Source organism: Gossypium hirsutum, chromosome A06 (assembly GCF_007990345.1).
Source record: "Gossypium hirsutum isolate 1008001.06 chromosome A06, Gossypium_hirsutum_v2.1, whole genome shotgun sequence".
Classification (NCBI taxonomy): domain Eukaryota; kingdom Viridiplantae; phylum Streptophyta; class Magnoliopsida; order Malvales; family Malvaceae; genus Gossypium; species Gossypium hirsutum.
In genome coordinates, this window is record NC_053429.1 from 23,848,912 (window position 1) to 23,921,000 (window position 72,089).

The 72,089-nt window shown below is 35.3% G+C and overlaps 2 non-coding genes across 2 annotated transcripts; one reads left to right on the forward strand and one right to left on the reverse strand.

The window, feature by feature from the left end:
• Positions 1–28,656: 28,656 nt before the first annotated feature.
• Positions 28,657–28,762, reverse strand: LOC121231469 (small nucleolar RNA R71). Its single transcript, XR_005929528.1, has one exon. It is a non-coding gene; the product is annotated as a small nucleolar RNA R71 (small nucleolar RNA).
• Positions 28,763–43,023: 14,261 nt separating this feature from the next.
• LOC121231024 (small nucleolar RNA R71) lies at positions 43,024–43,130 on the forward strand. Its single transcript, XR_005929093.1, has one exon. It is a non-coding gene; the product is annotated as a small nucleolar RNA R71 (small nucleolar RNA).
• Positions 43,131–72,089: the final 28,959 nt, after the last annotated feature.

The window sequence follows — 72,089 nt, forward strand, 5'->3', positions numbered from 1 at the left end:
CTTCCATAAATGGTACTATAAAGACTAATGATGGTTGTGCCATAATTTGTGTAGTGGGATGTGAGTGATCAAGATATGATTTGTCCCTCTTACATAATAAGAGAAATATCTCAGGTCTCTTAATTGAGTGAGACTAGAAATGTATGGTCATGCTCAAATTAGTTTATATGAGATATCACACTTATTTATTTATTTTAGTCTACTTGAGAATCAAGAAACAAGAGATTAGACTATATAAGTGTGACTATTGCATGACCTGTGTTCAATCTAAATATAAAGGACAAAAAGGATGTACTACATAATAGTGTTATCATAGAAGACCATGTCAAACCACGACTTCCTGCAACTTGGGTAGCATTAGAATCATTTTAATGTTATTGCCAATATTATAGGATCCTATTGTGTCATACCATTTGGTTGGGACGACCAAAATATAATGAAAGTTGAGATTATGTTTAACATGTCATAAAAGTGAAATTGATTATAAAAATGTTCTAATTATTAATTTAATTTGATAATTTTAAAATTAATCATAATATATATACATATTTGATGCATGTACTTTAATTTATAAATCTACCTTTTCAAATTTATTAAATATTGTATTTAATAAAATTTAGATAAGGAAAAAATATTAAGATTTAAATTAAATCGATATCTTCTTAAATAAGGGATATATATATCCTATTTTTCTTTTTTTTTGATTAATTTCCATTCAAAATAATTTTGAATAAAAAGGAAGGCAAATCTCAATTTCATAGTTACACTGTCATTGACTAATAGTGAAAATCAATTTTCTCTCCAAAAAGGTTTTGAGAGGTTTTCTGATTGTGCTGTTCTAGATGGAGCAAGTAAAAGCCAAATTTTTTATATTGCCGTTGGGGTTTATTTTAAATTTATATTTTTGGACATTTTTCAACCCGATTAATTTCTCGCACATGTATCCACAGCTTGTGATCATCGGAATTTACTTGTTGATGCGCTAGGATATAATGATAGTCCAACAACGCCTAACATTGAGCTTACACTACTTCAATTTCACCAATCTATTTGCTTATTTCCCAAAAAAAAGAAAATAATTCTCAAAATGTGAAAACTATTTTATATTTTCTCATAAAAAATCAAAGAATTATTTGGAAAAATAAAATAAAAAAATTTAGACACTCTCTTCTTATTGGAAAAATAAAAACAAAAAATAAATTTAAAAAATTGTAAAAAAAGAAAGAAAGAAAATCAATCTAAAACCTTTGAAGATTATTGGTGAGTTTGTGTTTGTAATGGGAAGTACCACTCTACCACCTCCTTTTCTAGTTGATTACATGCAATCTTACTCCGTGGAAAGGAAATTAATTTCCCATCAAAATAAAATTGTCAAAAAAAGGGAAAGGGGGTGAAGTAAGGAACATAACGTTATAATATGAGGTGGAAGAGTTGCTCATGTTTATATATATAGTGTTTTGAAAAACATTTGAGGTGATGATGAGAAATTGAGAATTAATTTTTGGGAGTGATGAAGAAAAAACCACTAAAAAATGATAAAATCAGAGTCTGTAATCAGAGTCATACAAACATATGGATATATGTTAACTACATTTACGAAGTTAGATTTTTTTAGGATAACTATTATTTATATATAATTAGTTGGATTAAGCAAATATTTAGGGTCTTGATACGTTTTCCTTTGCCTTATAGCACGTTTTGTTTCTTTTCCTCTATTTTTCTTTTGTTTCTTTGATGATTTGGCTATTTCGGTTTTTCTTTTAGGTTTTCTATTTCACTGTCTACAATTTCTGGGATTGGGTTGGAGGATGGGAAATGTGGAAGAGAATTTTGCTGATTTATCTCTTGAAGACGATGAGAAGGAGGTGGTCGGAGAGATCAGATCTAAGGGCCTCTTTTGAGAACTGTTTTGCAGGCTATTTTTTAACATCGAGTGTGGTTAATTTTACTCAATGCGGGCGAGGTTGGCAAATGTTTGGCATCCGATTGAGGGCATTTCTATCTTGGATCTGAATGAAGGCAGATTTCTTTTCCGATTATATCATTAGGTGGATGCAGATCGTATCGAGGCTGGCGGTCCTTTTAATTTTAACTCTCATCTTCTAGTCATGCACATATTAAGAGATGGGGATGATCCTAAAAATGTGTCACTGTTTAATGTGGATTTTGGGGTCTCAGTTTAATATTTACCACACAGATATATGTCTAAGTTAGTGGCCAAATAGATGGGAAATTTTATAAGGGTGTTTCTTGAGTATGATGTGAAGGTTGTTCTTTGGGGTATAAAGGAATAATGAGGGATAGAGTCAAATTCAAGATTCAAAAATTGTTGAAGCAAAAGAAGATTGCCACCAAATGGGACACATAATTATGTGAGTTTTGTATACGAAAAGCTCACGTTGTTTTGTTTTCTTTATGGTAGATTAGGGCATGGTGAAAGTTTTTGTCCTGGTAGAATTTTGCAAGAGAAGCAAGATTTAGTGCTAGGATAGGATATTTCCTTGCGTGCTCCGACCAAACAGGTGGTAGTGTTGAAAAGTGTATAGATAAGGGAGGAGGATATGTTCGGTGTGGCTAATGTTGAGGCTACTAATTCCGCAAATAAGGGGATAAAGGAGGGATTTTAGAAAACTTATCCCTATAATTTTGGTAGTAATCATCAAGGGAATATGATTTAGAATTTTGATGTGAATGGGAAGTTAACAGAGGTATAGTTACGGAGGCAACGGAAAAAGTTTCTTACTGAACTCAATAATGATCCATTTTTGGCCCAAAAACAAGGATCAAGGTCCACTGATTTAGATGAGGAAATGCATGAAGAGAGACCACTTGTACAGGAGGATGGGCTTAAGCATCCACATATTCAGTATGAGGACTTAGGGGTTTCAAACAAATTGATTTTGAATGATGAAAGGAATTTTATATTGGCAAGCCTTGCTCAGCGAGCTGGCTGAACGCAAAGAAACTCTTAAGTTTGAACATCCGAGGCCTGGGAAATCCTCAGACAGTTCATCGCCTTTAGCATGTGCTGAGGGGTTCAAACCCCTTTGTAAATTTTCTAGTGCAAACAAAATTACAAAATACAAGAATGGATTATGAAGGCTAGACGTTACGGTCAGATTATGAAGGCTACATCATTATGTAAAACATTATCGATTAATTTACGTGAAAACTTTATTTTAATTCAATAGTAATAAAGTTATTTAAAAAGAACATTAGTGTTCAAAAGATCATGTGAGAGCACTTTGTTGAAACCTTGTTTTATCGATTTTATTAAAATAATCCCTCTTACATAACTAATTAGGTTGTAAAACATCGTATCTAATTTCAAAACCTTGTAGTGGAAAAATACTTTATAATTTTTAGCCTTTAAAATCATAAAATCCCATTAGATATGTCGTCTTAAAGAAATGTGATTTATAAATAGTATGTTAATGAAATAAATACCAAAACCAAAAATTAATGTCCCAAAACAATTAGAAATTCGAAAGTCCATAAAGTCCAAAATTTAAACCAAAACATACTAAAAAAGCAAAATGTCTGAACCAAGCTTCAGATTCACCGCCAATCTTAAGTTTGAGGATCACCTGAAACGAACAAAACAAACGAGTGAGCTAGAAGCCTAGTGTCTGACTTGGTCCACATACAGAATTTTACTTATAGAGTTCATATATACAATTATTAGATCAAAATTTTTCATATATTCAGAATATATAGCATTATAGAGAAAATCTTGTCCCTATTTGCTACGCACCATCTCTATCCAACCAATCACACCAATTAGGACTATGGACGTCCATCCATTCAATCACACCGGTACGTAGCGATATGCCACTCATAAATGTGCAGCTGAGTTGGCAGACAGAAATTTGTGATTTAACCACTAAAATTGCAATAAAACTTCCAGAATACACTTCCTCTATCATATCAAATCCCACCCCAAATACACATGCAACAACATATAGCATACGTACATATCTCATAATTTGTATAGTATGCATAGTGAAACATATAATTTGTAGAACATAACATATCACACAGCTTATACTAAACGAAGCCTACTTATCATGCTTTCTAATCATACTCATGCATAACATATTGAATTTTATGTTTTTATAAGCTTAAAAAAGGCTCACGGATCCAATTTTTGACTTTCGTTATCGGCCCTTAATTAGGCCTTCAAATTAGCCAAAAATGGACCACAGATCATGTGGCCCACACGACCCAATAAGCCAGCCCGTGTGGTCCACATGGCCTACCTGTTCAGGTCGAGTAACCATACACAACCTTGTGCTCCACATAGCCCCTACATGGCCAACCAAACTGTTGTGTGGTGCAGACAATCTGTCAAATGGCCGACCACACAACTGTATGATGCTGGAAAATTTCAAAAACAACCATTATTTTCGGGTTTTTTTAGATATCCAGTCGAGTTTTTTGGGTTAGTTCACACACTTGATGATACTTCTGATAACCCAAACAAATAGTGCACTCCGAATCCAACATACAACATTAAAACGGATCGATAAATGAACAAAAAAAACACCAAAGTCTTGAATTCCATCGTTAAAATTTTAACACAACAATCCCCAAATATGATATTCAACCCACTTACCATGAAATTAACAACCACTATAGTTGTTCTTAACTTGCCGAAAAATCATTAGGCACCGTATGATTATGTCCTTATAGTACAAGAACAAGCAAATCCGATGTTAATAACAAAAGGATTAATGGAAACCTTTGCTTATCTTAACAAAGTTTCCCCAATACAGAAAAAAGACAACCTTAAAACAACTTATTGAACTCATCACAAAACCACAACAAGGAAGGAACAAGAATAGATGAAACTATAGAATTACTATGGGAAAAAGAAAGGTTTAATGTAACCAAGGGAAATTTTTGGAGAATGAAAAGAAAGGAAAGAAAAAGAAAGAAAAGTAAAAATGATTGATAGGGAAAAAAAGAGAAAAAGAAGGAAACATAATAGACTTTTAGGGGATATTTACAAACTGAAACGCCACTAAATCCATTCCCTAACAACTTATCCAAAATTTGAATTACACTCAAATTCCATCACATGGGCGACACAAGCATTGGAACAAATAAAAAATTTCCATTTAGCAATTGTAGGGATTCAAACTCAAGATCAAAGGGTAAGCTGAAGCCTTACCACAAAATCAGCAAGCTCATTCTTGTCAGCAAACAAAACAAAAGATAAGCCCATGGACTCAAGTCAAGCATAATACCAAAATTAATGGAAGAATTCCAAAACAAGGGAATTGAACTCAAGACCTAAAGCAAAAGCAAACATTCAAGGCACTTAACCAACAAAAACAAATCAAATCATTTGACATACTTAAACAATCCAAACTTAAGAAAACTGAGGCGTTATAATTCTCCCATCCTTAAAAAAATTAACCTCAAAATATACCTAACTCAAAGAGATGGGGATACTGTTAACGAAATGAATCTTCAAACTCCTAAGTGGCCTATTCTGAATCATGATTTTGCTGTAGAACCTTAACTAACAGAATGGTCTTTCTTTTAAAGACCTTAACCTTACGATCCAAAATTTACACTGGCTTCTCCTCAAAAGATAGATTCGGCCTTAACTCGATTTCATCCAATAGAACCACGTGAGAAGGATTAGATCGCTAACGCCTCAACATAGACACATGAAAGATGTCATGAAAGCAATCCAACTCCGAAAGTAGCTCTAATTGATAAGCAACCGGTCCAACATGCCTCAAAATTTGATATAGCCCAATGAATTGAGGGCTTAACTTGACATTATGACCAAATCTGAGAACTTTTTTTCCATGGAGACACCTTAAGAAAAATGCGGTCTCTCACCTCAAACTTAATTTCCTTCCTCTTAAGATTTGCATAAGACTTTTGTCTATCAGAAGTGGCCTTAAGTCAATCTCGAATCAAATGAACCTTATCCTCAGTCTCAGCTACTATACTCAGGACCCAAAACCTTCTTCTTACCCAACTCAGTCTAACAAAGCGTAGTACAACATTTTCGACCGTACAAGGTGATAAACCATAATTTATACATATTTTTATCCCATGCTTAGCACATTTATGGATGGTTTCTCCTTAGATTTGGTGAATTCGATAATCCTAATCTCTTAATTTCATGTTTTATACTTAGGTGAGCATATGAGAGTAAAAAGAGTGAGAAACGAGCCGAAAACGGAGAAAATAGACCTACATGGGAAATCAACATGGCCTGGACTTCCTCACACGGGCGTGTCACACAGCTGTGTCCATTTGGCAAGATTGAAGCACGACTTACACGGGTAGACTACACGCCCGTGCCTATTCAACAGCCTTGACCACGGGCTAGAGCAATCGCACATGGGCGTGTCCCTGCCGAGCCCAAGTATAGTCCTATTCGGAAAAGGCCACATTTGAGGGCTGTTAGGCATTCTAAAGCCAATTCAAACACCTGAGGAGGCACTTAGAATAGACACACGGAGTAGGAGGCAAGTAATTACTCAAGGGAAGCTGATTGATCCATCTCAGAAGTTGGATTCATCATCAAGACTGAAGATCTCCCTTCAATTTCCATTCAGGGGATTTGGGTTTTCTTTATGTTTTGTTATCTTTATTCTTTTGAGATGTTTTCTTTCATAAGTATGAACTAAACCCCCTAAATACCTAAGGGGAATGAAACCTAAGACAGATCTTGTTATTATTATCTAAATTGTATGATAAATATTTGACTTGTTCTTAATTATGTGTTCTTAATTCTTGATTTAATATTTTAGGATATTGATTCAAGTTAATACTCTTATTCAGAGGAGGAAAAAACCCTGTCTAAGAGTAAATTTGTCGTAATTAAGCGGAGTTGATTGCATAGCTAGAGATAGGGTGATAAGATTTTACTGGATTAGGGTGAAACCTAATAAGGAGATCCATAGATCGAGTTAATGAAACACTAATGTGTTAATTAGAAAGAGATTTCAATTAATCAACCTAGGGTTAGACATTATTAGCCTCGAGAGAGATAATAATATAACTTAGGGATTTCTACGGATCAAGTCAAATGAATAAATCATCTGATTCAGAGTCAAATAACAAGTGAAGTCTAGATGGATTTTTCCTTGGGTATTGTTTTAATCAATCGAGTATTCCCAAAAGCTTTTTCCCAATTTTCTCTCTGTGCACCCTTAGTTTAGTTAAGTAGTTTAGATAAACAAATTCCTTAATTTTTAGGCTAGATAATAAAAAGAAAGTAATTACTAGTACTATTGGTTCCTTTGGGTTCGACAATCCGGTCTTACTAAAGCTATACTACTATTCGATAGGTACACTTGCCTCAATCGTGATAATAGTTAGTTTCAAGAACGATTAATTATTAATTTTTAAAACCTGTCACGAATATCATGTACCAAGTTTTTGGCGCCGTTGCCGGGGAACTAAGATATTAGGAACACTCGATTTTTATTACTTTAGCCATTTTAATTTATTTGCAATTTAAATTTTTATTTTCTTTTCTAATTTTTCTTTTATTCGTTCCTGGCAGGTTTTTATAGTGTATGACTAGAAGAAACCCGTCGGGACCATTACTGTTTGATAGTGAGATCAATGCACAGTTTGCAGAAATTGTAGAGAAATAAGGCAAAGCTTAAGATACACAGAGGAAGAGCAAGAGGACAATACTTCAACCACAACCGAGGAGATGGCTGAAAACCAAGAAAATCCACTACCTCCTGCGATTGCTGCTAATCAGAATCCTGCTCCGTGTATTATGTATGATTATGCTAAACCTTCTTTAACAGGAACTGAATCGAGCATAGTTAGGCCTGCTGTTGTTGCAAATAATTTTGAACTGAAACCTAACACCATTCAAATGATCCAACAGTTTGTTCAGTTTGATGGTTTGCAGGATAAGGATCCCAATGCTCATTTGGCGAATTTTTTAGAGTTTTGCGACACTTAAAATCAATGGCGTTTTTGTTGATGCCATTTGCCTTCGGTTGTTTCCCTTTTCATTGAGGAATAAGGAAAAACAGTGGTCGAACTCGTTACCACGAAGTCAATCACTACTTGGGAATAAATGACCGAAAACTTTTTATTAAAATATTTTTCGCCGGCTAAAACGGGTAAATTACGTAATGATTCTCTTCTTTTGTGTGGATGAATTTAGAAACACTCTACGATGCATGGGAGAGATACAAGGACCTTTTGCGAAGATGCCCTCACCATGGGTTACCACTCTGGCTACAGGTTCAATCATTTCATAATGACCTAAATCCTTCGACTCGATAGATGATTGATGCAGCCGCTGGTGGAACTATCAATAATAAGACACCTGAGGATGCTTATGAATTTATAGAGGAGATGTCACTGAATAATTATCAGTGGCAAGTCATGAGGACAAAACCAACAAAAATAGCCGGCATTTTTAACATCGATTCGGTCACTGTGCTCTCTAATCAGGTAGAACTTTTGAATAGAAAAATTGACGGTTTTCTTGGTTCTTCACATGTTCACTCAGTAATGCAGTGCGAAGCAAATGGAGGTGAATCAAGCAATTCAGAATACTCACCCTATGGCCACAACATGGAGAACGAGTAGTTAAATTACATAGGTAATAATCCTCGATCTCAGAATAATCCTTATAGTAATACTTTCAATGCAGGATGGAGGAACCACCAAAATTTCTCATGGGGAGGCTAAGGGAATCAGAGACCACCACCACCTCTAGGCTTCCAACAACAACCTTACCAGTAAGAGAAAAAGGCGAACCTTGAGGAGATGCTAACAAAATTCATCTTGGTGTCAGAAACTAGTTTCCAGAAGACCGAGACAGCACTTAAAAATCAACAAGCGTCGATCCAAGGGCTTGAAACTTAGATAGGTTAGCTCTCTAAATTGATATCTGAATGACCACAAGGTAGCCTGCCGAGTAACACTGAATCTAACCCAAGTGAGCAACTCAACGCAATTACCATTCAAGATGAGGAAGGATTAGTTGCACCTGAACTAGAACCGAGGCAAGAAACTGTGGTAAGTAAAGGTAAAGGTGAGGTGGACCACAATGACCAGAAACCGATAAGTAAAGAGTACAAACCTCGTGTGCCATACCCCAACAATACAGACAAACAATTTGGTAAATTCCTTAAATTAATAAAGAAGTTACATATTAACTTACCGTTTATTGAAGCTCTTTCGCAGATGCCAAACACAGTCAAATTCCTAAAGGAGCTTTTAACAAATAAGCGAAAGTTGGATGAGGCGTCGCATGTGGAGCTAAATGCGGTTTGCTCAGCCATACTACAGAATAAGCTGGCCAACAAATTAAAAGATCCAGAGATTTTTACAGTTCCCTGTTTAATTGGTAGCCTAGATGTTAATAATGCTTTGGCTGATTTAGGGGTTAGTATCAATGTTATACCTTACAAAATGTTTAAGCAACTAGGTCTTGAGAAACCCAAACAAACTAGGATGAGTATTCAATTAGCCGATAAAACAATCAGATTTCCTAGGGGGATTATTGAAAATGTACTCGTTAAAATTGACAAATTTATATTCCCAGTTGATTTCGTTGTTCTAGACATAGAGGAGGATAGTAACGTTCCTTTAATTTTAGGGAGGCACTTTTTAGCGACCGCTAAAACAATAATTGAGGTTGGCATAGGTGAACTCACACTTCATGTGGGAGACGAAACAATCACCCTTCAAGCTCGTAATACGAGTAACACATCAAAAATTGAAGGTGGTTGTATAAATTATTCTACTAAAACTAACCATTTGGTGCAACCTATTTGCAGGAAATAAGTTCGAAGAACCTGCGTGAGCCATGTTCAAGCAATAACAAAGTACCTATCTATGAAGAACGAAGGCTACAAATCGAAACTAGATGAATGGCAGACACATAAACCGAAGACACGCGATAAACCAAAACCATGCCATTACGACCTTAATATCGCACCAAATCAACTTAAGGTTGGAGATAAAGTACTACTAGCTGCAGTAGACCCTTGTATTGCCATTTCTGAACCTAACGGAGCAATCCGTCTTACGGTACTCAGTATTTTTCCATATGGTACAGTCAAGGTAATTCATCCCAAATTCGGCATTTTTAAGGTAAACAATACTCGTCTTAAACCTTATGTTGATAAAATTGATAGCAGGGATGAGGAGTGTAAACTCCTCGCACCATCATGACCATGCACCAGAAAGGTAAGTCGAGCTTAGACTATAAATAAGCACTTCTTGGGAGGCAACCTAAGCACTAACGGTGTTAACTTCTTTAAATTTTAGTCTTTAACATTTAATTCACTAACTGAGTCACTGAACATAGGATTTCCAGAACCACACGGCCTGGAACACGGGCGTGCCGTAGGCCGTGCACATACCACGAGAGGCAACACGGCCATGCGATACGGCCGTGTGAAAACAGAGCAAAAACGTTTGCCCAACACGAGATCCGATAAGTTGCCACGGCCGTGCAACATGGCCGTGGGCAATCCTGCCAAATTAACACGGACATGTGACACGACCGTGCCCACCGACCGTGGTTGTGCCTGTCAAAATAACATGGGCGTGCGCCTGCATACACGGGTGTGGGAGAAGAGAACGAAGATTGACACGTCCGTGCAACATGACCATGTGCACCAATGCACCCAATTTCGAAAACCACAAAAAGCACGGGCTAAAATAAGGGCACACGGGCGTGCCCCACGGCCGTGTGCCCCAATTTCTTTATAAACACCTATTATTTATTTTATTTTTATATTTTAAAATTACTTTTTATTTCCTTTTAATGCTATTTTATCTTGAGATTTTATAATTTTTATTCGGCTATTTCTTTACGAGTAATTATGTTTCTTTATATTTCCTAAAAAGTTCCTGATTCTATCACAATTATAAGGAGCTCCAAAGCTCACTATTACTTAAGAACTTGCAACTCCATTGGAAAAGGTTTCCACGACTGCCAAATCCTGTCTGACCACCACGATAACCTCTTTGCTGGACACTATGGTTGTGGAACCCAACCTCTACCACCATCGGAATATCCTCCTCCACTCTCATCATTGCCTTGGCCGATTATTCTCCGTAACTCCAGTTCAGGGAGTTCATCCATCATTCAGGAAGTTTCACTTCTCTCCCTATCTTATGATTATATATTTATATTTTTCAATATATCTATCTTTGTACATTAAGGGCAATGTACATCTTAAGTGTGGGGGGTCTTTTATATCATTATCAGAAATCCCTGAATTTTGTCTTGTTCTCATGTGATCTTCTCATACCACTATTAGAATGAATTTTGATTAAGTTATGATTTTTATTGATATGTCTTGAATTAAAACATGGGCATTTATGCATTGATCATTTAAACTTTAAGACATTAGGGAATCAAGCATGATAAGTTGATTTTTTGAGAATTAAAATTTTTTTAAGTTGTTTCTCCAAGTTTAGATATTATCTTGAGTTGAAATTCACAAGTTTAAACATCAAAAAACCAAAATTTTTTTGAGATCTTGAGCCTTTAGAGCATATGTTATTTCTTTCATGCTTACTTTTATTATGAGTGCATCAGTATTGATTTGTTATTCTAGAACTTGCTTGATTATGCATGTCAAGACCACACCATTTGATTTGATATGTCGAGATGATAAAGGAATTTAGGTTTAACCCACTCACTCCATAAAAGCCTGCTTTCATAATTAACCCTTAGTTATCCCCTTTGAGCCTAACAAGCCATTAATTGATTTACCCTCAATATTAACCCATAACCCATTATTGTTGAAATCACCTAATTTGATCCCTATTTTTGTCAAGATTTGATTTGAACTAATTGCTTAGCTATGTTTTATTCTTCGTTGCAATAATTAAGTTCTATGTTATTTGACTCGTTCTAAAAAAAAGTGTTAATTCTATATTCTGAGAAGAAGCTCACTTGTATTCAACTGATAATTAGTTATTTTTCATTTCTTCAATTCAATATCGATTCTAACCTTTTCTTTCAGCTTGTGACCACACCCCCTAACCAAAGCCACGTTACAACCCTTTAAAGACCTTTGTGATTGATGTATCATCTCAATATATAATGGTGGAGATTTGATTTTCATGCAAGCCTATGGTAATAACTTTTCATATTGACTAATAAGTGTTTTATTTGATGTCCTTAAACACCTTGAGTGATTTGAGTGAATCTCTAGTGAGGATGTTAAACCCTGTGATATTTTAATCAAATGTGATTACTTAGATGATGGGGGACACCTATGTTTTCATGATAAAATGCTCAACTTGGAATGTTTGAAACTTTGATGTACTTTTAGTTGAATTTTCAATGTATAATTACTAATGGATTATTTTGAGATATTATTGATAGGGATTATAAATTGAGAAAATTTTATTTTGATTGTGAGTTGAGGATTTTGCTTGAGGACAGGCAAACGCTTAAATGTGGGGGTATTTGATAAACCATAATTTATACATATTTTTACCCTATGCTTAGCACATTGATGGATGGTTTCTCCTTATATTTGGTGAATTCGATGCTCCTAATCCTTTAATTTCATGTTTTATACTTAGGTGAGCATATGAGAGTAAAAAGAGCGAGAAATAGGCCAAAAATGGAGAAAATAGACCCACATGGGAAATCAACACAGCCTGGATTTCCTCACATGGGAGTGTCACACGGCCGTGTCCATTTGGTAGGATCGAAGCATGACTTACATGGGTAGACTACTTGCCCATGCCTATTCAACAGCCTTGACCACGGGCTGGAGCAATCGTACACGGGCGTGTCCCTGCCGAGCCCAAGTATAGTCCTATTCTGAAAAGGCCACTTTTGAGGGATCTTAGGCATTCTAAAGCCTATTTAAACACTTGAGGAGGCACTTAGAATAGACACACAGAGTAGGAGGCAAGGAATTACTCAAGGGTAGCCGATTGATCCATCTCAGGAGCTGGATTCATCGTCAAGACTGAAGATCTCCTTTCAATTTCCATTCAGGGGTTTTAGGTTTTCTTTATGTTTTGTTATCTTTATTCTTTTGAGATGTTTTCTTTCATAAGTATGAATTAAACCCCCTAAATACCTAAGGGGAATGAAACCTAAGACAAATCTTGTTATTATTATCTGAATTGTATGATAAATATTTAACTTCTTCATAATTATGTATTCTTAATTCTTGTTTTAATATTCCAGGATATTGATTCAAGTTAATACTCTTATTCAGAGGAGGAAAAGACCCTGTCTAAGAGTAAATTTGTCGTAATTAAGCGGATTTGATTGCACGCCTAGAGATAGGGTGATAAGATTTTGCCAGATTAGGGTGAAACCTAATAAGGGGATTCATAGATCGAGTTAATGCTAAGGCGTTAATTAGAAAGAGATTTCAATTAATCAACCTAGGGTTAGACATTATTAGTCTTGAGAGAGAAAATAATATAACTTAGGGATTTATATGGATCAAGTCAAATGAATAAATCGTCTGATTCAGCGTCAAATAACAAGTGAAGTCTAGGTGGATTTTTCCTTGGGTATTGTCTTAATCAATCGAGTTTTCCCAAAAGCTTTTTCCCAATTTTCTCTCTGTGCACCCTTAGTTTAGTTAAGTAGTTTAGATAAACAAATCCCTTAATTTTTTTGCTAGATAATAAAAAGAAAGTAATTACTAGTATTCTTGGTTCCTTTGGGTTCGACAATCCGATCTTACTAAAGCTATACTACTGTTCGATAGGTACACTTGCCTTCATTGTGTTAATAGTTAGTTTCAAGAACGATTAATTATAAATTTTTTAAACCTATCGCAAATATCACATACCACAAGGCCTCATAAGGCGCCATCTCAATGCTAGGCTAAAAACTATTATTGTAAGCGAATTTAGCTAGCGGTAAAAATTCCTCCCAACTACCCCGAAAGTCAATAACACGGCTCTAAAGCATATCCTCCAAAATCTGAATCACTCTTTCAGACTGACCATCAGTCTGTGGATTTAATGTCAAACTGAAATACAATCGAGTGCCTAGAGCCTCATGTAATTTCTTCCAGAATCATGAAGTAAACCGAGGATCAAGATCAGAGATAATCGATACTGGAACCCTATGAAGCCTAACTATCTCATAAACATAAAGCTTTACCAACTTCTGTAAAGAGTAATCGGTCCTAACCAAAATGAAATGAGCAAACATAGTCAATCAATCCCAAACAGAATCCTTCTTAGTAGGTGTTAATGGCAACCCACTAACGAAGTCCATCATTACCCGTACCCATTTCCATTATAGAATCTTAACATATTAAAGCAAACCAAAAGGAAGTTGGTGCTCAACCTTAACCTGTTGGCATGTTAGGCAATAGGACACAAAATGGGTTACCTCATGTTTTAATCTAGGCCACTAGTGCAACTTTCAGAGGTCACATACATCTTATTACCACTGGGATACATAGCATAAGGGCTACCATGCGCTTCTCGCAGAAGAGATTACCTTAAATCCACATCACTAGGCACACAAATACGACCTCGGAAACATAAAATACCATCACTATTAAACCCAAAATCTAAAGTCTATCCCTCATTAATCTGCGGAAATCGACTGATCAGAGACTCATCCAGAAGTTGCTTATTCTTAATCTTATCCAACCAGGTTGGCTTAACTTGCAATTCTACTAGAATCTCACCATCATTAAACAAATTTGGGCTAGCAAACATCACCCTCAACTTGGACATAGATCTTCAACTCAAAACATTAACCAACACATTAGCCTTACTAGGACAATACTCTATCATGCAATCATAGTCCTTAAGCAACTCAATCCAACAAGTTGCCTAAGATTCAACTCCTTCTGACTAGGGAGGTACTTAAGGCTCTGGTGATCAGTGTAGACGATGCCCCTCTCATCATACAAAAAATGCCTTCAAATCTTGAGAGTAAAGACAACTGTGACAAGCTCGAGGTCATGTGTCAGATAATTAACCTAATGCTGCTTAATCTGACTAGACACATACGCTACCATCTTACTCTCTTGTATTAGAACACAACCCAAACCGGTATGAGATGCATTACTATACACAATGAACTCTTTCCCAGATTTGATCTGAAACAGAACGGGTGCCTGAGTCAAAACAAATTTGAGCATCTTAAAGCTCGATTGCTGCTCATCAGTCTACACAGACAGAATATTCTTACGTAATGACTTAGTTAAAGGAGCTTCTAACAATGAGAACCCCTCGACAAACCTCTGATATTATCCCGATAAACCAAGGAAACTTCAAAGCTCAGTCACATTCCTAGGCTACTTCTAAACTAGAATAGGCTCTATCTTTTTAGGGTCCACTCGAATCCCCTTATCAGAATCCATATACCCTATAAACATAACCTCACTCAGCCAGAATTCGCACTTACTCAACTTAACATAAAACACTTTCTCATGAATAATCCGAAGAACCATTCTAAGATGCTCATCATATTTATCCTCGATCTTATAGTATACCAAGATATCATCGATAAACACTATTACGAACTGATCCAGATACAACTGAAAAACCCGGTTCATGAGATCCATGAATGCAATTGGAGCAATAGTAAAACTAAGTGGCATGACAAGGAACTCATAAAGCTTATAACGATTCCTTAGAATGATGAAAATGTCCAAGTGTACACAATCGCAACAAGTAATAAAGTGACAAGTAAATGTCGAGTTATTGTACCCACAGGGACTGTGAAAGAAAAATATTTATGAAATGAAAATCAACACTTTGGTGATTAAAAATATTTTGATTTTGGGGAAGTGATTAAAAACTAAAATTTAACTAAGTAAAATAAAATAAAAATAAAAATAAAAGTTCCTATGCACGATTTCAAAATATGGTTTTAATCAAGATGACATAATTATGTTAGATCAATTACATTTCTTAACTTAATATTACCATAATAATGTTCATGTTGTTACGAATAAATTCATGGCAACTTGGTAATTTGTTAACTACAACACATACAGACTTATTAAATTAAATAATCTCTTGAACGTATTACTATACCAATTCAAAAAATTAATCAATTTTAATAAGCAAGTAAAAGATTAAGTGAGGTAATAATATATTTCTATATTGAAACAAATTAATCACAATAATCTTGCAAGTTATGCAAGGCTAATGTGCCATTTAATGCCGTCGCTAATTTAACCCTCAGTTACCTAGAAGATTAAACGTGCACTGATTAAGTATTGTTTCAATTAATTACAATTTCAACACAAATAACAATTAATTCAATAGTTACCTTACAATTATAATGCGAGTATAACATAATCATGGTTTTACTTAATCAAACAATTTACCAAGACCTATAAAAACATGAACACAATTTTAATAACTTAAGTACACGAAATGAAATCAACCTAATACGAATTAAATTTAATCCATGTTAATTAAATTTAGAATATCAACATAAAAAATTTTCATAGACATGATCATAAGAACAACAAGAAATGTCAAAGGATAGGAAACTAGAATCAAATCTTGTGTTTCTCCGAAACTAGACTAGTTGCTCCTCTCCTCCTCCGCTCATTCTTGCTATTCCATGGCTTCTAGAAGCACCTGAATACTGCTACCCAAGGTGGTTGAAGGGATATTTTCCAAAAGGAAAATCGACAAGGGAAGTGGAGGGAAAAAATGGTAAATAAATGAGAGAAAGTGAGTGAAAGAGAGAGTTATGTGGGATATGAAGGGTGTTGAATGAATAGTTGAATAAGGTATTTATAGGTGGGAATGGTTGCTAAAAATAGCAAATATTAGTAGCCACACACTCTTTCTTGGCCGGCCATACAACAAGCAAGTTTGAATATTTCAAACTTGCTATTTTAAGCTAGGGGTAAATCTTCAAAGGCACAAAAAGTGGAGGGATTTGAATAGGATTTTAAGAAAACTTAAGGGTTGTTTTGCAATTAATTTAATCAGCTAAGTAAGCTGTTTGGGTCAGTTTTGGGCTGCAAATTTTCTTATTGGATCAGTCTTCAATGCTTAGCACACTGAGCCATTTTCTCCTTCAGGCTTTATATTAATTTTAACCCAATTTAACTTGGATAAAAATTAAATATAAAGTATATAAAATGATAATCAATTAGACTGACCTTGGTTGGAAAAATATTTAATCTTGCCCTTGGTTCACTCGATGCAAAAATTCCCTAATTGTTCAAGCCTTTTAAGGTGTCTGTTGAGCCAATTTTCACCTTTTGTGCAAAACTATAAAAATAAGCCAAATTTGTAAAAAAATATTATAAAAAAACTAAAATTCAATATGTTAATAATTTAAGTACAATTTAATTATTATATAATTAAAGTGCGAATTTCAAAAAAAATTACTACGAAACTACATGAATTAAAGCTCAAAAGGTCCTGAAAAAGTCTATATATTTTTGTGTTTCCAGTCCTAAAGACAATCTTATTCACATCAACCACTTTAAGCTTCAATTGATGATATCCAGAACAAAGATCAATCTTCAAGAACACTGATGCCCCACTGAACTGATCAAACAGATCATCAATCTTCGAAAGTGGGTACTTATTATTTACCGTCAATTTGTTCAACAAATGATAATCCACACACATTCTCATAGAGTTGTCCTTCTTTCTAACAAAGAGAACCGATGCACCCCACGAGGACACACTAGGTCGAATTAACCCCCTATTTAGAAGTTCTTGAGGCTGTAACTTTAAATTCTTTAGCTCCTTCAGTGCCATACTATATGGGGTGATGGACACTAGAGCTGTCCCAGGTAGAACCTTAATTCTGAACTCAACCTCCTTATCCGAAGGTAGTCCTGGTAACTCATAAAAAAAGACGTCTGAAAAATCCTTATCAGTGTGAATTCCCCTCACAACCGATCCCTCAACATTAGTGTTATGTACATAATCCGAATACATATCACACCCTTTATGAACAAACTTTTTGGCTACCAAAGCGGAGATCAGATTAGAGAGGTAATCTCGATGCTTGCCGACCATCACAACCTCCTTACCATCCGCAACCTTAAAAGTCACCCTATTAGATTCACAATCTAATCCAACCTAATGCTCCACCAACCAATCCATACCTAGTATCAAATCAAATTCTCTGAACAACAACTCCATCAAATCAGTCAGAAATAAAAATCCTTGAACCTCAAGCAGACACCTCCTAAACACTTTACTAACTTGAATAGACTGTTCCAAAGGATTAATCACAAAAAGCTCACTACTAATGTCCTCATCTAGAATACCTAGATTACCTGGTACACTAGCAGAAATATATGAATGTGTGAAACCATAATCAATCAAAGCAAAATAAGGAAACAAATGTATAATAAATGCACTGGCTATCACATTGGTCGCATCCCTGTCCTCACGGCCCCTCACTATGTAAATAAAATTTAGCTACCTAGCCTCAGTTTGAATCACACCTCTGCTCGGTGCCTTTTGAATAAGACCACCACCATACTGCCTCTCATCTGACCACGGCCTCTAGAAGGCTATTGAACAACCCTCTTAGGTTGAACATGATCCTGAATTAGAGCTCGCACAAGCTCAACGATAAGAGGACACTCATTAATCTTATGCTCAGCAGATCCATATTTGTAGCTAGCCCTAACCCTTATCCAACACTCGCTCTGATGGTGTCTATTACAAAAATCATAGATCAAGACCCACTCAACCTTGGTAATAGGTTCAACTTATTGAGGTCTCTCAAATTTGGCCCGTTCCATAAGCCACTGAGAAGAACTAGAAGGATTTGAATCCTTCTTTTTCTTGTTCTAATTCTTTTCCTTATCCCTTTTCTCGCACTCCGCTCACTTAATCTCCTCGGTAATCTTTACCTTTTCCACCAAAGTTTTGAAGACTCGCTTTCATTGTGGAGCTACTAGAACCTTAATGTCGTACCTTAGTTCCTCCTTAAATCGAATACTCTTATCATAATTAGTCTCAACCAAAATACGAGCATACCTCCTTAGCTTAAAAAATTTGGTCTCATACTCGGCCACTGATTTATCCCCCTAATTCAGCCCCATAAACTCGCTTTTACGGGTGTCAACATAACTCACTAATACATACTTATTCTGCAAGGCACTCTAGAAATAAGCCCAAGTCACTTGTTCAGGCTGGGTGCCCTACTCAACCGTCAGCCACCACTGATAAGCTTCGTAGCGAAGTAAGGACATTACACCCTTCAGTAGCTACTCGGGGGTGCAATCTAGATCATTCATTATTCTCTCTGTAGCCTCCAATAAATGCTCAACTACAGTAGGGGCAACCCTAACAACACCTCTAAATAATTTTTCCCCATTAGACCGAGTCGTTCAGTTACCTACCCTCGGCTTTTAGATCTAGTATGGGTCTCAACGACCATATTTAAAACCCTCAACATTTCTTGGGATAGTGTGTCATCCCTAGCAGTCTGAGCCCTAGACTCAGTCTCAACATAGGACTTCCAATAGTATTGCTTGTATCTAAGTTGGGCAAACTACACATTGAAGATGGCTCAGCCTAAGCCCCCTAACGGTGACCATCGCGCCCACAGGTACCACATCATCGTGATCTACGAGTATTCATTATCTTATCTACAATTTCAAAGTTTTATGTATTAGTTTAGGTTTCAAAAATCCTAAATCTAAAGTTTTATCGGAAGTACTTATTAGTGTTTAAAGAGTATTTTAATCTTTTACAGTCTTTAGAGGCAATCGTTTGTACTAAAGTACCATAAGTAAAAGTATCTAAAGTATAGCTAAAATTTGAGTTTCTAAATAGGATCGACGCTGGAGTCTCGGTTTCACTTTTCAGAAATAAAAAAGTCAAATTTAATGAAGATTCCTAATTAAAGTAGTTAAAAAAAACATTTTGGACCCAAAGATGCACAGCCCTTGTTTTATAACCTGACTCTGATACCACCAAATATAACACCGTTATGGTCGGATTATGAAGGCTACATCATTACATAAAACATTGTCGATTAATTTACGTGTAAACTTAGTTTTAATTCAAGAGTAATAAGTTTATTTAAAAAAAACATTAGTGTTCAGAAGATCATGTGAGAGCACTTTGTCGAAACCTTATTTTATCGATTTTATTAAAACAATCCCTTTTGTATAATCAATTGAGTTGTAAAACATCATATCTAATTTCAAAATCTTGTAGCAGAAAAATACTTTATAAATTCTTGGCTTTTAAAATCATAAAATCCCATTAGATATGTTGTCTTATAAAAATACGATTTATAAATATTACGTTAGATAAATAAATACCAAAACCAAAAATTAATGTCCCAAAACAATTAAAAATTTGAAAGTTCGTAAAGTCCAAAATTTAATCCAAAAATACTAAAAAACAAAATGTCTGAATCGAGCTTCGGATTCACCGCCAGTCCTAAGTCTAAGGATCACTGAAACAAACAAAACAAATGAGTGAGCTAGAAGCCTAGTGCGTGACTCGGCCCACAGTCAGAATTTTACTTATAGAGATCACATATACAATAATCAGATCAGAATTTTTCATATATTCAGAACATATAGAATAATAGAAAAAACCCTAGCCCCATCCATTACACACCATCTCCACCCAACCAATTACACCAATTAAGACTATAGGAGTCCATCTATCCAATCACATTGGTATGTGGCGGTATGCCACTCATAAATGTGTCATCCAGCTACCAGATATAAGTTTCTGATTTAACCACTAGAATTGCAATAAAACTGCCAGAATACACTTCCTACATAATATCAAAACCCACCCAAAATGCACATGCAACAACAAATAACATATGTACATAGCTCATTATTTGTATGAAATGCATACCGAAACATATAATTTGTAGAACATAACATATCACATAGCTTATACTAAACGAAGCCTACTCATCATGCTCTTTAATGAGACTCATGTGTATCATACTGAATTTTACATTTTTATTAGCCAACAGAAGGCCCACAGATCCAATTTTTAAGTTCTATTATTGGCCTATAATCGAACATTCAAATTTTCCAAAAAGGGCCCACATAGCCCAATAAACCAGCCCGCGTGGTCCACATGGCCAACCTGTTCAGGCCGTGTGATCATACACGGCCGTGTGCTCTACACGGCCATGTAGTGCACATGTTTGCCACATGGTCGTGTGACATTGGGCAGTTTCGAAGACAATCCCTTTTTCAGGTTGTTTTGAGATTCGGTCAAGTTTTTTTGGTTAGTTCATAGACCTGATGATAATTCTGATAACTCACACAAATAGCTCACTCTAAATCCTATATACAACATTAAAATAGATCTATAAATGAACAACAACGACACTGAATTCTTGAATTCCATTGTTAAAAATTTAACACAACAATACTTAAACTTGATATTGAACCCACTTACTATGAAATTAACAGCCACCAAAGTTGTTCTTAACTTGCCAAGAAATTGTTAGGCACCGTACAATTATCTCCTAATAGTACAAGAATAAACAAATCTGATGTTAATCATAAAAGGATTTACCGAAAACCTTCTCTTATCTTAACAAAATTTCTCCAGTACAAAAAAAAATTCAAAACACCTTGCCGAACTTGTCACAAAACCACAACGAGGAAGGAATGAGAATAGATGAAATAACATAATTTTTACGGGAAAAAAAGCTTAAGTGTAACCAAGGGAAATTTTTGGAGAAGGAAAGGAAGGGAAAGAAAAAACGACAGAAAAGAAAAAGAAACAAAAAAGATTGATAGGAAAAAGAGAGAAAAAGAAGGAAACATAGGAGAATTTTAGGGGATATTTACAAACTGAAACTCCATTAAATCCACTCCCTAAAAACTTGTCCAGAATTTGAATTACACTCAAATTCCATCACATGGGCGACACAAGCATGGGAATGAAAATAATATTTTCTATTTTGCAATTATAGGGATTCAAACTCAAGAGCAAAAGGAAAGGAGAATCCTTACCACTGAATTAACAGGCTCATTCTTGTCAATAACCCAACAAATTAAAAAAAAAGTTCGTAGACTCAAGTCTAACATAATACCAAATTAATAGAAAAATTCCAAGAACTCAGGACCTAAATCAGACATTCAAGGCATTTAACCAACAAACCAAATTAAATTATTTGACGTACTTAAACAATCTAACTTAAGAAAATTTGGGTGTTACAGTGTACGTCAATCATGTGGTTTTCAGAATGGAGTTGATGTTACTTCTATTGAGAGTAGTGGTGGTCTTTCTCTTGGGGTGGAAAAATAACATTATTGTTCTGCTACGACCTTTTCCAAGTAGGCATATTGATGTTTTAATTAATGATGATTCAAAAAGAAATTGTTGGCAGTGTACATGGTTTTATGGAGCACTTGAGGAACATAGAAGGGAAAAATTTTAGAATCTGTTAAGGCAACTGGATGATTCTCCGGAGGTTCCATGGCTTGTAATTGGAGACTTTAATGAAATTGATGTTCTTTTAAGAAGAAAGGGGGTTGTTGCGTAGTGAGCGCCAGATGAATGCTTTTAAAAGTGTGTTAGAGGATTGTTCATTAGAAGATTTTGGTTACAATGGTTTTTGGTATACATGGGAAAGGGGGAGATTGACGAGCAATAATATTAGGGAGTAGCTTGATAAGGGTGTTGTGAATGGACTATAAGTTAACTCATTTACCACAAACATTTTCTGATTATTGCCCTGATTTTGGTTAAGACCATTTTTGTCCTTAATGAGCCCCCACGAATATGACACTTTAAATTTGAAGTTGCATGGTCAATAAGGAATCATGTGAATCCGAGGTCACAAGGTTTTGGGAAAGTTCAGTGGGTCTTGTCCTGGATAGGCTTCGTATTGTCAGTGAGGGGTTGAATATATGGTTTAGGAAAGTAAAATGTAAGAACAAGATGACTAAGGTTGATCTTCAAAAATAGCTTGAGTCGTTAAGTTACTTGTTTCCAACAGATGAAGTTTTGGGGGAAATGTTGAGGTAAAACTTGCATTGAATTTAACATATGATAAGGAGGAGTTACATTGAGAACAACGGGTGAGGGAAAATTGGTTGAAATTTGGGGGACAAAAATACTACATTTTTTCATCGTTTTGCTTCACAGAGAATACAGTTGAACCGCATTCGTAAGTTGGAGGATAGTTGTTGGATGGTAGTAGAAGAAGACCGTGAATTGGGATGGGTAGCTCGTGAGTATTTTGAATCACTTTTCACCATACAAGGTGTGTCAAATGCTAATAGGATTTTAGAAGGGTTTAGTAGAAGCATAACGACAGACATGAATGAGCGCCTAAGCCGAGATTTTACCAATGAGGAAGTATCTGTTGCTTTAAAATCAGTGTGTCCATTTAAGGCATCAAGGGAAGATGGTTTAGGTGTGGTGCTTTATCAGTGATTTTTGTATGTAGTGGGAGGTGATGTGGCGAGATTTTGCATAGCTATTCTGAAAGGTGAAGTTCATTTATCTTCTATTAATCATACTTACATTATTTTATACCAAAGGTTAAGAATCCCTGAAACATGTTCCATTTTAAACCCATTATTCTTTGCAATGTTATCTACAAAATTACTTCAAAAGTGTTGGTGAATAGGTTTTAAGAAGTGCTTCATTTATGCATTGATAAGGTACAAAGTGCTTTGTTGATGAGCTATCTTATTTCTGATAACACCATGGCTGCTTATGAGATTCTGTGCTCTCTTAGGAATAGAAAGCTAGGCCAGAAGGGTGGTTTGCGCTTAAGCTGGATATGAGCAAGGCTTATGATAGTGTTGAGTGGCACTTTATTGAGGTGATGTTGTTGAGAATGGGTTTTTCCACTGGTTGGGTTAATGGTATTATGAAATTTTTTTCATTTTTCTCTTACTTGGTTATGGTTAATTGGGTGATTGGTGAGAAGTTTATGTCGACTCATGGCCTTAGACAAAGGGACCTTTTGAGTCCTTATTTATTCCTTATTTATAGAGAAGGCCTTTCTGTTCTATTACGTATGGAGGCGTTGAATGGTCAGATTCAAAGGGCAAGGGTTGTGCAGGTTGCACCTCAGATTACTCACCTATTATTTACTGATGATAGCCTCATCTTTGAGGAAGCTACAACCATGGGAGCTGACATGTTAAAGCGGATCTTGCAATAATATGCAAGACGTTTGGGACAACTTATAAAATTTGCAAAGTCTAGTGTCTTTTTTAGTATAAATGTAAAAGAGGGGAATCCGTTAGATGTTGGTTATATTTTGGGAGTTGTGCATATGGGGAATTTGGAAAAGTATTTATGTTTGTCTCCTATAGTGGGAAGGAATAAGAAAAGGGCTTTTATGAATATTAGGGATAGAGTATGAAGCAGAATTATTTCTTGGAGTGCGCAAACTCTTTCAGTGGGAGGGAGGGAAGTCTTTATAAAGTCTGTTTGTAACACCCTTTAACTTGTATCTATCCCCGGAACAGGGTTACAGAGATTATCAAAACTTTCAAAACATTTACAGATAAATCATGTCAAACACGGTTTATTTTTTGAGATTATTCAAAACGTCCCTTAAATGGACCCTCGAGGCCCAATATAGGCATTAGAATCAAATCAGAACTTAATCGAAAACTCTAAGAATTTTTCGTGAAATTACAAAAATTTTCTAAGTTACAGGGCTTAGGCCATGTTCGACCTTGTGTAAATCTCTTACTTGTGCACACAGCCATGCCACACGCCCGTGTGCTAGGCCGTGTGCTTAATTAAATTCTGTACAAAATTAGGTGTAGGTTTCACACGGCCAAGACACACGCCCATGTTCTAGGCCGTGTAGCACACAAGGATGAGACATACGCCCGTGTCTCTGCCCCTATGCTCAATTTTAAGCATTATGTTTTCTTGAATTTAAGGTGCAGGGGACACATAGCCTAACCACACACCCATGTACCAAGCCATCTATCACACACGGTCTAGACACGCGCCCGTGTGGACAAAAAAAGCCATTTCTGGCTTCATTTCTCACCCAAAATCACACAAAAGGCTTGCACTTAAAACTCACATCCAATTCCAACCATTTCAAGCATTTAAATTAAGCAAACTCTATCATTCAACAAGGCATATCATTACATGCATATGTGTTTGTAAACTTACCTTGATTTAACTTAGGCATTAACATCATTTGATCACATATACTTAACATAACACATGTGTATATATCATAATAACCTACTTAATCATACAAAAATAAACCATTACTAGCCATTCCAATGGCTAGGTTATAAGACATCATTTTCAAGCCATTATTGGCCAAGTTGTTCTATACATGCCATTATACCAAAATGACACTATTATAAATACCCAAAATATCTAGTAGATAGTGTGACGATACTCCAATGATCTCCAACCTTAACGAGCTTTCGAGCACCATAAAACAGGGGAAAATAAAGTGGAGTAAGCATTACATGCTGTAACACTCGGGTTTGTGCAAGTGTACACAGTTGTTATTAAGTAATAAGTAAGTATCAAGTTATTGTCTTCACAGGGATTGTATTTGTGCTAAGTCACTTAATTTGTAAAAGTGTATTAAAAATTTGATAAATAAAAACAATATAATTGAGAAGTGATGAAAAATTAAGTATATGAAACTAAATGCAATGATCCCTAATGCAATTTATCCTAAGTATACAAACTATATGAATGAGATAAATTTTAGCAGAATTAACACAATAAGCAACAATTATAACATAAATAAGCTAGGACAATTACTTTAATTAAACTCAAATTATTGTTCACATGCTTATCAATATTCGGAAAAACATTCCATGACAACTCGATCTTTCATGAGTTTGGAAACCACATTAGGTCCTTTCAAAATCCGTTTCTTAGTAAATACGCATTTTACTGATCCTTATTTACTAAGGGTTTCTTAGTATTCGTGTGAGGTAACAGGGACATGTTAGGTTTGAAACAACTTAATCACACAAATCTAAAAACTATGCAGATAATAGAGCCTGGTTAGAGTTGTTATGAAACCTACAATTTAATCGGGTTAGGATCTAAATTGAGCATGCACATTTCAATTATGCGTCCATTAGCCATCGTCTGGTTAGGATCGCTCAGCTAATTTAGGTGCATTTCAATCATGTATGAACGAAATACAGACTTGATTTTAATTGAAAACATGAACGATTGAGGCACAAACATTATAAGCATGAATCAAATAATTATTATTAAATCAAAGCAATCATCCTAGCTTAAATAAAATTAAGCTATCATTGTTGTAAACAAGAACAAAAAACACATAACAAACATTTTTGAATTAAATTAAAGTAAGAAAGATTAAACCCAATTTAGAGTGGTTGTCACCCAAGACTCTGATTGATGAGGGCTCCTTCGTTCCTTCACTTTGCTCCTTTGCTGATGGCTCTCCGAGATGGCCGAACAAGGGTTTTTTAAGAGGCTAATTTGCTCAAAATATTTATGCAAAGATGATGATAGGCGTAAGGGGAAAGAGAGATAAGAGAATTGAGAGAGGAGAGAATGATGAATGAGTGCGAGATGAATGAGGGATGAGGGATGATTGAAAAAGTGAGAAAGGGGCTCTTATTTATAGGTGAGGCATGGGAGCTAGTTTGCTAAAAATAGGAGTGTCCATCTTTCAAAACTCCTTCCAAGGGTGGCAGGCCATTGATAAACCGTAATTTATACATATTTTTACCCCATGTTTAACACATTTTATGGATGATTTTCCATTAGAATTGGAGAATTCGATGCTCCTAATGCTTTAATTTCATGTTTTACACTTAGGAGAGCATAGGAGAGTGAAAGGAATGAGAAACGGGCCAAAAACGGAGAAAATGGGCCAAAGTATGAAATCAACATGGCCTGGACCTCCTCACACGGGCAGACCATACAGCCGTGTCAATTTGGCAGGCTCGAGCACGGCCTTAAGTAATCGCACACGGGCGTGTCACATGGGCGTGTTACACGGGCGTGTCCCTACCGAGCCCAAGTTGAGTCCAATTCGGAAAAGGCTAATTTTGAGGGCTTTTAGGCTTTCTAAAGCCTATAAATACACCCTAGAGAAGGAAGAAAAGGAGGACAGAGTAAGGGGTAAGGAATTACTTCAAGAAAGCCGATTGATTCATATCAGAAGTCAGATTCATCATCAAGACTGAAGATCTCTCCTCAATTCCCCTTCAGGAGTTTTGGGTTTTTTTATGTTTTGTATTATTTATTATTCTGAGATGTTTTCTTATTTAGTTATAAACTAAATCCCCTAAATACCTAAGGGGAATGAAACCTAAGACGAATCTTGTAATTATTTTCTGAATTGTATGATAAATATTTGACTTGTTCTTAATTATGTGTTCTTAATTCTTGTTTAGATATCCCAGGATACCGATTCAAGATAAGCTCTTATTCAGAGGAGGAATAGACCCTGCCTAAGAGTACATTTGTCATAATTAAGCGGAGTTGACTGCGCGCCTAGACATAGAGTGACAAGATTTTGCCAGATTAGGGTGAAACCTAATAAGGGGATCCATAGATCGAGTTAATACAACCCTAGAGTGTTAATTAGAGAAAAGTCTCGGTTATTCAATCTAGGGATTAGACGTTATTAGTCTTGAATAGGGATAATAACATAACTTAAGGATCTCTACGGAACAAGTTAAATGAATAAATCGTTCGATTCGGAGCCAGAATAATAAGTACAGTCTAGGTGGATTTTTCCTTAGGTATTGTCTTTATTCAATCGATTTTTCCAAAAGCGATTCCCAAATTCCATTCTGCATGCATTCTTAGTTTAGATAATTAGTTAGTTAAAACAAAAACCTCTTTATTCTTAGGCTAGATAATAAAAAGACAGTTATTACTAGTACTTTTAGTTCCTTTGGGTTCGACAATCCGGTCTTGCTAAAACTATACTACTGTTCGATAGGTACACTTGCCTACATCGCGATAATAGTTAGTTCAAGAACAAGTAAATATAAATATTTAAAACTTATCACGAAACCTCGCAATCAAGTTTTTGGCGCCGTTGCCGGGGAATTGAAATATTAGGAACACTCAATTTTTATTACTTTAGCCATTTATTTTTCGTGCACTTTAATTTATTATTATTTATTAATTTACTTTTTCCTTCTCTTGGCAGGTTTTTATAGTTTATGACTAGAAGAAATCCGTCAGGACCATTACTTTTTGACGAAGAAATTGATCGTACAGTTCGTAGAAATCAAAGAGAAATAAGGCGAAACTTAAGATACACAGAGAACGAGCAAGAGGATGATACTCAACCCCCAACTGAAGAGATGGCTGAAAACGAAGGCAATCAGCTACCTCCTACAATTACGGTTAATCAAAATCCTGCTCTGCACACTATGTATGATTATGCTAAGCCTTCTTTAACAGGAACTGAATCGAGCATAGTTAGACCTGCTGTAGCTGCAAATACTTTTGAATTAAAACCTAACACTATTCAAATGATACAGCAATTTGTTCAGCTTGATGGTTTGTAGGATGAGGATCCCAACGCTCATTTAGCAAACTTCTTAGAACTATGTGATACATTTAAAATTAATGGTGTTTCTGATGATGCCATTCGTCTTTGGTTATTCCCATTTTCATTGAGGAACAAAGCTAAACAGTGGTTGAACTTGTTACCACGAGGGTCAATTACTACATGGGAACAAATGACCGAAAAAATTTTACTAAAATATTTTTCGCCGGCTAAAACGGCTAAATTACGTAATGATATCTCTTCTTTTGTGCAGATGGGTTTAGAAACACTCTACGATGCATGGGAGAGATACAAGGACCATTTGAGAAGGTGCCCTCACCATGGATTACCGCTTTGGCTACAGGTTCGAACGTTCCATAATGGCCTAAATCCTTCGACTCGACAAACGGTTGACACAGCTGCTGGCGGAACCATCAATAATAAAACACCTAAATATGCCTATTAGTTTATAGAGGAGATGTCACTGAATAACTATCAGTGGCAAGTCATGAGGACAAAGCCAACCAAAATAGCCGATGTTTATAACGTCGATTCGGTCACCATGCTCTCTAATCAGGTCGAACTCTTAAATAAAAAGATTGATGGTTTTCATAGTTCTTCGTAGGTTCACCCAGTAATGTAGTGTGAAGCAAGTGGAGGTGGAACAAACCATTCGGAATACCAACTTTATGGCCACAACATGGATAACGAGTAATTAAACAACATGGGAAATAATCCTCGACCTCAAAACAATCCATATAGTAACACTTACAACGCAGGTTGGAGAAACCACCCTAATTTCTCGTGGAGCGGTCAAGGAAATCAAAGACCACAACCACCTCTAGGCTACCAACAACCACCCTACCGACAGGAAAAGAAGCTGAACCTTGAAGAGATGCTCTCAAATTTTATTTCGGTGTCCGAAACTAGTTTCCAGAACACCGAGATAGCACTTAAAAATCAACAAGCGTCGGTCCAAGGGCTCGAAACTCAGATAGGTCAGCTTTCCAAACTAATTTCCGAACGACCACAAGGTAGCTGCCGAGTAAAACTGAACCCAACCCAAGGGAACAGCTAAAAGCAATTAATATTCAAGATGAAAAAGGAGTTGTTGAGCCTGAACCAGAACTGAGGCAAGAAACTGTGGTAAGCAAAGGTCAAGGTGAGGTAGACAACAATAAAAACAAAACGGTGAATATCGAATATAAACCTCGTGTGCCATACCCCAATGCGATAAGGAAAGATCGCTCAGATGAACAATTTGGTAAAGTCCTTAAACTCTTAAAAAAATTACATATTAACTTACTGTTTATTGAAGCCCTATCGCAGATGCCAAACGCAATGAAATTCTTAAAAGAGCTTTTAGAAAATAAGCAAAAGTTGGACGAGGCATCGCATGTGGAGCTAAACGCAGTGTGCTCAGCTATTCTGAAAAATAAGCTACTGAACAAACTAAAAAATCCAGGGAGTTTTACGATTCCTTGCTTAATTGGTAGTTTAGATGTTAATAATGCATTAGCTGATTTAGGGGCTAGTATCAACGTCATGCCTTATAAAATGTTTAAGCAACTAGGTCTCGGGAAACCCAAATAGACTAGGATGAGCATTCAACTATCAGATAAAACTATAAGATTTCCTAGGGGTATTATTGAAGATGTGCTAGTAAAAATCGATAAATTTATATTTCCCGTTGACTTCATTATTTTAGACATAGAGGAGGATAGCAACATTCCTTTAATTCTGGGAAGGCCCTTTCTAGCAATTGCGAAAACAATTATTGATGTTGGCACAGGTGAGCTCACGCTTCGCGTAGGAGATGAAACACTCACCCTTCAAGCTCGCAATTCTGACAACACAACGGAAATTGAAGGTGATCGTCTAAATCATTCTATTAAAACTGACCACATGATACAACCCACTTTGTAGGAGATAAGTCTGAAGGAAGTACATAAGCCACTCTCAAATAATAGTAAAGGATCTACTCATGAAGAATGAAGGCTGCAAATAGAGGAGCTAGATGAATGGCCAACACATAAACCGAGAACACATGATAAACTGAAACTATGCCAAGACGAGCTTGATACCTCTGCAAATCAACTTAAAGTTGGAGATAAAGTCTTATTAGATGCCGCAGATCCCCACATCGTCCCTACCACACTGAATGAAGAAATCCCTCTTACGGTACTTAGAATTTTTCCATTCGGTACGGTGGAGGTGAGTCATCCTAAGTTCGGCACTTTTAAGGTAAACAACACCCGTTTAAAACCTTATGTTAAGATTGATAGCAGGAATGAGGAGTATAAACTCCTTGAACCACCTTGATCATTCAACAGAGAGGTAAGTCAAGATTAGACTATAAATAAGCGCTTCTCGGGAGGCAACCCGAGCACTAACTATATTAACTTCTTTAAAAATTTATTCTTCAACATCTAACTTACTAACGGAGATCTCGAACATAGGTTTTCCACAGAGACACAGCCAAGCACACAGGCGTGCTTATGGTCGTGTGAAAATAGGGTAAATATTTCCCCAAACATGGGCCGCGATAAAACGCCACGGCCGTGCGATATGGCCGTGGCCAAATCTGCTAAATGAACACGGGCGTGTGCAGAGCTACACGACCGTGGGAGAAGCGAATCACATCGCACACAGTTGTGTAACATGATCATATAACCACACGGCCTATACACTCGGGTGTGCCAGAAGGCCATGTGGCGACACCTTAATTTGCGACGAACACGGCCAAGCCACGACCCGTACGAGCGTGTGCACCGGCTGTGCCATTTGAGAAATTAGAATGATTCTTTTATTTTATTTTTCTTTCATTAAGTTTTAAGATTCATTTGTTTTCCTTTTAAACACGGCTTATCTTCGTGACTACTATCAAGATTATTCCCCTCAATCTCTTTTTATCATTCAGAATCATGCTTGACATCCAGATTAATTTCCAATACTCGATCTCGCCAATCCAAGAATATCATTCATTCTTAATACAAGAAGTTTCACTTCTCCCCTTATCTTATTTTTATACTTTAATATATATCTTTGTACACTGAGGGCAATGTACGTCTTAAGTGTGAGGGAGATATTTATCTTATTATCAAAAAAGTCCCTGAATGATTGCCTTGTTCTCTTGAAAAGCTTTCATATCATATTTAGGATAAATTTTAATTGATTTATGATTTTGATTGATATATCTTGAATTAAAACATAGGCAATTATACATTGATTGTTTAAACTTTAAGACATTAGAGAATCAAACATGATGAGTTGATTTTTAAGAATTTAAAATCTTAGGCTATTTCCCTAAAGTTTAGGTATTACTTTGAGTTGGAATTCACAAGATGTTAAACATCAAAAAGCCATAATTTTTGTGAGATTTTTGAGACTTTTGAGCATCTATTAATTCATTTCATGCTCACTTTTATTATTGCTTTGAGTGCGTCAGTATTAAACTGTTATTCTAGAACTTGCTTGATTATGCATGTCGAGACTACACCATTTGATTTGATATGTCAAAATTATTAAGGCACTTAGGATTAACCCACTCATGCCATGAAAAGCCCACCTCCATGATTAACCCCTAGTAAACCCCCTTGAGCCTAACAAGCCATTTCTTGTATAACCCTTAAATTTAACCTTTAACCCATTATTGTTGAAATCCCCTAAATTAATTTAAGCCCCATTTTTGTCGAGATTTGAACTGAAATAGTTGCTTAGCTATGTTTTATTCTACTCTGTAATTTAATTTTGTTCTTAAAAAAAACATGTATACATATTAGTAGTGATCTTCTGTTTGTAAGCTTCAAAAGTTAAATGTCTGAGAAGAAGCTCTATTGTACGCAAGTGATGATTAACTCTTTTTCTAGTTAGGTAATTTTTCAATTCAATCTCAATTCTAACCCTTTCTTTCAGCTTGTGACCACACCCCCTAACGAAACCTCATTACAACCCTCTAAAGACATTTTTGATTGATGTATCATCTTAAATTATAGTGGTGGAGATTTGATTTTCATGCAAGCCTATGGTAATGACTTTTCATTATTGACTATTGAGTGCTTCATTTATTGTCCTTAAACACCTCGAGTGATTTGAGTGAATCTGTAGTGAGGATGTGAAACTCTGTGATATTCTGAATCAAAGGTAATTACTTAAATGAGGAGAGAGACCTATGTTTGCATGATTAAATACTCAACTTGGAATGTTTGAAAATTTTATGTTCTTTTAGTTGAATTCTCAATGTATGATTACCTATGGATTATTATGAGATATTATTGATAGAAATTATAAGTTGAGAAGAATTTATTTTGATTATGAGTGAGAATTTTGCTTGAGGACAAGCAAATGCTTAAGTGTGGGGGTATTTGATAAACCGTAATTTATATATATATTACCCCATGTTTAACACATTTTATGGATGATTTTCCATTAGAATTGGTGAATTCGATGCTCCTAATGCTTTAATTTCATGTTTTACACTTAGGAGAGCATAGGAGAGTGAAAGGAACGAGAAACGTGCCAAAAACAGAGAAAATGGGCCAAAGTACGAAATCAACACGGCCTGGACCTCCTCACACGAGCAGACCACACAGCCGTGTTAATTTGGCAGGCTCGAGCACGGCCTGAAGTAATTGTACACGGGCGTGTCCTTACCGAGCCCAAGTTGAGTCCAATTCGGAAAAGGCTAATTTTGAGGGCTTTTAGGCATTCCAAAGCCTATAAATACACCCTAGAGAAGGAAGAAAAGGAGGACAGAGTAGGGGGTAAGGAATTACTCCAAGAAAGTAGATTGATTCATCTCAAAAGTCGGATTCATCATCAAGACTGAAGATCTCTTCTCAATTCCCCTTCAGGAGTTTTGGGTTTTCTTTATGTTTTGTATTCTTTATTATTCTGAGATGTTTTCTTATTTAGTTATGAACTAAATCCCCTAAATTCCTAAGGGGAATGAAACCTAAGGTGAATCTTGTTATTATTTTCTGAATTGTATGATAAATATTTGACTTGTTCTTAATTATGTGTTCTTAATTCTTGTTTTGATATCCCAGGATACCGATTCAAGATAAGCTCTTATTCAGAGGAGGAATAGACCCTGCCTAAGAGTACATTTGTCATAATTAAGCGAAGTTGATTGCGTGCCTAGGCATAGGGTGACAAGATTTTGACGGATTAGGGTGAAACCAAATAAGGGGATCCATAGATCTAGTTAATGCAACCCTAGAGTGTTAATTAAAGAAAAGTCTCGGTTATTCAATCTAGGGATTAGACGTTATTAGTCTTGAATAGGGATAATAACATAACTTAGGGATCTCTACGGAACAAGTTAAATGAATAAATCATCCGATTCGGAGCCAGAATAACAAGTACAGTCTAGGTGGATTTTTCCTTAGGTATTGTATTCATTCAATCGATTTTTTCAAAAGCAAATCCCCAATTCCATTCTCTGTGCATTCTTAGTTTAGATAATTAGTTAGTTAAAACAAAAACCTCTTTATTCTTAGGCTAGATAATAAAAAGACAGTCATTACTAGTACTTTTAGTTCTTTTGGGTTCGATAATTCGGTTTTGCTAAAACTATACTACTGTTGGATAGGTACACTTGCCTACATCGCGATAATAGTTAGTTCGAGAACGAGTAATTATAAATATTTAAAACCTATCACGAAACCTCACGATCAGCCATGAATTGAGGGAATGTGGCTGATTTTGCTTGATTCTTGGTCAGTTTGAGTGCCACAACAACTCAAGACTATGACTCGGTCACCAGTAAATCTTCGGGCAAATCTCTGATTTCTTCAACTCTTCAAAGACCTTGTGTAATTAAACCAAAAGATGGTTTATAAACCTCCATATTCAGCCAAATTTTGGGTTGACTTGGCCCTCCATTTGGACGGTTTTGTAATCAAATTAAAGCTTTCAAACCTGCCCAAAAATAAATCAATAAGTTAGAGGACCAAAGAATTAAATTTTTCCAACTTAATTAAATTAATTAAAACCTAAATTATTAATGAAATATTTTAAAATGAATTATTAAATATAATTTTATATTTTATTATTTAATTTAATCATGAATGACCCACTTTATGCCATAAAAATATAATATGCTCAATTTAATATAAAATAAGTCATTTTATGCATGAAAACTATATAATAAACCATAAAATTACATTTTAATAATTTCTATGTCCTGTTTTCATATTTTTACATATTTCATTAATTTATTAAACAATTACTTGGTTTTAACAACAAATTTAAGTAAAAAGGTGATAATTTATATAGGAAAAATCCTATATATTTTTCAGTTTACATACCCCCAAACTTAAATCATTGCTCGTCTTGAGTAATGTTCATGCACAACACAAGGTCTCGCTAAACAAAATTACTAAAAGTGTAAGCAGCATCAACCATTGCCCCATAATCATGTATTAATAAATTCATGCTCGTCGATCTTCTTCATTAACAAGGATTTCATATGCAACCATTTTGGAAATTTTATACTAAGTTTCAAGGTATGCCAACATGAATCATAGTATGTATATACGTCACAGCCATAAATAATATTCTTTCATTCAACATAATTTCTCATCAATCAAGCAAAACAATCATAAGGCTTATTTATAATCTTCATATGTTGAACTTAGGACTTCCTCTCCACTAATGTAGGTGACATAATCATCAAATCAATAGGTCTTTTATAAGGTTGTAATGGGGCCCGGTCAAAGGTAAGGATTTTAAGAGATGGGATATTTCGGTTTCAAGATCTTAACCTTTAACTTTGTCTTGGTTTTCTCATAACACAACCTTTTTCTTTACGTGAACCTTTGGAACACCCCTAAACTTATTTTGAACTTAAGCTCATACATTTTTTTTCCTTTTTGAAGACTGAGCAAACTTTTCTTCGCACTCTTTTTTTTAAGCATGAGCACATACATCTTTATGAAAATTTCCTCAAATGTTGATTACCAAGACAACTTAAGTTAAGATAGGTGCAGAAAATTAGGATAACTTACAAAGATGGTAGTATGGCTTGTAATGTAGGTTCATTGCAATAAACAGGCTTTTAAGCTCAAAATTACAGTTTCAAGGGTCTAATATCATAAGGTGGGCTTGAAAAGGCTCAAACAATCCAAAGAAAAATGATACCTATATCATTTTAGATTTTTATATCTCCTAGGATTTCGCCTCAAGAAAGTTACTAAGTCAATTCTAATGATATAAACCTCCATGTATGTCTAATTCATGCATGTCTAATCTCAAAAGAAACTAAGTTTTCATGGCAAGTATTACCGAAGACTAAGATCATACAATCATTTCGTTCTTCATGATAACATACAGTCATTTAGATGAAATCATCATTCATGCTTGCATACAAGTTATCTTATTAACAAAGAATTTCTCTAAACATTTATTTATTAAAACATACTCATGAAAGAAAAAATTGAAACATACTTGAAAATTTGAGCAGCAATTATTTTCATTACCCCCTTTAAAAAGAAGCAACGTCCTCATTACAAGAACAAAGTAATGAATAAAAACTGAACACCAAGTAGGATTAAAAAGAAAGAGAGGTGAGTCATTAAGATTGCTTAAATACCAAGTCTTTCTTCATAATCCAATCCTAGACATGTTCATTCCCAAAACCACATCACTTAGTCTTTTTTTTCTAAAGAAAGCATTTATTCATGCTTGTTATGTTTTATTTTACAGAAATTAAATCCTAGTTACTAAAGAAAAAAATTCCTAAAGACCTAAAATAAATAAATAAAAAGACAAGAATCCCCCCTTTTATTCTTTTAACTTATTCCCCTTGTCTTCTTTAGTTCCTTCTCCGCTTGTATAATCAGTATCGTCCATCCATGCCTCAAAGATAGCATCTGGGAACTCAGGAACAAAAGTGTTAGAGATATTCTTAAAAGTATTTCGAATCAAATCATCTCTAGTTTTTGCATATTTCCAGTAAGTTTGTTGTTGATTGTGCATGAACTTGCACATATCCATTAACATTGACAACTCTGATTTCCTTGCAGTACTTGCAGAAGTCGGCAAGGGAGTTGTATATTCAGGTTCAACACTTAGCTTGACTAGTTCTTCTTCTGGTGCATCCATTGGTTCAGGGTCTTCAACTGGTTCCTTATCAGATTCTTCTTCTTCAGTGTTTGAAACTGATTCAATTTTAGTTTCATTCATTGACTCCTCAGTACCTGGCTCAGTTGGTTCTTCTTGCTCACCTTGATTCAGCTTATGCTCCTTCTCTATTAACCTTTTTAGATCATGACTTGTATTGCACCATTAGACATATTGCCCCTACAAATTCACTTGTGTTTTAACACGAGCCCTTAAGCAAAGTGAAGTGATTAATGATGGGAAATAAACACTTCCTGTCTTCTTTTTAGCACAATCATAAATCTCCTTGAGAATAATTTTCCCAGCATTAATGAACTTTTCTATCAAGATTACATATAACAAGAGCATTTGTTCCATCGAGATGGTGGAACTGTGTGAGATAGGCATAAAACTGTAGAGAACAAAATAAAATCATACCTTTGCTACTGGTTTTGGGTATTCCCTTTGGCAAGAATGGCTCCCATACTTTCTTATAATCCATTAGGATCCCGGATTTGTTACAACATCAATCACTTGTTGAAGAAAATCCTAATTGATGTTGTTCATCAAAAGGGTAGCACTCATCTTCTTCAATATCAGGTAAGTTAAGCAAATCATTGATGGAACTACAGTTAAGAGGTACCTTTTTTTTCCGAACGATGACCTCAGTGGCATCTTGTATGGTCAAACTTGCATAGAACTCTCGAACTAGTTCATCATCGGGAAGTGAACGAGCATCACAAAATCGTTCCCACTTGAGAGCATTGATTGTCTATCTAATTGGCACAAGGACAGCCATCAAATCATTACTCTTCAAGTTAAACCCTTTTTCTGGCATCATAGGTTGATGCTTGAAAATTGAATCAAATCTCTCTTTCACTTCTTCCTCGATCACAATCGGGTTTTTAGGAGTAGTCTTTTGCGAGACATGGTATTTTCCCAAAAATTCGGCAAAGTTCTGCTTATAGGGGAAGAAGAGAAATTGACAAGTGGGTAGGACTTACTCGGCAAACCTTGCGACGGCGAAGAGGTTACGGCGGCGAAGGAAACGTGCGACATCGATGGAGGTGTGCAGCGGTGATAACGGCTACGTAGGAAGCGACGTTGATACCCTGACGACTTCTTTGCGGCTGTAATAGGATATTTTGGCAAAGGGGAAAAGAGCTAGGGTTTCTTTCGGGATTTGCGGTTGACGGTACAAGAGAAAAGTTTAGGGATTTTTTTGGGGTTTAAGCAAATTGCTTTGAGGGATATGAAAAATAGTAGAATGAAGAGGGGTTTATATAGGGAAAATTTAGGGTAACATGTAGCAAAAACTTAGCTACATTAGGGTTACTTGGGCAGCAAGAAATGGAAGTGGCGGCAATAGGTGTGGAATTTTTCCTCTTTTTGCTGTCTTGGGCCTCAAATTCAGACTGTATCTTACTAAAGAAACTGATTTGTACTTGGGCCAAATTTGACCCTCTTTATTAACATAAAAATTTAAAATTTAAACAAAATAAATGAAACTAAAAGAAATTTTAAATCTTAATTAGAAAATTTCATCTCAATAAATTACATTAAATTAATTCCCAGGAAAGGTTGCAGGGGTCACAGTGGTCTCTCTTAAGTTTCAATATCCTTAGACAGAATTAATTAAATGTACTAAATTAAGAAAATAAATCTTAATTAATTATTTATTTACAAAACAAGTTTGTAAAAATCAAAGGTCTGTTAATTTGAACGAGGATTCAACTCGCTAAACTTCACCATCCCAATAATGTTTGAGACGTTGACCATTAACTTTAAACGTACCTCCGTGATTGTCATATAATTCAACAGCTCCATAAGGATAAACTCGATAGATGGTATAAGGTCCTTTCCATCGGGATTTCAGCTTCCTAGGAAATAACTTCAACCTTGAATTGAACAATAAAACCTTCTGACCTTCTTTAAACTCGTGAGGTCGTATATGACTATCATGCCATGTTTTTTTATCTTTCTTTACACATTTTGGCATTCTCATAGGAAAACAACCTCAACTCTTCCAACTCATCCAGTTGTAACATCCTCTCACAAGCTTGCTTAAAATCAAATTTCGATTTCTTCAAAGCCCAGTGAGCTATATTCTCCAACTCTAATGGAAAATGACATGCCTTCCCAAAAACCAACCGATAAGGAGTCATTCCTAACGGTGTCTTAAATGTTGTTCGATAGGCCCATAATGCATCATTGAGCCTTCGAGACCAATCTTTTCTGCTAGGGCATACTACCTTTTCTAGGATACCTTTGATATCATGGTTCACTCTTTCAACTTGCCCATTAGACTGAGGGTGATAAGCAGTAGCAATCTTGTGTTTCACATCATATTTGTCAAGCAACCACTTAAGCTATTTGTTCACAAAGTGAGAACCTTAATTACTAATAATAGCTCTTGGTGTCCCAAATCATGTAAACACATGCTTATATAGGAATCGCATGACTACCTTAGCATCATTTGTAGGGTATGCTTCAGCTTTAACTCACTTGGACACATAATCCACAGCAACTAAGATGTATTTGTTCCTATATGAAGAAGAAAACGGTCTTAAGAAGTCAATGCCCCATACATTGAATAATTCAATCTCCAAAATGTTTGTTACGGGCATCTCATTCCTCTGTGATATGTTTCTGCTCTTTTGGCATCTATCACAGTTCTTCACATAAGCATAAGCATCTTTAAATAGTGTAGGACAAAAGAAACCTGCTTGCAAAATCTTTGCTGTGGTACGTGCACCACCAAAGTGTCCCTCAATTGGAGATGAATGGCAATGATGTAAGATCTCAGCAATCTCACTTTCATCTACAGACTTTCAGATTATATTATCTGCACATTGTTTAAACAAGAATGGGTCCTCCCAGAAATAATACCGACTATCATGAAGGAATTTCTTCCTTTGTTGGTATGTCAATTCTCTAGGAATTATTCCACATGCAAGATAATTAGTAAAATCAGCAAACCAAGGTGTTTCATGAATTCGACTCACCTCAAATAAGTGCTTATCTTGGAAATTCTCGTTGATAGGCACATGTGATCGAGTTACCTCATCTTGCTCCAACCTTGACAGATGATCAGCTATTTGATTTTCAACACCTTTTCTGTCTTGGATCTCAAGGTCAAATTCTTGGAGTAAAAGTATCCAACGAATTAGCTTCGGTTTCACATCTTTCTTTATGAGAGAGTATTTAATGGATGCATGGTCAATAAATATTGTAACTTTGGCACCTATAAGATATGAGCGGAATTTGTCAAAAGTAAAAACTATAGCAAATAGTTCCTTTTCAGTTACCGTATAATTGAGTTGGGCTCCCGTTAAGGTTCTACTTGAATAGTAAATAGGGTGGAACACTTTATTCCTTTTTTGACCCATCACAGCTCCAACAATATAATCGCTTGCATCGCACATCAACTCAAAAGGTGTGCTCTAATCGAGTGTAATGATTATTGGGGTTGAGATTAACTGTTTTTTCATCTCTTTAAAAGTTTCTAAACATGTTTTGTTGAAATCGAACACTGTATCTTTCTCTAACAACGAACACAGTGGTTTAGAAATTTTCGAAAAATCTTTGATAAACCTTCGGTAAAATCGACATGGCTTAAGAAACTTCTGACTCCTTTCACTTTCATTGGGGCCAGTAATCTTTCAATTATGTCCACATTTGCTTTGTCGACTTCAATTCCTTTCTTAATTCTATGCCCTAAAACAATCCCTTCCTTAACAATAAAATGACATTTCTCCCAGTTAAGGACTAGATTCATCTCTTCGCATCTCTTCAGTACCTTAGCTAAATTACTCAAACAAATATCATAAGTGTTACCAAAAATAGAAATATCATCCATGAAAACCTCAACAAAGTTTTCAACCATATCAGTTAATATTGCCATCATGCATCGTTGGAATGTTGCAGGTGCATTGCATAAACCAAAAGGCATTCGCCTAAAAGCAAACGTACCGTACAGACAAGTAAAGGTTGTTTATGTTGGTCTTCTAGAGCGACAACTATTTGGTTATATCCCGAATAACCATCTAAAAAATAATAGAATTCATTACCTGCCAGTCGATCTAACATCTTATCCATAAAAGGCAACGGAAAATGGTCCTTCCGAGTGGCTTTATTCAATTTTTTGTAGTCAACGCAAATTCTTCAACCAGTAATAGTTCTTGTTGGGATCAATTCGTTACGTTCATTCTCAACAATTGTAATTCCACATTTCTTCTGTACACACTGTACCGGACTTATCCACGAGCTATCTAAAATAGGATAGATGATTCCTGCATCTAGCCATTTGATCACTTCCTTTCTCACAACTTCCTTCATAATAGCATTAAGCCTCATTTTCCCATCAATTCAAGCTTTTTCACCTTCCTCTAGAATAATTTTGTGCATGAAAAATGAAGGGCTTGTACCTCGAATATCAACTATAGTCCAACAAATTACTTTCTTAAATTTCTTTAGAACAGAAATTAATTGCTCCTCTTGATCTTTTGTCAGTTCGGCTGAAATAATCACAAGTAAAGTAGAACAATTACCTAAATAAACATATTTAAAATGGGAATGAAGTACCTTTAGTTCGAATATAGGTGGTTCTTCGATTGACAATTTGGGTTGCACAAATTCTCTGACTTCCAACTCTAGCGGTTCAAACCTTGTGGATTGAATCAAATTCCTCGGGTTGGCTTCCATCACAGCCATGTTTTCTTCACCTTCTTTATCTTCCAAAGGGTCAAACCCTAAGGCTTTCTCCAATGGATCTTCTTCAAGATGGCTTTCCATAGAAATCAAGGTTTCTATTTCCTCCATAACTGAGCACTCTTCTGTCAGATCGGGAAATTTCATCTCTTTAAGAATGTTAAAAGTTACTTGATCGTTTTGAACTTGCATGGTGAGTTTTCCTTTCTGCATATCAATTAACGTTCTTCCCGTGGCTAGGAAAGGTCTCCCAAGGATAATTGGCACTTCCTTATCTACTTCAAAATCTAGAATAATGAAATCTGTAGAAAAAATAAATTTATCGATTCTTACCAAAACATCCTCGATCTTTCCTTCGGGGTATGCTAAAGATCAATCCGCTAGCTGGAGCATTACAGTTGTAGGTCTTACTTCTCCTATCCCTAGCATCTTGAAAATAAACTTAGGCATCAAGTTGATACTTGCTCCTAAGTCACACAAAGCTTTACCACAATAAGATTCACCAATGTTACAGGGTATCGTAAAGCTTCCTAGATCCTTCAATTTCGGTGGCAGCTTGTTCTGCAGAACGCACTGCACTCCTTGTCAGAGCGACAGTCTCATACTTACTCAGTCGTTTCTTCTTGGATAGTTCATCCTTCATAAACTTCACCTAATTCAGCATTTGTTCTAAAGCCTCCACTAATGGAATATTGATTGGTAATTGCTTCAGGACATCCAAAAAACTTTTTGAATTGCACCTCCTATTTCTGCTTGTGTTGCTGCAATCTTTGTGGATATGGAGGTGATGGAACTTTCGATTGAACCGAAAAAATATTCAGAGTAGGTAAATTTGCATCCAAAGAAGATGTTAAAGTATCTGAATTCACTAAGTTAGGATTTACCTTGTCAGTCTTTGTAGATTATGGCTCTTTTGGTGTAGGGACTTCAACAACAGGTTGACTTTCCCCCTTTTCAACAGGCTCATCTTCAACATCAATAAATCGGGGTTCCAAAATTTTACCACTTCGCAATGCCACTGCCTTGATATGTTTTTTACCCAAATTTCTTTCATTTTCAGTATCACTTGGCATGGTTCCTTGTGGTCTATTACGAAGCTCCATAGCTAACTGACCCATTTGGTTTTCCAAATTTTTTAGTGTTGCTGCTTAACTCTGGATCAAAGCATCATTCTTCGCCATGTATGCTTTCAACAAGTTCTCCAAACTATTTGATGATTCAGCTTGAGGTGGTTTTGGAGCTTGCTGATTAAACCCCTGAGATTGGTTGGGTCTATGCTGCATAAAGTTGTTGTTTGGTCCATTTCCTTGGTTGCTCCAAGAAAAGTTGGGGTGATTACGCCATGAAGGATTATAGAAGTTGGACTGGGGTCCTTGTCCACTCCTATTTTGATGTTGGTTCCCCACATAATATACTGACTTATAATTCAATGGGCAATTCTTGAAAAATGACCTTCCCCACAGTACACACAGAAAACTACTTCAAACGGACCTGGTGGTTGAGCTACAAAATTATTAGCACCATTAGCGCCAAACTGCTTTAACATAGAGGAAATAGACGATACCTGAGCTGATAACGAAGTGAGAGCATCATCTTCATGAAATCCAGCTACACGTCTTCCTGAAGCTGTTCGATTTGTTGGTCATTGATAGTTGTTGCTCGCGATCCTTTCGATGATCTCATAAGCCTCATTATAAGACTGAGACAAAATTGCACCATTCGTAGAAGCATCTACCATCAATCTTGTATGTGCATTGAGACTATTATAGAATGTCTCCAGCTGGATACAATGAGGAACCCCATAATGAGGACACTTACGAAGTAACTCCTTGAATTGCTCCCAATCCTCATACAAACACTCTTCATCCAATTGTTGGAAAGTTATGATCTCGTTCCTCAACTTAGCATTTTTGCTAGGCGAGAAATACTTAACCAAAAATCTCTCTGCTAATTTTTTCCATGTAGATATAGAACTTGGTGGCAATGAATTGAGCCATGCTCGTGCTCGATCTCGCAATGAGTATGGAAACAACTTCAAACTAAGTGCATCTTCAGTCACACTAGCTATCTTGAATGAGTCACCACCTCTATAAACAATTAAAGGTGGAGATGTGGATCTTCCGTGGGCATACCACTAAATTGGCCCACCGTTTGTAGCATTTGAAACATTACTGGTTTCAATTTGAATTGGGTTGCCTCAATATCTGGCCTTCTAATTCCTATATTTAACTCATTGAAAAGTGGCACAACATATTGTCTGATGCATCGATCCCTATTATCAGCAATAAGGATAGGATTTCGTACATGTTCAGCTTCATTACCTTGGTCTTGATTTTGATTTCCAAGGCCCATCTCGTTCTGTCTCTGAGCTATTCATTCACGTCTTCTTTGTCTAAAAGTTCACTCAATTTCAGGGTCTACTAGGAGTAAATCGATAATTCGATCTATGCTCATAAACACCTAGAAAGAAAATTATAAAATTAAAAAGAATAAGTTAGTACTGTTAAAAATAACCAAATTGAAAATAAATAATTTCATAAAAAATGACTATGGCAACAGTTGACAATCACCGGCAATAGAGCCAAAAACTTGTAACGCTCAGGTTTGTGCAAGTGTACACAGTCGTTATCAAGTAATAAGTAAGTATCGAGTTATCGTCTCCACAGGGATTGTATTTGTGCTAAGTCACTTAATTTGTAAAAGTGTATTAACAATTTGATAAATAAAAGCAATATAATTGAGAAGTGATGAAAAATTAAGTATATGAAACTACATGCAATAATCCCTAATGTGATTTATCCTAAGTATGCAAACTATATGAATGAGATAGATTTTAGCAGAATTAACACAATAAGCAACAATTATAACATAAATAAGCTAGGACAATACTTTAATTAAACTCAAATTATTATTAACATGCTTATCAATATTCGGAAAAACATTTCATGGCAACTCGATCTTTCATGAGTTTGGAAACCACGCTAGGTCCTTTCGAAATCTAAAATCCTTTTCTTAGTAAATACGCATTTTACTGATCCTCATTTACTAAGGGTTTCTTGGTATTCGTGCGAGGTAACAGGGACGTGTTAGGTTTGAAACAGTCTAATCACACAAATCTAAAAACTATGCAGATAACAGAGCCTGGTTAGGGTTGTTACGCAACCTGCAATTTAATCGGGTTAGGATCTAAATTGAGCATGCACATTTCAATTACGCGTCCATTAGCTGTCGTCTGGTTAGGATCGCTTAGCTAATTCAGGTGCATTTCAATCACGTATGAACAAAATACAGACTTGATTTTAATTGAAAACATGATCGATTGAGGCACAAACATTATAAACATGAATCAAATAATTATTATTAAATCAAAGCAATCATCCTAGCTTAAATAAAATTAAGCTATCATTGTTGTAAACAAGAACAAAGAACACATAGCAAACAATTTTTGAATTAAATTAAAGTAAGAAAAATTAAACCTAATTCAGAGTGGCTGTCTGATAAATGCCAAATTATACATATCTACACCCCAAATACTTACCATATTTATGGATGTTTATTACTAGATTTGTGGATTTTGGTGCTCTTAATCCGATTATTTCATGTTTTGTACTCAGGAAAGCACCAAGAGTCGAAAGGAGCCAAAAACGAGCTAAAAAGCGATAAAAAGGGGCCAAATCGAGAAGATGACACGGCCTAAGCCTTGCCACATGGGCATCTCACACGCCCGTGGCCTTCGGGTGTGTCGACCAAGGTTTTCACAATTCACACGGCCTGCCCATTGAGGCCACACGGCCGTGTGTAATTTAACGAATCGAACACGGCCTGGTAATCACGTTACACGGTCGTGGCACACGGGCGTGTCCCTTTTTCAAAGAGTTGTATTTTACATGGAAAAAGGTACTTAGAGAGGAAGAAAGCCAATCCAAAGCTTACATAAACACCCTAAGTGTGACCTAGAAGGAGGTCGTTCTTTCTAGAACTTTTCTAGAATACAGAACCACACGCCAGGAATTACTTGAAGGAAGTCAGACGATCCATCTCAAAAGCCGGAGCTACTCCAAGACTGAAGATCTCTCTCAGAATTCCTTCAGGGGTTTTAGAGTTTTCTTCATGTTTTGTTATTTTTATACTTTTGAGATGTACTCTTATTTTATTATGAACTAAACCCCTTAGATACCTAAAGGAGATAAAACCTATGATGGATCTTGTTATTGTTATCTGAACTGTATGATAAATACTTGATTTGTTCTTAATTATGTGTTCTTAATGCTTGAGTTAATATTCCAGGTATTAATTCATGATTTGATGTGCTTATGCAGAGGAGGAATATACCTTACCAAAGAGTAGATTTGACATAATTAAGCGGAGTTGATCGAATGCCTAGAAATAGGGTTACGAGATTTTGCCAGATTAGGGTGAAACCTAATAAGGGGATCCATAGATCGAGTTAATGCAACCCTAGAGTGTTAATTAGAGAAAAGTCTCAGTTATTCAATCTAGGGATTAGACGTTATTAGTCTTGAATAGGGATAATAACTTAACTTAGGGATCTCTACAGAACAAGTCAAGTGAATAAATCGTCCAATTCAGAGTCAGATAACAAGTGAAATCTAGGTGGATTCCTCCTTGGGTGTCATCTTTATCAATTTCTTTTCTTCAAGTCTTTTTCCAAATTTTCTCTTTGCTTTAATTAAATTAGTTAATTAGTTTAGATAATTAGTTTAATAAACAAACCCTTTTATTTCTAGGTTAGATAATAAAAAGATAGTTATTACTAGTACTTTTGGTTCCCTTGGGTACGATATCCCGGTCTTGCCATTACTATACTATTGTTCGATAGGTGCGCTTGCCTTTTCATCGTGATAATAGTTAGTCTAGGTTTGATCTTCATTATAAATATTTATTACTTGTTACGAATCACGTGATCACTGTCACCCAAGACTCTGACTGATGAGGGCTCCTTCATTCCTTCGCTTTGCTCCTTTGTTGATAGCTCTCCGAGATGGCCGACCAAGGGTTCTTTAAGAGGCTAATTTGCTCAAAATATTTATACAAAGATGATGATAGGCGTGAGGGGAAAGAAAGCTAAGAGAATTGAGAGATGAGAGAATGATGAATGAGTGCGGGATGAATGAGGGATGAGGGATGATTAAAAAAGTGAGAAAGGGGCTCTTATTTATAGGTGAGGCATGGGAGCTAGTTTGCTAAAAATAGGAGTGTCCATCTTTCAAAACTCCTTCCAAGGGTGATCGGCCATGAATTGAGGGAATGTGGTTGATTTTGCTTGATTCTTGGTCAATTTGAGTGCCATAACAACTCAGGACTATGACTCGGTCACCAGCAAATCTTTGGGCAAATCTCTAATTTCTTCAACTCTTCAAAGACCTTGTGTAATTAAACCAAAAGATGGTTTATGAACCTCTATATTCATCCAAATTTTGGGTTGACTTGCCCCTCCATTTGGACGGTTTTATAATCAAATTAAAGCTCTCAGACCTGTCCAAAAATAAATCAATAAGTTAGAGAAACAAATAATTAAATTTTTCCAACTTAATTAAAATAATTAAAACCCAAATTATTAATGAAATATTTTAAAATGAATTATTAAATATAATTTTATATTTTGTTATTTAATTTAATCATGCATGACCCATTTTATGTCATAAAAATATAATATGCTCAATTTAATATAAAATAAGCTATTTTATGCATGAAAACTATATAATAAAGCATAAAGTCACATTTTAATAATTTCTATGTCCTGTTTCCATATTTTCGCATATTTCATTAATTTATTAAACAATTACTTGGTTTTAACAACAAATTTAAGTAAAAAGGTTATAATTTATATAGGAAAAATCCTATATATTTTTCAGTTTACACATGTTTAGTAAGTTCGTGTAACAAAAACTAAACTTACTAATCCCGTTTATTAAATCTAAGCATACAATATCATGTTTTCCATCCATTTGACATAATTTCCTAAACACATGCATTCAATCAAATGTTAGTCACAAAATATATATATACATCAAGTAAGGATAGATGAGTTCATCATGCAATACTCTTTCAAGACATTATCATTTCATCTCATAATACTCATGTCATGTCAAGAGTTGTGTTTGTTGAATCATTGAAATCCCGATGGATGTTCAAGTGGTACACTCGAGGTGTACGATTCAATAACCCATTAATTATTTTTCAAGAGTACCCATTAGGGCACTTAATCAAGGAACACAGACTCGAGCCACATGACATATAACAAGATTACCAGTCTAGGCTAAATCTTTTATATAACTTATGCTTAAAAAAGCTCAATTAATATTACCAGTCTAGGCTAAATCTTTTATATAACATATGCTCAAAAGAGCTCAATTAGGATTACCAGTCTAGGCTAAATCCTAAATGTAACATATACTCGAGAGATATTGTATCAGGATTACCCGTCCGGGCTAAATCCTTCCTATAATGAGGTCAATATGATTACTCGTCCGAGCTAATTTTCGTCAGCAGCAAATGCAGGACCTCATTCATTTCGGAAAAGCACATATGTTTATCGAAATTCAATATTCAATCGGGACATAACCCTTTTTCACCATTTTCAATCGTGTATTAATTTCTTATATTGTAACATCCAAGTAAATAACATTTCATACAATCACAACATTTAATTTAACATAATTACATACTCGATTAAGTTATACAAACTTACCTCAACACTTGTTCGCATAAGTAATCTACTAATCCGAAACCTTTTCTTTTCCTCAATCTAACCTAGAATGTGAGTTATCTGAATCTATATAAATAGCTTTAATCATAAATTTCTCATATTTCATACTCATCTGGACTCAATTTACGTCCTAGTAAAAATTACCATTTTGCCCCTAACTTTTCCATAAATTTTAAATTCGTCCCTAGGCTCGGAAAATGAAACTTGTGCAATTTACTCCCTATTCCAAGCCTAACCAAAATCCCATTAAAAAATTTACAGCACATGTATTCATAATAATTTAGTATTTTTCTTTAATTTCACCATTTTACATTTTACTCCCTAAATCATGTTTCCATCAAAAATCACTTTGTAAAAGTTGTTTATCTATCAACAACCTTTCATTTTCTACCATAAATTTCTAATTTTTAGCATATTCATCCATAACCCAAATTTCATACCTTGATAACTTTTTAAATTAATCCCCCAAATAGATAAATTAAGCTATCCCGGTTTCAAAAATATCAAAATTACTAAAAACGGGACAAGGAAACTTACCCAATTAAGCCATGAAAGTTTCTTCTCTCTCTCCTAGGGTTTCCATGTATTTTAGGTTGAAAAATATGAGAAAATAAGATGATATTTTCTTTTCATATTTTAATTAATTAAATATTTTTCAAATTCCAATTTAGTTATTGCCCTTTTTCAAAATTTCCATGGATGAGTCACCAAAAATCTACATACTTTTCTTTAATGGTCTAATAACCGTATAAGGACCTCTAGTTTTGAATTCCATAGCTATTTTAATCCTTACAGCTACTAGAATTTAACTTTCACATTTTATGCGATTTAGTCCTTCTCGTAATTAAACACTTAATCGATAAAATTTTCATATCAAAATTTTCACACGACATGTCTATCATAATACTGACCATATAATAAAAAAATAAACTTTATTTCAGGATCGAATTTGTGGTCCTGAAACCACTGTTCTGATTTTATTGAAAAATGGGTTGTTACACTGTTCTTCAGACTTTACCAACACATGCAATGGTGTGCTTTCTTTTGCCCAAGTCGTTTTGCAAAGAGATTGAAGCTTAATGGCTCCATTTTGGTGGCAGAAGTCTACTAAGAAAAAGGGAATTGGTGTACATGGTTTTCACGGTATGAGTTGAAAGGGGATGGTGTGATGGGATTTAGAGATTTATCAAAGTTTAATATATCTCTCCATGGAAAACTGGGTTGGCATCTGTTAATGCACCCAAAAAATTTAGTAGGGTGATTATTAAAGGTAAGCATTACCTGAATACAGGGTTCCTAAATGCATCATTGGGCTAAAACCCGTCTTTGATCTGGTGAAGTATATGGAGTGCACATGGGCTTTTAGAGCTAAGCCTCAGATGGAAGGTAGGCACAAGTAGAATCTTTAGCAATGATTCACAGTTTACAATTTGCTTTTGAGTTGGCTTTCCTGTTGGTCATTTTGGAAAGAGATTCAAGATTGCTAATCCAAAAGTTAACAACAAATTCGGAGGATTTATTAGATATCAATGCACTTATCTAGGAGGCGAAGAAGTTTTCAAAGTTGTTTGTCGTCTGTCAATTCAACTACATCGTGAGATCAGGTAACAAGGTTGCACATGCAGTGGCTCAGGATGGTTTAATGAGAGTGGAATATTGTTTTTGGATGGGGGAGGCATTACTGTTGGTTGTTGCTTTCATCGATGAGGATAGAAGATTGCTTGACCCACCCTAGCCCGGACCGTGGGATGTTTTGATTTGGGGACTTTATTCAATCAGTGTTCCCCCATCTTTTATCCTTAAGTGCTTACTCGTCGTCGTCCTTGCTATTTTCACTTTATGGTTAACGCTAATTAGGGTCTCTGTGTGTGAGGCCTCTGTTTATTTTGATTTATGTTTTTGAACTTTCTTTTTGTGTTTTTGATTGCTTTCATGGACTGTGTCCTTCAGGTTCTAGTTTCAATAAAGCAACCGGCTTTTCATTCAAAAAAAATTTAGAGTCTTAATTTTGTATTTAACCGAGTCTTAAAATATGTTCAATTTTATTAACTTAATTCATATAAAAATAAATTTCCAAGTTATATATGGTATATTTCTACAAATAAAGCATTTTTATATTATTGTTTAATAACAACATTTAATTAATATTATTTTTGTTTTAATAGATGCTGAAAATAAACTTGATATGAGAAGGATAAATCGGACTTCCTAAGGCAATTCCATCATCATCTCCTTGTCCATTCTTTTAATACATAATTTTGTAAATTAAAGTAAAATATATGGTATATATTTAATAATTAGGAGTAGGGATAAGATTGTTAGGGATTTATCCTAAACTTTCATGCTATAATATTAATGTTCTTGTCACTAGATCAAAAGAATTTTGGATATATACCATATGTTTAAATAATGTATTTTTTCTTATATATTTTAATCAAAATATGTGTTATCATATATTTAATGCAAATTAAATAAATATATCAAGATAAATAACTATCAATTTTTCACTAAACATATATAAAGTAATATATATGTATGGGGAAGATTCACTTATATCGATGTAAAACTTATGTGGTTTTACACTCTTTCGTAATTTTTTATATGATTAATATTTTAATAATCCTACTGTCATATTCCATGCTCCATTCATGAAGATCATGCATATCAAGTTTGACATAAATTAAAAATTTCTAACTGTTCATTTTATGTAAAAAAAGCTTTCAGCTGTTAAATATATATTAATATATACAATATTTTAAATCAATATGATAGAGATATCAGATCGATTAAAAATATTTCATGCATGACAAGTACAAATATATTAATAAACTCAATAGTTGGATTATTAAAATATTAATCATATAAAAAGTTACGGAAAGTTTACACCAGTGCACGCCCTGTATGAATATATATGATACAAATTAAAATTAATAAATGTTACCGTAAATTTGTAATAAATCATATATACTAAATGATGTTAAAATAATATTTACATTTATTATTTATTATAGTTGGATTATTAAAATATTAATCATATAAAAAGTTACGGAAAGTTTACACCAGTGCACGCCCTGTATGAATATATATGATACAAATTAAAATTAATAAATGTTACCGTAAATTTGTAATAAATCATATATACTAAATGATGTTAAAATAATATTTACATTTATTATTTATTATAGTTGGATTATTAAAATATTAATCATATAAAAAGTTACGGAAAGTTTACACCAGTGCACGCCCTGTATGAATATATATGATACAAATTAAAATTAATAAATGTTACCGTAAATTTGTAATAAATCATATATACTAAATGATGTTAAAATAATATTTACATTTATTATTTATTATAATCAAGTTTATTCAAGATTATGTATTAGAAAATTACTTTATTTATTTATTTAAAATTGCAAAATATAATATTTTAATATGTATTACTTAAATTTTAATTTAATTTAAATGAGATATCTAAAAATAAATCTAGTTTTTTTTAATATATACTAATTAAATTTGTAATGTTTAGTTAAAACTACAAAATATAGTTTTTAGTATATATTAGTTAAACATTTAAATATATAAAATACATATAAAAATATGAGTTTAGAGAAACTATTGAATTGGCAAAAATATCTTTTATTGTTCATTATATTACTAAATTATATTAAAATAATAAATCATCAATACATTCCTAATTATTATTTAATAATAAAAATGATATTATTTTATAATTAATTTAATATAATTAGATAAATTAAAAATAATAAACATATACGTAAATATTGCATATATTATTAATTATTTTTTCATAATAACAAAAGTAATTTAATTTTGTATTTTTTTAAAGTTATAGTCACTTAACTAGTTTTATTCTTTTATATAAACTAAACAAAAGATATACTTTTAAGCATTATTTAATAATTTTTATTTTTATCACAAAAAAATAATTTATTATTATTGATTTATTTATTTTTATTTGGTATAAAAATTATTTGTTCTCATCTGTTTTATAGTCTGAGCATAGTTCTTTTCGGGGTGAAGGTGGGTATTCAAGTAAAAAAATCTCAAAAAATATTTGATTTTTAGTGAAGAGAAAAAGATCGATTTTCATAATATTTTTCTTAAAATTGAGAAAAAAGGGGTCAAAGTGAGAAAACCAAAACATATATTTGATTTTCTATAGAGTTGCCCATGGGTCGTGCCACTTGATCAGGCTCAAAAGTTTGCCTGAAAATTGGGAGGGTTAAGACAAAAATATAGGCCTGAAATATGAGTTTGGACAAAAATGAGGCCCAACGGGCCAGGCCTCAGGTAAGTTTTTTTTGTCCTAGGCTCGACTCGAATACCTTAATAAAGTATCTGTACCTTTCACAAAAGTATTGATACCCTACCTAGTATCGATACTGTTTTAAGTTTCGATGTTTTGAAAATTAAAGAAAATTTGTCTGAGTATCGATACCCTACTTGCCAGGTAACGATATATTTCCTACTGTATAGATACTATAGGCTTTAATACGAGCTGGGTCGGTCCAAACCCGAGTTTAGCATATACAATCTGCGATGGGTTTGGGAAAAAATTTGGATCCATTTTTCGAGTTGAGTAAGACCTAAAATTTTGTTAGGACCCGACCCGGTTCATGAACAACTCTAATTTTCTATATGCATTTTTAGGTATTTCACTTTCGTTTACCTTTTTTTAGATTTTTTTGTGTTTGATTTGTCCTTATTTTTATTTTGATTGTTAGGTTTAGTTGGAAATAGATTGAATTTTTTTAGTAGTTTTCTAAAGATCTCTAGCTTTATATTGCTTATATTTGAAGTCAAAATGCAATAAATTGTACTATAAAACAAACAAGAATCCATATTGATAAAATATGGTGATGAGGATGATATCATTGAAGAAGAATATCAAGATTAAGAACATTAAAATATTTTTGTAACATTAGTAGTATTTATTTTTAAGTTGAATATTATTTTATTGTTAATATAATTTCATTTTAATTGTTTTTTATGAATTTGGATTTTGTAATATTAATTAATTTTATATTTTAATTTAGACATTGTTTGAAATTAAAAACCTTTGAAAACCCATAATAATAAAAAAAACAAAGGATAGAATTGGTGAAATTTGTCACTATTATAATATTTTAAATATTAATAAGTTAATATGATTTAATTATATTTAAAAATTCAAATAATCAAATCATTTTACATTAATTACTGTAATTAAAATACAATATTTAAAAATTTTATTAAAAAATTAAACATTTAAATTACATACAATGCATGTAAATTTAGAAATTTGTATTTTTTAATCATTTTAGCCATCCGTTTAATTTTTTGCTTTTTCTAGCCGTAGAACTTGTATTTTCTTGTCAAATCACCCAAAATAGATAGAAAAGTTAACCTTTGTTAACTTTGCAATGTGACATACACGTAGGTTGTCATGTGGATGATATGTTAATATTTAATTAAAAATTTTAAATTTTAAATAATATTAAAAATATTAAAAATTATAATTTTATAATTTTATAATCTTATAATTTTCATATTTTTTAATAATTTTAATGATTTTTAAATTTTAAAATCAATTTTATATTTTTTTGAATTTTTAAAATTTTAAAAATTTAATTATATACTAACATGTCTATGTAACAAAAATATTTTTTCCCTTTTTTTCTAGATAAAAATTGTAACACTCCAAAATATAGAGGGTTAATTGTAAAAAATAACTAAGTAAATGATTAGGCTTGATAATTAAGTGTTTGATGTACTCTTTAGAGGTCTTAGGTTCAAGTCATACTTCTTCCAACTTTTTTTATTTTTATTTTTCAGCAACCTATGATCAAAACCATACTTGAATATATTAAGTGTGGGTAGCAACCTAATGGTTAAACATTATTTCTTTCTCCCTTAAATCCTAAATTCAAGTCATGTCACCCTCCCTCATTCCCCTTTCTATTTTTGGCAAAAAAGGTAAATTACCTTGCAACCCCTTAAAAGTTTGAAAACTTAGCTATTTAGTCCATTTTCCTAATTACATTAGGATTTTGATTTATTTATTTCATTCTAATTATAATTTCTCCCTCTATTCTCTATATATATCTTCATCTTTTTTTTCTCCCCATCTTTTTTTCATCATATTTCACATTATTTTTTTATTGAAAATTATTTCTTTGCTTACCCTGAATCAAAATCAATCTTTGTTTAAACATTTTCCTACCAGTTGTCAAACTCATCACTTAGAGCCTTCGTACCTTCATAAAAAATTCGGTAGGTTTAATCATTTCAATTAGTAGAACTCGTAGATTTTGAAATAACATTGATCCATGTTAATCTTTCAATTTGATTTCGATCTTTTGCGATTCTTGCCGAAATCTTCCATTAATCTTGATCGATTCTTGAAAACAAATGTTAACCTGTGTATAAATATCATTTGAAAAACCCATTTTAGGTACCCTAGATCAAATTTGAGCAAGAGGGACGTCACTCAGTCTCCCGGTGAAAGGTGTACATTCTTTTACAAGTAAATAGAGGAAAATCATGCCTAAGATAGGGCCACACGGCTGGCCACACAGGTGTGTGGGCCACCTATGCAGACCTGTAACAACCCATTTTTAGGGTTAATCAGAACAGTGGTTTCGGGGCCACTAAATCCGATGAGTAGGTTTGTAAATATTATATTTAATATTTATGAATTAATTGTGAGTTTAAAAAAGGTTTTTGATATTGTGATTTTTGTTTTATAAGCGATTTATTAAGCTTAAGTGGTATGACCCTAAGGTCAAGTGGGTTTAGAAAATGAGGTATCGAGACCTCATTTCTATAAACTGAGTCGTAAATATTTTTATAAATATTTACGGAGTGGCAATAAGATGATATTAAAGTTTCGTTGAAAAATTTTATTGTTTTGATAGTTAATTAAGCAAAAAGGACTAAATCGCGCAAAGCGTAAAAGTTGTGTTCTATAAGTTAAAGATATTAAATAGCTATGGAATTAAATAGTGGGAGTCCTTAAGTGGTAATTATTCCATAATTGTTGATAGTGGAATTCCATGGCTTGGTATAATGGAAATTATTAATGTATATTAAGGTTAAATATGGTATTTGGTAATTATAATAAAATAAAATAAAACAAAAGCCAAATTACATGCTATCATCTTCATCAATAGCCGAATGTGAGAAAGAAAATAAGGTTCTCAAAGCTTTGAAGGTTCGGCCATGGTTGTTCATGCATGTAAGTCCATGTCGTCTCGATTTTTAATAATTTTTACGTTTTTGAGATCATTGCTTCGTAATCTAGCTGGCCCGTACCTCTAATTTTAAAATTGTTAAAGTATTTGGATGATGCCATTATTGAATGTTTGAGTATCTTGTTGTTTGATGATGAGTAATAAATCTTTGATGTTTGATTTTCATGATTGATTAAGTGATTTTTGATAAAAATGTGTATTAAGGACTAAATTTAGAAATTTGTAAATTGAGGGGTCAAAACGTGAAATAAATAAAAGAAATGGGTTGCTAGAGACCTAAGGTAAATTCGGCCTAACATGGGTTTGATGAAATTTTGAGTAATTTGTGTTATTTTGAAATAGGGATTAAATTGTAAAAATGTGAAATGTTAGGGGATAAAATGCAAAATGCCCAAATTATGTGTCTTTAGATAAAATTTAATGAAATGTTGAATAAGTGAGTTAATTTTGATATTAATTAGATTGGCAAAAGTAGAATTCGGATTTGGATCGGGGGGAAAATCAAAATGGTCGATTAGTCGTCTCGTTCCAATTATCGTCTTCCGAGGTAAGTCCTTAAGTAATTATATTTTATTTGCTGCGCGCTTAAGATTATATAATATGATAAGTAATTATTTGACGTTTACAAGTTCGATTTGCAATAAGTATATTGAATTTTGGCTATAAAGCCGAATATGAAATGGATGATTTATGTATATAATGTGGCCGAATGACTATTAAGTGATGATGTGAAAGTGTGTAATATGTGTATACAATTTTATTGTACTTGTTTGTATAAAGTCGAAGGTGAATTGAATGGTATATATGTGGTGACAGAATAGCTATTATGAAACAAAGTCAAAGAATGGGATATTTGTATAATAGATGAATTGTGACTATTGTTCCTACTTGATCGAGGTTGTGTGTGAAATAATTTGTGAATATGGCATATAGTCGAATGGTTATTAAAAGTGAAACCAGGATAATGAAAAGATTATGTGTTCGTTGTGTATGATTATTGAACTGAAGTTAAAAGGTAGGTGTACATTTTGTGCTTATATTCGAATGAAGCAATTAAATTGTTAATGTGAAATATTATGTGAAATGCGTTAACATGTGAATAAATATGCAAGACACTGGAAATGTATCCGGGCTAAAGTCCCGCAGGCTTCGTGCTGGAAATGTATCCGGGCTAAAGTCCCGCAGGCTTCGTGCTGGAAATATATCCGAGCCAAAGTCCCGCAGGCTTCGTGCTGGAAATGTATCCGGGCCAAAGTCCCGCAGGCTTCGTGCTGGAAATATATCCGGGCCAAAGTCCCGCAGGCTTCGTGCTGGAAATGTATCCGGGCTAAAGTCCCGCAGGCTTCGTGCTGGAAATGTATCCGGGCGAAAGTCCCGCAGGCTTCGTGCTGGAAATGTATCCGGGTTAAAGTCCCGCAGGCTTTGTGCTGATAATATAATTTCGGGTTTTATACCTAGTAGGCCAAGTGCCGATGAATTTGATAAAAGTATACAATTACAAGATCCTACACTAAGTTGACAAATTGAAAGTGCATTACATATTAAGTTGGCTAGGTATGTATCATGTACTCGTATGCGATTTTGATTTGAATTAAATTATAAATATATATAAAGTGATGCATCTGTGAATAAGTGTTATGACTATAAATGTGATTGTGATATATTTGGTAAATATGTGAAGTTATGTGAAGTGATTCTATGTTTATATTCAAATATAAACACTTGGTCCTTGTGGAAAGGTTTGTGGAAGTATATGATTTTATTTTTAGGTGATTACGATCTTGGAAAATTAAATGTGAATATGATATTGTATTTCATTCGTTTCAATTGAACTAAAGCTGATAGTGAAGCATTTTAATGCCTATGTTATATGAGTTCGATCTTGAATGACATGATATACATATTTAGATAATTTGAATGCAAGGAATGTGTGAAAGAGCAAATTTGTAATAAATCTGCTTGGGACAGCAACTGTAGCGTGATTTTGGAAAATCACCATAAATTGTGGAAATTGAATTAGAAGCTGAATAAATTATGAAATTAAAGCTTAATGAGTCTAGTTTCTTATAAAAGAAACCGTGTAAGCAAAAGAATTTTAGATAATTAGATATTTGAAGTGGAGTGAGATAGAGTCAAAATGACTTTGAAATCCCCTGCTCTATTTTTAGAAAATCATTATAAATTTTACAATGATGATTATAAGATAAAATTTATATTATTAGACTCCTTAATGAGTCTAGTTTCAAATTAAGTAAACGATAACATATTTTGAATTTTGTGTAATGAGAAAATTGATTTGTAGTGAAGAGTGGTCAGAATAGTCAAACAGTGAAACAGGGGAAACTTCAATAAAAATCTGGTATTGATTGGTCAAACCAAAAATTCTGAAAATTTTATGGATGGAATATATATAAGTCTATTTTCAGGAAAAATTAACGGCACTTTATTTGGAGTTTCTTATATCCAGTTATAAATAATTTAGTGACTATTGCTCAGGAAAAAGCTTGTAGTGAATTTGTGATTTTGTTGCAAACATGGTTAAAACTAGTTAATGACATACTTTTCGAGTTCTTATGATCTTATTTGTGGTTTCAATATTTGGTTTTAATTGAGTTCAGATTCAAGTGAGGTGAATTTGCTAAATATGCATTATGTTCATGGATACTTGGCCGAAATGGCAATTACCTAGGAATGATTTCTTGAAAATTTGAAATAATCGATCTATAAGTAAATTAATTGTTTGCATTGCTTAAAACTTACTAAGCATTGAAGCTTACTCCGTGTTCTCTTTTCCATTTCTTATAGGTTTATCCTTTAGTTCGAGTTGGAAGAGCCGGAGATATCATCACACTACCGAGTCATTATGTGAGTTGAGAAGATGGTATATCATCATGATTTAAGGCATGTATAGGATAGACTATAGGTAGAATAATATTTTGACTTTGTATACATTATAGCCATGCGAAGATGGCTCGCTTATTTTGTTTAGAGAAGCCTTATAATTGAACTAATGTGTTGAAATGTTTTAGTTATAACTTGATAGTAGTTAATTTGTTATTAGATATTCGGTTATGTTTTGATAGTTAGTCATTTTGGAAATTTATAAGAGCTCTTATGAAAAAATCAATGAGACAGGTTGCATTGTTGATAATTTATGTCTGGTAAATATCTTTGACCTTATAGAAGTTTTGTTCAGTCAAGTAATACCTCATAACCTTATTCCGGCAATGGATACGGGTTAGGAGTGTTACAAGACCATAGAGCCAACTCACATGACCATATTCCCCTAAAACCCTAGGTTTTCTTATTCTTAAACGGCCTCAGTCTGTTACACAGCCAAGCCACACAACCGTGTACCTCATTCACATGGTTCAGGGCATTCCACATGGTTTGGTCACATGGTCGTGTGTCTCCTATTTTTTAGATTTTATAGTTTTGCCTGTAACACCCTTCACTCATATTCAATCCTGGAATAAGGTTATGGAGCATTACCAGACTTGCAAAACAATTAAACATCAATTTAGCATGTATTTTCTTAATTAAATCATTCATCATTCAATCTCAATCAATTTGTCCCTAATACGAGCGTACGAGGCCCTAAATATGCTTTGGGAATGGTTAGGGACTAAACCAATAACTTAAGAAACTTTCACGAACTTTAAAAAAAATTTTCAAAATAGGGGACACACGTTCGTGTGGCTAGGTCGTGTGTCTCATGCGGCAACCAGACATGTCTGTGTCACAGGCCGTGTGGACATTCAAAATGGAAACACATGGTCGTGTCCTAGCCCATGTCCAACCCCGTGTAGCTCTCTGACTTGGGCCATACGGCCAAAGCACATGCCTGTATGGCTAGCCCGTGTCTCTTAAAAATGGCCATACACGCCCGTGTGCTAGGCCGTGTGCTAGGCCGTGCCAAACCTGTAGGGTATACTAACTTACGCCACATGGCCAAGTCACACGCCCATGTGTGAGGCTGTGGAGCATACTAACTTGGTTTTAATTTCATCACCAGGGGACACACGGCGGTGTAACATAATCGTGTGTCACATACGGCTGAGACACACGCCCGTGTCTCTGTCCGTGTGGACAAAAATAGGCTATTTACCAAGCCAATTTGCCACCCAAATTTTCATGTACCTACACAACCCAAATGGTACAAATTCATAGCATATATAGACATCCAAAGTAACCACAATCAAGACTAAAATGTACCATTTCAATATCAACAACTAACATAATTATAATATCATAATTTGCCTACTCAAATCATGCTAATTCACATTTCCAAAACATTAATGCGTACCACTTCAACTAAATATTTCTTAGCCTAAAACCACAAGCACAACTTTTCTCAATTCATCAACTATTAGCTACCTTACATGTTGCATTCAACAAGCCATTCCCAAGTAAACATAAACCACATCACTAAAAGACATTAATACTGTTGACACCATTTTTTGGATGAAAACGGGGTCGACTTGGATTTTGAAAAAAGAATGAAAACGGGAGTCGCCACCAATCCTTTTTTGATGAGGTGTGATCGGGTCACCTCAAAAAGTGGTTGTTTTTAATAAATGATTTAATTTTATGAAAACAACGATTTTGGTCTACGAAATTCAGAAAAAAAAAAGGTTCGGGAGTCGGTTACGCACGAGGAAGGATTAGCACCCTCGACACGCCCAAAATTGGTACCTTAGTTGATTATTTAATGTCTTTATGTCGAAAATTAAAAACTCGAAAAGAATTTAAAAATAAGGTCCTTCTTTATATTGCGTTATTTTTTTTAAAAAAAATTACTTGGATAAGTCAAAATGAAAAATGCCTTCTTATCTCGAATTAACAAGATGTCACATCCAGTAAGTTAGGACACGACACCTTGTATTTTTTGAGAGTAAGCTTTCCTTTTATTTTTTATTTAAACCTCATTTATTTTAATTTTAAAAGGATATTCGATTACTTAAAATCAACGAGAAAAATCGAATCTCAGTAAGTTAGGGCACGATTTTCTCGAATTTTCTAAATACGGAATATTGCCTTTACTTTCGAAAAATCCTCATATCGAGAAAACCACGTGTCATATCCAATGCGTTAGGACACAACATATTGAAATCCCGATAATGAGTTTTTATTTATGTTTTTTTATTAAAGGGCATTCTCGAGCATTTAGATTCAACAGAAAATTAGAACCCAGCACGTTAGGGCCCAATTCTCTCGAAGATCCCAAGTATCGAGTATTGCTTTTGTTTCCAAAATTTTCCTTTTTTACGAATTCGGGTAAAAATTGATGTGACGGAATATCAATTACGATAATGCGAGTAAAAATAATACGAGCGAAGATAACAAAAATAAATATATAAAAAATCAATTATATACAATAACAAGTAAATAAACAAAATAAAAAAAAAACTAAAACATTTTTAAAAAAAAAATAATAATGGACACATAAATAAATAGATAAACATAAAGTAAAACAATAATAATAATAAAGAAATGAATAAAATTATAAAAGTTTTAAAAATGCATGTATGAATTTTAAAAGATTTAAAATACAAAAAAAAAACTATGTAGGTATATATATATATAATGAAAATATGTATGTCTATACATATATATATATGTGTATGTACAAGAATTATAAAATATGAAAACATAATTACATATATATAAATATCATGCGCATGTATGTATATATATTACATAAAGACAAAAAAATATAAATATGTATATTATAAAAATAAAATAACGTAAGTATGTACATACATTTATAAGTATATGAATTAAAATATGTAAATATATAAGTATATATATGCCTGTAGAAAATATGAAATATAAAAAATATATACTTAAAATAAATAAAGAATATGTACATGTATATATATAAATTATAATAAAATATTAGAATAAAAATGAAATAAAAATATTAAATATGAAAATATATATATATGTATACACGTACATAATAAAAATATATACTAATACATAATAATAATAATAGTAATACTAATAATACTAATAATATAAAAATAACGAGGATATTTAATAAAGATATAAAAATAAACGAAAAAGGACTAAAATTGAATTAAAAACAAAGTTGTGGGGCAAATGTGAAAGGAAATAAAGAGAAATGGGCTTATTTGAGCGCGCACAAAACATAGGGGGACCGAAACAACAATTATTCCATTCCATTAAAACACAGCACATTAGCGGGGACTAAATCGAAAAGCGCGAGAAATTATGGGGCCAAATTGGAAACAAGAAAAATGACTTAATTGCAAAACCTTGAAAAAGCGGAAGGACTGCGCGCATAAATATCCCATTCAAACGAAAACACGCGGATCCTCTAGCGGGTCGGGTCGGATGGGTCGGGCAATGGTCAAAACGACGTCGTTTTGAGGCTTAAGTGTAGCCCCCAAAACGACGTCGTTTTGGAGGGCTATATAAAGGCCTAAAATAGCCAAAAAAAATCATTTGGGGAGAGGGAAAGAAAAAAAAGAAGAGAGAGAGGGAAGAGAGAAGGGAGAGAGAAGGGAGGGGGAAAGGGGAATCCGGCCAGGGGGCCGGTCACCGGACGGCCACCGGAGGCTCGCCGGCGCCGGCGCCGGCCACCGCACGCGGTCGCCGGAAAAGGTAAAAAAAATATTTTTTTTCTTTTTTTCTTTTTTTTTGCTTAATAATGCATATATTTTTATGTTTTAATATTTTTTAGTATTTTTATGTAGAAAATAAACTCAAAACAGTAAAGAAAAAAAAAAGAAAGAGTCACCTTAGGTTTTAGATTTGATTCTCCGATTCGGTGTTAGAGCCCCTGATAGTATATATATTTTCGAATGGTTCTTGTATTGAATCTGTTAATATTGAAAGAAAATCTTTTGTTTTCATAGCAAAAAATAAAAAATCCCTCCTATTTTTGATGAGATTTTCGGTTTTTATAACCGATTACAAATGTTTATTTTCTATTTGTTTATTTCTACTTGGCTTCTTGCAGGTGGCCATGGCCGACAGTGGCATGGTGGTGTTCGGCGCAAGTGGGCAAGTGGGCAAGTGGGGGGTAGGTGGCTAGGGTTAGTGGGATTAGGGTTTCTGAATGCTGAGCTTAGGTTAATGGGCTGGGGTAGTTGGGCTTCGGGTTTATTGTTTGGGTTATTTTGTTGGTATGGGCCCGGCAAATTTGGGCTTCTACAGCTGCCCCTCTTTGCTCGTTTTTGTGTAACAAGAACAGAGCAAAGACTAAAAAAAGACCAAATTTGCCTGGTCTCACCGAGGCTTGACTTCTTTGGGTGCTTCTCTTCTTCAAGTAGCCTTATTCCAGCCTGCTACATCTTGTTGCTTCGATCCACTCTACTTCAAGTTCAGATACGCCTTGTAGCTTCAATATACTTTGCTACGACTCCATGGGGATGAGATTTGTGTTTTTAGTCTGCTCCACTACTACTTAGGGAGATAAGACTTGATGTGATCTGTTCCACTAACTGCTTAGGGAGATAAGATCTGTGGTTTTGTCTGCTGTGATCTACTCTACTGTAACTTCAGAGAGATAAGATCCTTTATTTTAATCCACTCCACTGTAATCTCAAGCAGATAGGATTACTATCTTCAATCTACTCCGCTGTAATCTCAGGGAGATAAGATCTGAAATTTTTCGGTCTGTTCCACTGTAATCTCAGGGAGATAAGATCTCTGGCTTCAATCTGATGTGATCTACTCTACTGTAACTTCAGAGAGATAAGATCCTTTATTTTAATCCGCTCCACTGTAACTTCAGAGAGATAGGATTACTAGCTTCAATCTACTCCGCTGTAATCTCAGGGAGATAAGATTACTATCTTCAATCTGCCCCATTGTAATCTCAAGGAGATAAGATCTGAAATTTTTCGGTCTGTTCCACTGTAATCTCAGGGAGATAAGATCTCTGGCTTCAATCTGATGTGATCTACTCTACTGTAACTTCAGAGAGATAAGATCCTTTATTTTAATCCGCTCCACTGTAACTTCAGAGAGATAGGATTACTAGCTTCAATCTACTCCGCTGTAATCTCAGAGAGATAAAATCTTTGGCTTCAATCTGCTCCACTGTAACCTCAGGGAGATAAGATCTGAAATTCTTCGGTCTACTCCCCTGTAACCTCAGGGTGATAAGACCTGATGCGATCTACTCTGCTGTAACTTCAGAGAGATAAGATCCTTTATTTTAATCCGCTCCACTGTAACTTCAGAGAGATAGGATTACTAGCTTCAATCTACTCCGCTGTAATCTCAGAGAGATAAGATCTCTGGCTTCAATCTGCTCCGCTGTAATCTCAGGGAGATAAGATTTCTGGCCTCAATCTGCTCCACTGTAACCTCAGGGAGATAAGATCTGAAATTCTTTAGTCTGTTCCACTGTAATCTCAGGGAAATAAGACCTGGTGCGATCTGCTCTACTGTAACTTCAGAGAGATAAGATCCTTTAATCCGCTCCACTGTAATCTCAGGGAGATAGGATTACTATATTCAATCTGCTCCGCTGTAATCTCAGGGAGATAAGATCTGCAATTCTTTGGTCTGTTCCACCGTAATCTCAGGGGAATAAGACCTTTTATAATGAACCTAATTATGCTTAATGATTAAGATGACATTATCAAAATGAAACAAATGCTCCTAACTAGATGTGTATGAATGACATGCAAAATGTCATGAAACGATTCCTTAATGCTTAGGTTATCATCACACAAAAGCTTATTAAGGCTTTATCACTGACGCGCTACACCGCCTTCTTGCTCGGTTAGCATATCCAAAGAAACACTTAATCTGATTGCCCCCCACTGTGCACGTCAAAGTTCAATCCACTGGGACATAAAATTTGTACCATCAATCTCCCACTGTAACCCAAGGGTGGAAAGGTATGGCTTTTCTCAATCTTCTCCTATCGCAATTCAATGACATTGAATGTGAAACTCTTTGGTCCTTTACCTCATCCCCAAGGTGTCATACCAAATGCTCATGCACAAATGCAAAATTTTCTTCTCCTAGAAGACCTTTTCTTCTTGCCTGGTAAACATCGTTTTTTGGTTCATTGAAGCTTTGCCACCAACACGACATCTTGTCATTTTGTTCAATCAATGTTTAGACAACAAAATCTGAAAAGATAGTCTTTAACTTAGACTCTTCCTTCTTAGATATTTCCAACCTTTAAAATTGGCGTGTTCTAAACAATAGTCCTGTTTCAGGTTCCTATATTATTTAGAACTTTTCAGAGTAATATGCAAAACTTCCTTTGTGAACGTTTTATTAGTCCATTAATCATTATTCCAATGCAACATGTTTGCAAAAAGGTCATAACAATGGATAAGAATAAAGTTGGTTCTGATCATAACTCAAATAAAACATCAAAGATGGCGAAAGAAAGGTAACAAAGAAGTGGATTGAGAATGTGTATTTTCACAAAAAGAAAGGAAGAAAGAATGTATTTTCAAGAATACACATAAGAACTAGGTGCCCCAGTTATCGCAGATTGAGTTTCTCTGTACAAACTTTCCGAAGACCCTTCTGAGTTTGACAGGTGTTCAGGAGATCTGCAATACTCTGTCAATGCTTCAAGACGTTGCATATCCTTTCTTGTTGGTTCAAGTAAAGGAAGATCATCATATCCCCCCGATCAAAATTTGATCCGCTCCAGTCCTGATGTTCCAATCCTGCCCAATACTTGAGTCGCCCTTTTCGGGTTTTCGACTCAAGCCCTCTTTGGTCTCAAAGTGCCCTTTACGGGTTTTCACCTTAGCCTCTCCAAAGTCCTTTTTTTTTAGGAAGCAAAGCGCCCTTCACGGGTTTTCACTTTGGTTCCGCTTTCCTTCAAGTGAAGTATTTCTTGACGGAATCTACGTTTACAGGATTTGGTAGACTTTTGCCATCCATCTCGCATAGGATCAAAGCTCCACCGGAAAAGGCCTTCTTTACAACATAAGGGCCTTCCCAATTTGGCATCCATTTTCCTCTAAAATCTTTTTGCATAGGAAGAATCTTTTTTAGTACCAAGTCCCCTTCGCGAAATTCTCGGGGGCGAACCTTTTTATTATAAGCTCGCATCATTCGTTTCTGGTACATTTGCCCATGGTGAATAGCCCTTAGCCTCTTTTCCTCTATTAGGTTCAACTGATCGTACCGAGATTGGATCCAATCGGCTTTATCCAACTGTAGCTCAGATAACACCCGTAGAGAAGGGATTTCAACTTCAATGGGTAATACTGCCTCCATTCCATAAACCAGAGAAAAAGGCGTTGCCCCAGTAGAAGTTCTAACAGATGTTCGATAGGCAAGGAGAGCAAATGATAATTTCTCATGCCAATCCTTGTAGGTTTCAGTCATTTTCCCCACAATCCTTTTAATGTTTTTATTGGCCGCCTCCACTGCACCATTCATTTTTGGACGATACGGCGATGAGTTATGATGCTTAATTTTAAATTTGCTACAAACTTCAGCTATTGTGCTATTATTCAAGTTCATCACATTGTCAGATATGATCCTCTCAGGCATTCCATATCGACAAATAATCTCCTTCTTCAAGAATTTGCTGACTACTGCTTTCGTGACATTTGCATATGAAGCAGCCTCCACCCACTTGGTAAAGTAATCAATTACTACGAAGATGAAGCGATGCCCATTAGAAGCCTTTGGTGATATTGGCCCAATAACATCCATACCCCACATGGAAAACGGCCAAGGAGAGGTCATGACGTGAAGAGGTGAAGGGGGCGCGTGTATTTTGTCTCCGTAAATTTGGCATTTGTGGCACTTCCTGGCATGATCAATACAATCTCCTTCCATGGTGGGCCAATAGTACCCAAATCTCATGATCTGTCTGGCCATCGTGAAACCACTGGCGTGCGTCCCACAAATACCCTCATGGACTTCTTCCAAAATTTTCTTGGCTTCCACAGCATCCACACATCTTAACAGTACTTGATCCTTCCTTCTTTTATATAACACTTCTCCATCTAAGACATATTCAATGGCTATCTTTCTCAGAGTTCTTTTGTCATTCTCTGTCACTTGATCAGGGTATTCCCGATTCTTCACATATTGTAGGATACTCTGATACCAAGGACAATCATCTTTTCCCTCCTCCTCAATATTACAGCAATTAGCCGGGGTCTCAGAGATACTCATCTGAACAGGCCTCATTGCCTCAAGTCTATTCACCTGAATCATCGAAGCTAGAGTAGCTAAAGCATCAGCCATTTGGTTTTCCTCCCGTGGGAGGTAATAGAAGGTGATATCGTCAAACTCCTCAGCCAATTCAAGAACTCGTTTTCTATAACCGATTAGCTTAGGATCCCTAGTCTCCCACTCCCCTTTGAGTTGGTATATCACCAACGCTGAATCCCCGTATACTCTCAGTACTTTGATGTTCCGTTCAATGGCTGCACGAATGCCCATAATACATGCTTCATATTCTGCCATGTTATTTGTACAATCGAAGTCCAACTTGCTAGCAACAGGATAATGATCTCCACTTGGGGATACCAAAACTGCCCCAACTCCATTACCCGTAGCATTTAAAGCTCCATCAAAATTTAACTTCCATACGCGATCCATTGAGGATTTTCTTCAGTATTCGCCACATACATCAAGTCCTCGTTTGGAAAATCGAAATTCAAAGATTCATAGTCCTCCAAGGCTCTACTAGCTAGGAAATCGGCTATTGTACTTCCCTTTATGGCCTTCTGACTGACATATACTATATCAAATTCTGAGAGCAAGATCTGCCATCTAGCCATTCTCCCGTTCAAAGCAGTCGATTCCATCATATACTTTAAAGGATCTAACTTTGAAATCAGCCAAGTCGTGTGATACAACATATACTGCCTCAGTCTTCGGGTTGCCCAGATTAGAGCGCAACACAACTTCTCAATTGATGAGTACCTCATTTCGCAATCGGTAAATTTCTTACTGAGGTAGTATATTGCCCTTTCTTTCTTTCCTGTCTCATCATGTTGGCCCAATACGCATCCCATGGAATTCTCCAACACTGTTAGATACAATATCAATGGCCTATCTGAACTTGGAGGTGATAAGACTGGGGTATTAGCCAAGTACTGCTTTATCTTATCGAAAGCCCTCTGACACTCTTCATCCCATTCACCCGGATTATGTTTCTTTAAGAGCCGGAATACTGGATCACATTTCTCTGTCAGTTGTGAGATGAACCGAGCAATGTAATTCAGCCTCCCTAGGAAACCTCGAACCTCCTTCTGAGTGCGCAGGGGAGGTAAATCTCGTATTGCCTTTACTTTGTCTGGGTCAACCTCGATCCCCTTTTTGCTAACTATGAAGCCTAATAACTTCCCTGATCTGGCTCCAAACGTGCATTTGGCCGGGTTAAGCTTGAGCTGAAATTTCTTTAATCTCGAAAATAATCTTTTCAAGACCTGAACATGCTCTTCTTCCGTTCTAGACTTCGCGATCATATCGTCAACATAGACTTCGATCTCCTTGTGTATCATGTCGTGAAACAAAGTCACCATAGCTCTTTGATACGTTGCTCCTGCATTCTTCAATCCGAAGGGCATTACCTTGTAACAGAATGTTCCCCATAAGGTAATGAATGTGGTTTTTCTCATGTCTCCAGGATGCATCTTTATTTGATTGTATCCAGAGAAACCGTCCATGAAAGAAAACAATGAATAGCCCGCCGTGTTATCTACCAAAGTATCAATGTGAGGCAGTGGAAAGTTGTCCTTTGGACTAGCCTTGTTTAAATCCCTATAATCCACACACATTCGTACCTTTCCATCTTTTTTGGAAACAGGGACGATGTTGGCTACCCAATCCGAATACTTGACCTCTTGTAAGAATCCAGCGTCGAATTGTCTTTTGACTTCTTCTCTTATTTTCAACACAATGTCAGGTCTCATTCTCCTAAGCTTCTGTTGAACGGGTTTACAATCCTCCTTTATGGGCAGACGATGCACCACAATGTTAGTACTTAGCCCAGGCATATCTTGGTACGACCACGCGAAAACATCCTTGAACTCTCGGAGCAAATTAATGAGGTCTTGCCTTGTCTTTGCGGTGATTTCAATTCCAATTTTCACCTCCTTTCCATCCTCTAGGCTCACTATTTCTAACGATTCCCTATGAGGTAGGATATGCTTATCCTCTTGTTCCATCATTCTTAACAAGTCCGGAGATGCATCATAATCTTCGTCATTTTCAAAGTCGTGGGATCCCTTTGAACACACTTTTTGCTCAAAAATAGGCTCCGTGTTTGAGGCAGCGTCACTCATGTCATTGATATCTGAAGACCTATGAGGGCATATCAAAGAATATACCAAGAATATAAATTTATGAATATGTTTGTGCAAAAGAATTACAAATGAAAGAATTATTTGTAAGACAATCAACCAAATGAAAAATATAAAAGGAAAAAAAATGACTGATTGAGATGAACGTAGACACGTATTTCATTAAAATAATGATATTTAGGCCCAATGCCTATTTCACAAAAGATTTCATATCGTTTCTAGGCCAACAAACAACAGGAATGTTTTGAGCATTACTCTGAATAAGCCCTAAAGACTACAGGGATTTCTTCAGCAGTCCAATTGTTTAGCTCGCTTCCAGGCTCATAAGGGCAGATCTCCAACAAAGCCCTCCTTTCCGTTGCTTCTATGGCGTTGGTATAAACATTTTCCAACATTCCTCCCATGCCGCTACCGGACACTCCACATTCAGAATGAATAAATCCTCCCGACACAAAAGATGTAGATATGTGGGGAAAGGTTAAAGGCTCACACTTAGCTTCATGTCCATTCAAACGCGCCCTTCTTCTCTCTTGTCTCTTCTCTACCTCTTTCTTCTTCTGCTTTATGTCTGGCCTGTACCCTAAACCAAATCTATCAAACTTTTCCTTCGGCATTGGTGCCTCAATCCTTCCCTGAAGATATTTTCCCAATCCTTTCCCGGGTAAGGCTCCTCTTCCTACCATCAATCGCAATCCCATCTCAGTGGTCCTGGATATTTTCGGTACTGGAATTCTATTTCCCTCCGCAATAAACATCGCGTTCACAAATTCTAACGACCGAAAAGAACATTCTAGTGCCTCATCGTTGATGTCCACATAAGGTGCATCGCTAGTCATCATTGCGATAATATCCTCCTCTGCATCTATTGTTACCAACCGATCCTCCGATACCAACTTCACCTTCTGATGTAATGATGAAGGTACTACCCCTGCTGAGTGTATCCACGGTCTCCCCAATAGACAGTTGTAGGAGGGTTTAATATCCATTACCAAGAAATCCACCTCATAAGTGACTGGGCCAATCCTTAATGGTACCTCAATTCTCCCCATAACCTCTTTTTTTGTTCCATCAAATGCCCTTACTATGATCTGGCATACTTTCATGTGCGAACTGTCTATTGGTAATCGACTAAGAGTGGACAAAGGCAATACATTTAGTGCAGATCCATTATCAACCAAGGCCCCCGGGAGTGTGTACCCTTTGCATCGGACAGTAACATGCAGGGCTTTAGTAGAACCTCTTCCTTCGGATGGTATTTCATCATCATTGAAGAAGATAAAATTGTCAGCACCAATATTGTTGATCAACCGATCCAGCTTGTTTACCGAAATATCGTCAGCCACATATGTTTCGTTTAGCACCTTTAAAAGTGCATTCCGATGTACTTCTGAGTTTAGGAGTAAAGCTAATACAGAAATGCGGGCTGGCTGTTTGTGCAGTTGCTCCACAACACTGTATTCACTGTGTTTCAAAAACTTCAAAAACTCCTTTGCCTCCTCTTCTTTTATTGGTTCATTTACCAATGGCTCAACTTCTACTGCTTTCCCTTTCCTCTGTTCTTTCTTCCAATTCTCTTCCCTGGACGACTCTGCTTGAGCGTCATATCTTTTTCCATTGCGCGTGTAAGAACCTATTTCCTGGTTTCTTTCTGCTTCTTTTCCCAAAATGGTGACATTACACCCGTAATTCCACGGCACCATTTTGTTATCCCTATAAAAGAAATTTGATGGTTTCTGGATTACAATTTTCGGTGTTACCTGAGCCCTAACCTCATTACCCTTAGGGCGTGAGATAATGACCACAGGATGATTTATTTTTGGAGCCTTTGTTCCCAACTCTGTCGCGCATATGCTCCTCATTTCTTTCGCATCTTCATAAAACCTCATCTCCTTGTTATCCATCATGCTTTGAACCAAAGCCTTAAATCCTTCACATTCTTGGATTTCGTGCCCTGTTTTATGGTGAAATTCACAATAATTTCCCATCTCATTCCCTTCCTCAGAATCTGAAATAACCAAACCTCTTTTCGCCATTTCTTTCCAGACCCGTTTCAATGGAGTTTTTACTTCAGCAATGTCAGTCTTGGCTTCTTCTCCCGTACCTTCGCTAACCATATTCACCCCTTTATCTGCGTGATTAGGTAACGGATTCTTTGCGTTAGGTGAGTCGTCAAGTTTGACGACACCTAAATTGATAAGTCCTTCTACTACCTTCTTGAAGGCAGTACAATTTTCTATCGAGTGCCCAGAAATTCCCGCATGATAATCACATTGCGCGTTCATATCATACCATTTTGGATACGGGGGTTGTAGAGGACTCAAGTATCGAGGAGCAACAACATGTGCATCGAATAAAGTCTGATACAACTCCTTGTATGACATCGGGATTGGCGTGAATTGGGGCTTTTCAGTAGTTTGCCTAGCTCCCGACTCTTGTCTTGATGATCCCTGTTGATTAGCAACCACTTTCTTTGGTTGATTCACGGTAATTGACCTACCATAAGCATTCACATTATTCACTTCATTTTCTCTTTTCCTCGGGGGTGCCCTCCTATTATTTTCTCCTCCATCTATTTTTCCACTTTTAATGGCATGCTCAATCATTTCACCATTCATGATTATATCCGAGAAATTTTTTTGAAGCGCTTCCCAACATGTGAGTGATGAACGGGGCTTTCAAAGTATTAATAAAAAGCGTCGTCATCTTTTTTTCCAAAAGCGGTGGTTGCACCTGAACCGCCACCTCTCGCCACCTCTGCGCATATTGTCTGAAGCTTTCGTTCGATTTCTTCTCTAAATTTTACAGAGTTATCCTGTCAGGCATCATTTCTGAGACATGATTGTATTGTCTCAGGAAAGCCTGTGCTAAATCCCTCCAAGTAGCAATTTTAGCTCGGCTCAGCTGATTGTACCACTTTGACGCCGCTCCCGTAAGACTTTCCTGAAAACAATGTATTAATAATTGATCATTATTAATATGCCCCGTCATTCTTCTACAAAACATAGTAATATGGGATCCTAGGCAACTAGTCCCGTTGTATTTCTCGAATTCCGGCATCTTAAATTTGTAAGGGAGCACCAAGTCCGGAACCAAGCTCAGATCCTTTGCATCTATTCCATAGCTTTCGATGCTTTCTATTGCCCTAAACTTTTCTTCTATCCATTTCCATTTCTCCTCAAATTGTTTTGGAAATTCCTCCTTCGCCTTGTCCTTTTCAACCATTTCATCAAGATCTGGGACAGCAATATTATTCGGGCTATCACTGGGATTAAAGCCCGCTCCGGGTTGAAAATTCATTGGGATTGAAGCATCGCCTTGGAACTGCTGGGGCCTAACCGACACAGAGGGTCTCCGCGGATGCAGCTCAGTCTGTACTTGCGCATGCGGAGGCGTGAAACCTGGAGGATAAAGTGGTTCCCCATTGTTTTCTTCTTCACTAACAATCACAGGACCTTTACCCTTATCTATTCCCTTCAATAATTGCGTCATCTTAGCCACCAGATCATTTTGGGACTCCTCCATCTTTCGCACCATGTCACGCTGAATCTTTTCTATTTGCTCTTCCATTTGCGCCTGCAACTGGTCTTGCATTT